The sequence below is a fragment of the Diabrotica virgifera genome, chromosome 8 (assembly GCF_917563875.1).
Source record: "Diabrotica virgifera virgifera chromosome 8, PGI_DIABVI_V3a".
Lineage (NCBI taxonomy): Eukaryota > Metazoa > Arthropoda > Insecta > Coleoptera > Chrysomelidae > Diabrotica > Diabrotica virgifera.
Window position 1 is genome coordinate 96,810,285 of NC_065450.1, and position 72,089 is coordinate 96,882,373.

General features: G+C 33.4%; 2 protein-coding genes across 2 annotated transcripts; both read right to left on the bottom strand.

Annotated features, from left to right (window-relative positions):
- Positions 1-2,069: 2,069 nt before the first annotated feature.
- On the bottom strand, positions 2,070-2,556 carry LOC126889432 (histone H3). Its single transcript, XM_050657737.1, has one exon. The coding sequence runs from the start codon at positions 2,517-2,519 to the stop codon at positions 2,109-2,111; it is 411 nt and encodes a 136-aa protein (XP_050513694.1). The 5' UTR covers positions 2,520-2,556; the 3' UTR covers positions 2,070-2,108.
- Positions 2,557-19,035: 16,479 nt separating this feature from the next.
- Positions 19,036-50,468, bottom strand: LOC126890774 (uncharacterized). The gene is made up of 3 exons (XM_050659962.1): positions 49,989-50,468; positions 27,882-28,090; positions 19,036-19,662 (listed from the first exon to the last, which is right to left on the bottom strand). Exons 1-3 carry the CDS (start codon positions 50,332-50,334, stop codon positions 19,054-19,056), a joined length of 1,164 nt encoding a protein of 387 aa, XP_050515919.1. The 5' UTR covers positions 50,335-50,468; the 3' UTR covers positions 19,036-19,053.
- Between the last annotated feature and the right edge of the window lie 21,621 nt (positions 50,469-72,089).

Genomic DNA, 72,089 nt, shown 5'->3' on the forward strand with positions numbered 1-72,089 from the left:
TAAATTTTGAGCCTCTAATTTTGTAATTGAACTTTCAATGATATCGAAATTCGATTTTATATACAACAATTGATTTTTAATAGACTTTTCTTTAAAAATATTTTGACAGTTATCAATAGCGGTACAAGTCGGATCAAAACTTGAAATAACGCTTTTGATGTCGTCGTAGTGTTCAGATAAAAATATAGCACTTTTAAGCCAAGTTCCCCATCTGGTTAATACTGGTTCTGGTGGTAAAGGAATATCGGGAAGCATCTCCCTATATACCTGTACACGTAGTGGTGCTTTCAGAAATACTTTTTTTACATTATTTATTAAGGTGTTTACATTGGGAAATTCAATTCTAACTTTCTCTGCAACTCTGTTTAGGCCGTGCGCCAAACATGTACAGTGAATTAAATTAGGGAAAAAGATTTTAAGATTGGATGCAGCTTTCATCATATATGAGGCGGCATCACTAAGCATTAATAATATTTTTTCAAATGGTACTTGATCAGGTAAAAAAAAATTTGTTAGGGATTCGTTAACAAATCTAGCTATTGTAGCATAGTTTGTTTTTTCCAAACATTTTACACTAATTAAGTATGAGTTTTTAAAATCGCCAGAGTCGTTAAGAACTCCAACAATTAGATTCGCAATTTGTCGACCCTTTGTATCCGTTGTTTCGTCGACGGAAATCCAAAGATATTCGGCTTTTAACTGATTTTTAATACTCGTCATCACATCTTTGTAACATGCACTGACATATTTTTTCCGAAGAGTTGAAGAACTTGGTATTTGAGCTGGTTTATCTTTAATCTTGCAATAAGTTTTTAAAAAGTTTTGACACGATTTATGTTCTAACTTGTGCAGAGGGATATTGCAGTTCAAAAAAAAATGGCATAAATCCTTTGCAAAGGTTTCTTGCCCAACTGACGTATTCTGAATCTGCAAACTGTTCTGTAGAATCTGCTGGCGAGGTTTATTATCATTTTTTGATAGCTTAGTTTGGTGAAGTGAAGTTTTTATGTGTTGAACTACTTGGAATTTCTTTTGACATGGAATCTGGAATATAATGATAATGATGTTTTAGATGTTTTCGTAAATAGATACCTACATTAAAATGATCAAACTTTTTAAACCTCCCCCAATTTTTTTTTATTTCTCAAAGTGAAATTGAAATCGTCAAACAATAAAGTACAGTCAGTGTACCGTAGTATACAGGGTGGGCCACTCTCAACACCTCGCTCTGTATAAGCCAAACCGTTGCGAACTTTAAAAAACAGTTTTTGAAGAAATGGGACGGTTTGTCATTTTAGAATAGACAGACACATAGATGTGCAAAGAAGTTTGATAAGTTTAAAAATCTATTGAAGTGGAGAACTTACCTTTTTATCACAAATGGTGCAAAACATACTTTCACTGTCGATAACTTTTAGATGATTGTTACTTCCAATCCAACTTCTGAGAAGACTTGATTTTTCCCTTGCTACTTTAGGCATTTTCACAATAATAATAAAATGATTTTTTTACACAGTATAGTCAATAACTTGCAATCACAAAAGTTGAATAATCGGCGATTGATTTAAGACTAACCATTCATAAAATAAAATAATCTATCCTACCCTTAAAATGCTTAAAATTTCGTTTTGGTTGGTTTTCCCAGAATAATTCATAGTTGGCCGACACCAGCAGAAAGTACAGGTAATATTTGTAATGTTATTCAAAATATAATCGGTATTTACTTAGGTAATTTGTAAATTCTGAGAAGTCTATAAATCTTAAATATCCGGATAATGATACCTGCAGCTATAAATAACGCCCATTATGTTTATGGGTACAACAACAAAGGAGCTTAACAGCAAAATATTTACTTTCACATTTTATTTTAATGGATGTTGATGTTACTAATATATACCTTATTTTTAAATGGGGTAGAGTAAATTCCCATCAAAATATGCATTTATATGCTCTTAAATCTCCAAATATGCAAGGCATATGCATTTATGAAAAACATGAGAAATATGCAGCATATATATGCATATGCATTTTGCATATAATCCAGTCTTTAATTATCACTTACACTTAAGGGAGGCATCGTCGATTCTGTTCGATGTTTTTTGTTTTGTTTATGCTCTTTCTCCTCTGATTCTTCTAGCCAGCTGAATGTCCTTAGGCATAATAGTCACTCTCTTAGCGTGAATAGCGCATAAATTGCTATCTTCGAATAAACCTACCAAATATGCTTCACTTGCTTCTTGTAAAGCCATCACTGCCGAACTCTGAAAACGTAAATCTGTTTTAAAATCTTGTGCGATTTCACGGACAAGACGTTGGAAAGGTAGTTTTCTGATAAGTAGCTCAGTACTTTTCTGGTAACGTCTAATTTCACGAAGGACTACGGTACCTGGCCTGTAACGATGAGGTTTTTTAACTCCTCCAGTTGCAGGTGCACTCTTACGAGCAGCTTTGGTTGCTAACTGTTTACGTGGTGCTTTACCACCAGTGGATTTTCGGGCTGTTTGCTTTGTACGTGCCATTATTTCCGTGTGCGTATACTAACTGTATAATATCGTATTATCGAAACTGTATTAACCGAAGTTATCAGTGTTCCACTGATTTTACTACTGCTAGAATTTCTCTTCTCGTGACGCAATAATTTCGTTCAGGTTTTGAAAACACTTTACTAAAATATCCAAGGACTCGTTCCTGTCCTCCTTGAATCTGAGATAGCACTCCTCCAATCCCTACATCATTACTTGCATCCGTATCTAAGATAAACTCTCCTTCTGGCAGTGAATACCCTAGTATTGGCACTGTGATTAAATGCCTCTTCAAAGTTTCAAATTTTTTGTACTCATAGAGCAAATTGAAGCCACGAGAACACACTGTCCGGTCAAAGTTCCTCTACTCAACTTGATAGCAGTTTCCTTTAAATTCATAACTCTTACCGGGACAACATCTCAAACTGTCACCAAAGCTTTTGCCGTTAGGAACTCGACATTGTCCACATCTTCGACCATCCTTAAACTTCCATCTCGGCAGTGTCCATCAAGCATGGTCATCAGAATTTTCTCACTATTATCGGGTACGGTTACATCGCACGTAGTCAGTAAGCGGATGACATCTTCTTTTTGAACTCCATTTTGAATATCCAATATTGCCCCCACTTTTCTTAGTACGTCAATCCCCAATATGAACTCATCGGAGATCTCGGCGATTAATACTTGGTGTTGTAATAACTGTGGTCTGGCCAATGGATACTGACATATTAGCCTCGCCATATGTATTAATTAGCTCACCAGTCACTGTTTTACTGTTGCAGGTGATAATTTAAGATGGCCTCGTACTACTTCTGGACGTAGATCTATTATTGATACGATCTTTGATGTATAGGTAAGTTGTGAATTCCACCGGAGGACGTAAAGTTGACAGTTACTATGGGGGCTCTAGTTCTCGAGGTCGGTAGTTGCTCCTTGGTGTCCAACCGCTCTAGTTTTCCGACTGCTGTACGATTTTTTTACAATTACGACGAATATGGCCTACATCGTATTCGTATTATATCGAGACTATTTTTTATCTTTAATAAAACATAACAATACAAATGTTATTTTAGATCAGGAGTAGAAGAAATCTATAGTGAAAGGGACAAATGTTTAGGTAGAGGGAATGGCAGATATGTGTGGTGATGTAACTCTGGCGCCTTCTGCGAAAAAGAGGCAAACTATTTCTAAGGAAAAAGAGATTATTGAATTGGGTCGGAAAATGAGGAGAATTATTCCGCAGTATATCTGGAAAATAATACCAAAGACACAATGCAATTGGTTGATGTTGATCATAGTTATGACGTTTTGAAGGTTTTCATACATATTTTTTGTCATGTTATGTTAAACAATATTTCATAATAACATTTGTTTGACATAACTATTTTTCTTTTATTTTACCAGAACATCAAGGTGAAGAGAGATGAAATCGTAGAAATATGTGGTGCTTGAAGGAGTGTCAGCGCACATACACCACGTTATTAAAACTGTCACTGTCTTCTTCTTCGCGCGACTAGGATTACTCCTGTTTGTCTGCCTCTTATTCCGTTTCAGTTGTTGTTGACTGTACATTGTCTTTCCACCTTTTCGGCGGCCTTCCAACGGGTCTTCTGCTGTACGGCTTGTTGTTTTTACAGATGTTCGCTAATCTATCTGGTTCCATTCGATTTACATGTTCGTTCCAGTTTTTCTTTCTTGTTTTTATCCACCTGTTAATATTTTGAATTTTGTAACGTTCTCGTATACTTCTGTTGCTTTGTCTGTCTCTTAATGATATGCCCGCTATTGATCTTAATACTTTCATTTCGATATTGTTGATTTTTTGTTTCGTCTTTCTTGTATCGGTCCTTGTCTCCGCTGCATATGTTAGGATAGGTCTTACTGTTGTCTTGTATACTTTTATTTTTCTTTCCGTGGTCAGATATTTGTTTCTCCATAATATGGTTTCTCGGAAGCAACCACTTACTCTTGCCGCTTTTGTTGCTTGTGTTGTGGTCTCTGTTCTTATATTCCTGTCACTAGTGATCTCTACTCCTAGGTAATTGAATTTCATTACTTGTTCTACAATTTTGCCGTCTATTTCTAACTTGCATCTACGCGGCTCTTTAGTTATCACTATACATTTAGTTTTTTCTACCGATATTCTCATATTAAATTTCTTTGCTGTGAGATTGAAAGTGTGGAGCTGCCTTTGTAGGTCATCCTCGTTATCAGCAATTAGTACTGCATCATCGGCATAGCATAGTATCGTAATTTTATGCGCTCCCATGTGGTATCCATGTCGTTTTCTGACTTCGTGAATTATTTGATTCATCATCATATTGAATAACAATGGGCTGAGCGAGTCTCCTTGGCGGATTCCTCCTTTTAGTTCTATGCGCTCTGTTTCTCCTGTTGACATTATAACTCTGGTCTTGTTGTTCTTGTTAATTTCCTTAATTAGCCTTATTATCTGGTGATCTATTTGTTCAGCTTGTAATAAATTTAAGATATCATTTCGCCTCACCCTGTCAAAAGCACTTTTTAAATCTACACAGCACATATATGCTGGTTTTCCATATTCAATAGACTTTTCTACTGTTTGCCTGATAATAAAAATTGCATCTATTGTGCTGCGGTTCTTCCGGAAGCCTTGCTGTTCATCTGCCATATTCGCTTTTTCCTCGATTTTATCTTTTATGACTACCGTCAACAATTTCAATGTGCTGTTCATCAGACTAATGCCTCTATAATTTTCAGGATTTTTCGAGTCTCCCTTTTTGAGTATCGGTAGCAGGAGACTTTCCTTCCATTCCGCTGGTACTACTCCGATATTTATTATATCGACAAATAATTTTAGGAGCCATTTGAGTAGTGTTCTTCCTCCATATTTTAGCAACTGTCACTGTGAAAAATATAAAAAGGAGGGATAAAAGAACAACGTTTGAAGCGCAGGCGTTATAACTTTGAGTTGTTTAGAAGTTTTGGAGAACCTGTTGTAAACCTGGAGAACGTTGTAAAATTCATTAAGTTAGCAAGCACGCATGGATAGGGCATGGAATCAGGCGAGAGGAAGATGCCATAGTCAGAAAAGTTTTTGGCCGAAGAGGGCAACAAGTAGCGTTACCGGGTGTCCCGATTTGCACGGGACGTCCCGATTTTCAGGGATCTGGGGACGTGTACCGATTTGTACCTGAACGGAACACTAAATGTCCCGATTTCCAACCACGAAAACCAATTTCAGGAGGACTTGGAGTGAATTTTATAACTGTTATAAAATCAAGGCACTCCTAAAAGCGGCAACATCGAATGAAAAATATAATTTTAATAAAAAATAAATAATTTACTTAATCCATTTTTTTGTACTTTCGTCTGATTATTATTATTATGTAGGATTAAATACAGATTATAGAAACACTTTGTAGTCCAGTAAATGAACGGGAAATACGGCGATACCGTGTAATTTTCAGGAAAAACTCCGAATTGCATGAAAATTTGGACGGTTTGTGCCGTTGGTTGCTTTTACTCGGGGGGTGACAGTCACCCCCAGTTTTGGGTGAAAAACCGCACGTTTAAAATAAGTCCGGAGATGGATAAATCGACTAATTCTAAGCAATTTTAGTTCTATAGAATTTTAACTTAGTTAATACTTTTCGAGTTATTTAAGAATGAAAATGTTTATTTTTCGACAAAAAATCACGTTTTCAGGTGATTTGCACAAATAACTCAAAAAGTAAGTATTTGATCGAAAAAAGTATTCTTAGCAAAAAGGTAGCATAATATAAAAAATGAAAAAAATTGTGAACTCGTAAAGTCTATAGACCCAGCAAAACCAAAGTTGTAGCTCATGAAAAATGCGTTCTTATTCGTCAAATTACAAATCAAATATTTCAACGTGAAATAACCAAGAAATGAAGCACGTTTCGGGAAAAACCAATTAAAACTTTTTTAATAAATCTTTATTTTTATGTCTTAAAAAAGTTTCTAGCATCAAAACTAAGCGAGTTATGCTCAAAATCAAGTTTACTCCTGTTTTGGTAAAAAAATCGTGAAAATCTCCCCCTACTTAGCACCCCAAATGAAATTGATCGTTACCGCTTTACAAACAATTTACTTTATTTATGTATTTTTTACATGATTGAAAGGGCCTGAACGAGTCACGAGTATATGCAAAATATGAACAGCCATATTTTAACCAATTTTTGTCTTACAGAAAAACAAAATAAATCCATCATATTTATTTTAAAAGCAAAACCTACCCACTTTTTTACTCCTTGAGATTTTTAATATCCCTAATACTTTTGTGACTGCATAAACTTCACTGATGATGCATAAGGATGCTGAAATAGCTATATGGAGATGGTGTTCCAACTCTGAATCAAATATAAACAAAACCTGCCTTGATCTTTTTTATCCTTTTTTTAACTTTTTAAGTTATTTTGATAAAAGGGCATTTTCCAATATTCTAGGTAATTTTTTTTACCATAAAACCAATTTTTTTTTCAAAACTAAGCACTCCCAACCGGTAAACCTTACAGATCGTATAAACAATACACATATAAAGTAAATGGTAAAGCGGTGACGATTAATTTTATTTACGGTGCTAAATAGGGGGAGATTTTCACGATTTTTTTTACCAAAAAAAGTGGCTAACTTTATTTTGAGCGTAACTCGCTTAGTTTTAATGCTAGAGACTTTTATATAAAACAAAATCAAAGATTTTTTTAAACACTTGAAAAATTTTTAATAGGTTTTGTTCGAAAATTGCTCAATTTTTTGGTTATTTCAAATTGAAAAATTCGATTTGGAATTGGACGAATAAGAACGTATTTTTGATGAGCTACAACTTTGCTTTTACTGGTTTTATAGACTTTCTGAATATACATTTTTTTTTGCTTTTTTAAAAGCTACATTTTTGCTAAAAATATTTTTTCGATAAAATTACTCGAAAAGTATTGACTTAGTCAGTTGATCCATTTTGGGACTTACTATAAACGCGCGCTTTTTTACCCCCGGGAAGGGGTAACTGTAAGTGTCACCCCCAAGAAAAAGCAACCAACGGTACAAGTTCAACTTTTAAGTAGACAGTAAGTAGAACCTAAAACCAGATTTTCATGCAATTCGGAGTTGCCTCTGAAAATTACACTCCAAAACGGTCATTTACTGGGGTTGTTTATTTGTCCCGATCTGCAACCCTAAATCCCGATTTGTTTTTGTTTATGTACCGATTAAACACAAATCGGACCTGGCAACACTAGCAACAAGCAAGAGGAAGACCGAGATTTAGGTACCAAAACAGCTTAGAGAACGATCTAAAATCTCTTGGAATTAGAGCATGGAGAAGAATTGCCAGAGATAGGGGCGAATGGAGGATTGTTCTGACGAAGCCCTTGGCTCATAAAGAGCTGTAACGCCACTGAGGATGAGGATGACGATGATCGATGATGAAAGATATAAAAAATGATCTTCAAGAAAATTTGCTTATGTTACTAACTTGGGTACCTATGTTTATTTATCTAAATTGTGTAATAAATATAAGTATATATACCTACTTTAAATTTTTCTTCTTCTTTTAGTGGGTATTCGTTTCGAATATTGGCGATCATTCTGGCTATAATTATTTTATTAACTAATGCTTTAAATAGATTTGTTGTTGTTGTGGAGAACCATTTACTCAGGTTCTTTAACCATGATATTCTTCTCCCAATTCCTCGCTTTCCGAATACTTTACCTTGAAGGATTAGCTTCAGTAATCTGTATTTAGTGCCGTTTCTCATTATGTGTCCGAGATATTCTAACTTTCTCCTTTTAATGGTATACATCCCCTTTCTTTCTTTCCACTTTTCGTAATACGGTCTCGTTGGTTATCTTGTCCGTCCATGATATCCTTAGGATTGGTCTGTATAGCCACATCTCGAAGGTTTCAAGTTTTTTCTCCATTGCTTCAGTGAGTATCCAGGATTCAACTCCGTAATACAATACTGAGAAGATGTAACATCGTAGGAGCCTTATTTTTATCTCCAGATTAAGGTTGTGGCTTGTAAAGAGTTTGGCCATGTTATTGAATGCACTCCTAGTAGACAAGGCGAAAACGGCGGGTTCTTTGGAGAAAATACTCCCATGAAATTTTTTTGCATAATCACATTCGTGAGACATTCCAGAATAAGATTCAAGAAATCGCCCACGCGAAAAGTGATCCAAATTTTTTTTAACAATTTTTTTTAATCAAATTGAAAAAAATCAATATTTTTGGACCGGATAAATTTTTTTTAGGGTTTTTGGAGTATTTAGGTCTCTTATAATTTTTCTCTAAAGTTGCCGATTTTCAAGGCTTAATAACTCGGTTAAAAGTTATTACTATGAATTTTGTCATTATTTGATTACTAAGTTGTTATTTTTAAGTAAAAATAAAGAGCGCCATGCACGTCTTAGGCGGCCGTCCATGATGAATGCGAAAGAGATGCCATTCAGGCAGTCCAATGGCGAATCTCACTCGCACTCACATTTACAGCCACGTCAATACGATCTTACCATTCATTATTAATAAATAAAAATAACAGCTTAGTAATAAATGAATGACACAAATTTCTTCAGGATCATAAAGGGGTGGCTTTAAATTTGATTTAGTCACTTTCTGACTTTCATAATAATAATCTTTAACCGAGTTATTAAGTCTTAAAAATGGCCATTTTCGTGTTTTTCAAATTTTAAATTGCTTATAACTTTAGAGAAAAAATAAAAGAGACCTTTTCTGTCCAGAATGCTCCAAGAAATCTAAAAAAAAATTGTCCGGCCGAAAATATTGATTTTTGCAATTTGATTAAAAAAATTGTTAAAAAAAATTGGACCACTTTTCGCGTGGGCGACTTTTTGCACCTTATTCTGGGGTGTCTCACGAATGTGATTATGCAAAAAAATCTCATGGGAATATTTCTTCCAACGAACCCACCGTGTTCGCCTTGTCTATAGCCTTCTCTATTCTACATTTTATTTCTTGTGAGTGATCCCATTGTTCGTTTACTATTGTTCCAAGATGGTTATACTGTTTTACTCGGTCCACTGGTGTATTATTGATAAGTAGTTGGGCGTCTCTAATTTTATTTTTGCTGATGATCATAAATTTAGTTTTTGATATATTTACTTGAAGTCCAAATCTTTCACTTACTTCTTTTACTTTGTTTATTAGTTGCTGTAAACTGTTCAAATTGCCTGCAAAAATAACGGTGTCGTCTGCATAGCGGATGTTTTTTAGGCGTTCTCCATTTAGAAATATTCCATGTTCGCAATTTTACAAGGCTTCACTAAATATTTCCTCTGAATATAGGTTAAATAATATAGGTGAAAGCATACAACCTTGTCTAACGCCTCGTAGAATCTGGACCGCTGATTGAATCTGTGGCTGATTGGTTCCAGTATAAATTTTGTATTATACGTCGATCTTTATCATACATTTGGACTTTTGTTAGAACATCCCTCATTTTTCGGTGTTGAACTGTATCAAATGTTCTGCATCTTTGAAATAAAACCTGTAGACTAAACAGTGCATCTCTTGTACCTTTCATGAATCCAAACTGTGTGTCTTTTATTCTCTCTTCGCATAGCTTGTATATTCTACGATGTATAATTTTAAGAAAAAGTTTTAATGTATGGCTCATTAGACTTATTAGCCTATATTCTCCGCACTTTTTTGCTCCCTGTTTCTTTGGTAAGGTAATAAATTCTGAAACTAGCCAATCTTTTGGGATATTGCCTGTGCCATAGATATTATTGAAGATTTTACATAGTATTCGTAAAGATTCAGCATCAATAAGTTTAAGAAATTCAGATTGTACTCCGTCTGGTCCTGGAGCTCTACCTTTAGTGATATGGTTGCTCTTATTTCTGCTCCATTTCAGTATAGGTGGTCCTGTTTCCGTAGGTATTGGGGACTGGTTCTCCCTCTCATCAAAAAATAAATTTCGTATGTAATTTTTCCAGGTATTAGTGATACTCTCTTTGTCCACAATTATCTCTCCATTGTCATTAACCAGTTTATTTATTCTTCTGTTTTTACATTTGCCTGTAATTTCTCTTACCTTTTTATGCACGTTGAAGTCGTCGTATTTACTTTGCAGAATTTCGATTTCTTGGCATTTTTTCTCCAGTTCTTTCTGTTTGGCTTCTCTGATCTTTCTTCCATTAGTTGCAGAATCTCTGTCGTCATCCATGTCTTATTCTTACCTTCTTCGTTCTTCATAAGTGTATTTAATGTCGTCTATCGTTTTATTAAGGTATTCTATCTTATCTTCTGTGCTTTCCGTTGTATTATCGATTTCTTTGAATTTTCCATTTAATGTTTTGCTGCCTATTTCTTTTACTTCGCTACATTTCAGTTTTCTCATGTCATATTTTTTTACAGTTTTTACGCGTATTTTCTTTAACTTGGTTCTATACACGCCCACTAAAGGATTGTGGTCAAATTGAATATCAGCGCCTGGGTAGGTTTTAGCACTGTTGAAACTATTTCGATCTTTTGTTAACAAGCATATACTCTATTTGATTTCTTTTAATAACGTCTTCTCCGTTGTCTCGAGGTGATTTCCACGTATACAGGCTTCTAGGTGGTAGTTTGTAAAATGTGTTCAGCACGATTAAGTCATGCTCAGCTGCAAAGATACTCATTGTTTCTCCGCGTTGATTTCTCTATCCTAATCCATGTGGACCACATGTTGCCCTTCTTTTCCGTTACCTATTTTAGCATTGAAATCTCCCATGACTATACGGAGTTCGTGTCTCGGTATATCTTTTATAAGGTTGCTTATTTGTTTGTAGAATTCTGATATTTCTTCATCACTGTGATCTGCTGTGGGTGCATAGACTTGTATGATGTTTGTATTCACCGGTGACGTATTTATTTGTAACGGGAGGATTCTATCGTTCACTGGTATGAAGTTGTTGACATGTTTGGCTATACTTTTATATGTGATCATTCCAACTTCATTTTCATATTTACCATTTTCTGATCCTGAATAGTATACTCTGTAGTCTTCTGTCACAATAACTTGAGTCAGGCCACCTCATTTCGCTTGTGCCCATTATTGCTATTTTCATGCGTTCCATTTCTTTGATTGCGCATTGGATTTTTCCTGATTGAGCATCGTACTAACGTTCCAAGTAGATATCCTCTTCAGACATTTCGTGTGGATTTTTTAGGACCAGCAAAAAAACAAGAAGAAAGTGTGTTGTTGCATACAAATGGTTTGGCTAGCATATATAAAATATTGAAATTAAAACCAAATTGTAGCCTTAGGCTTTCTTAACATTTTTTTATTAATTTGCTTATGTTGGATAATAAAAAAGTTAGGTACTTTAACAACTAGCCATGTTTTTCATCACTACAGAATGTTTCTAAATGAGTGCGACAAACTTTAAGGGGCAATTCTGCACGAAAAAGTAATGACCGTTTGCTTTATAAACATATGTCCGCAAATGCTTCGTTTCCGAGCTACGGGATGTTGAATTTTCTCAAAAACTGACGATTTATTTAATGCTCTAAAACCGGTAGAACTATGCAAATGAAATTTGGTAGTTATTGCGCATTTTTGGCATACAATTAAGAATTTTATATTCACCATTGTCGTGCATACGGTATATATCTAAAATGTTTATACCCGTATGCACGCCAATGGTTAATATGAAACTCTTAATTGTGTGTCAAAAAAGGCGTAATAACTTCCTCTTAAAACCTACCAAATTTCAATTGCATATCTCAACCTGTTTTAGAGCAATAAATAAATCGTCAGTTTGTAAGAAAAAATTCAACATCCCGTATCTCGGAAACGAAGGATTTGTGGAAACGTTTATAAAGCAAACGGTAATTATTTTTTCATGCAGAATTACCCCTTAAAGATTGTCACACTTATTTAGAAACACCCTGTATTGATGAAGAACATGGCTAGTAGTTATAGAATAGAATAGAAATATGCTTTATTGTCATGAAAAATTTAACAATTTTATAGACAAAGCTTACAAGAATCATAAATAAAAACAATAACAAATACAATTTACTAAAATTATACAAATCGTCAATATAAATAAAACATAATAAAGTCGAATAAACATCAGTAACAATCTATTGCAAAATTTAAAAAAAAATTGCAAATTGCGTAATCTACCTTAAGAAATTTAATAAGTAATTTAATAAGGTATGCTGCTGCATATGACACTCAAATATAGATTAAGATTCTACTTATACATAACAGTACTGTAATTTCTTAGTTATTGGTTAAGAAACTCTACTATTGAATAATATGGTCTTTCAGATAAATAGGCTTTAGTCATTTTACGGAACTTGGGGAAAGATGTTGCAGATTTAAGTTGTAGAGGGAGATGGTTGTATAGTTTTTTTGCAGGATATAATATAGATTTCTTTACTAACTCACTGGACGGGATCGGTAAATAGATGTCAAAAGTAGAATTTCTGGTGGAATAGTCATGTCTAGGTCTTTCTGGAAAAACATGTAGATGTTTACGAATTAAGCAAACAGTTTCTAAAATATATAAAGAAGGTAATGTTAGAATTCTGTGATCTTTGAAGTAGCTTCTGCAATGTGTTGTTCTTCTGAGGCCAAACAGATATCTGATTGCTCTTTTTTGCAATTTAAAAATAACATCGGATTGGGCAGCTGTACCAAAACCCCAAAAAGGCAGACCATATCGAAGATGGGACTCGAACAATGAAAAGTATGTTATTTTGGAGGAGGCTAAATCCATTTCCTTAGAGACAGATCTTATTGCAAAGCAAGCTGAGGATAGTTTCTTGCTTAACACATCGATATGAAGGGACCATTTAAGGTTGCTATCTAAAAAAATACCAAGAAACTTTACAGAATCAACGATACTGATCTGGCTGTTATGAAGAGGTAAGGGTTGAAGAGTTCCTTTATAGGGTAATGCTACTGTTTTATCTACGTTAAAAGAGAGTAAATTAGAATCTGACCAGGATTTTATTGTGAGTAGATCAGAAGTTATAGTAGCATGAAGAGTTGCGATATTTGAGTTGCTCCAAGTGATACTGGTATCGTCAGCAAAAAGAAAAACTTTTCCATCGATTTTTAAACTAGTGATGTCATTAATAAAGATAAGGAAAAGTAGAGGACCCAATACTGAACCTTGCGGTACCCCACATACAACATTTTTGAGACTAGAGTCTGTATCATTTGCTCTAACCAGTTGTTTCCTATTTTCCAAGTAAGATTGAAACCAGTTCAAAGAAATACCTCGAATTTCATAGAAATCTAGTTTTTTTATCAAAATTTCGTGATTTACACAATCAAAAGCTTTGGCATAATCACAAAAAACAGTGGCAGTGTGGAGATTATTGTTTAATGCTTGATAAACCTCATGTAGTACAGAAAACATGGCATCGGTGGTACATTTATTATTTAAAAATCCAAACTGATTTTGTGATAAAATCTTGTTATCAACGAGAAAGGACATAAGTCGGGCTTTTAGGAGTCTTTCAATAATTTTGGAGAGTACCGGTAGTAATGCAATAGGTCTATAATTGCAGGCAATAGATTTTTCACCACCCTTATGAAGAGGAATAATGATGGCCGTCTTTAGGCACTCTGGAAATTTACCTTTCTCAAAAGAATCATTTATTAGAGAGATGAGGACTCCCAACACATTGTCTGGGAGATTTGAGAAAATTTTTATGGATAGTCCATCGGTACTACAGGAAGATTTGCTTTTGATACTGTTGATTGTTTGGATCAGTTCAGATTTACCAACCGGTCTTATAAAGAATGAATTCGAAACCTTTCCTGAATTAGGGAGATAGGAAATGGGATCTTGTTGTGACACAATAGTTGATGTTATATTTTTACTCACATTAACAAAATATTCATTTAGATTTTCTGGGTCTGGAAGGGAAAATGTTTGAGCTGTGTGAGTTTTATTTCGAAGATCGTTTATTATGGACCAAGTTTCTTTTGCAACACTTTTGGAGCTTCTGAGACGATTTTGATAATACAATTTTTTAGCCGATTTTATGTTTTAAATAGATTGCCCTGTACTTGGTGATATATTCAGTAACAGAGACGTTGGTAGTAAATTTCTTGATATACAGTAGTGAACGCATGTTTTTGGCTGATATGCGGACACCTTCGGTAGTCCAGGGTTTGCGATGTTTTTGCTTAATTGTGATTAAAGGAAATGCTTTATTGAAGATACAGACCAGCTTATTCAAAAAATCACTGAAATTATAATCGACGTCCATGGAAGGAAAGTGCCACTCAGAGGTTAAGCATAAATTTTGGAATTTACGAAAGTTCCGACCGGAAAAAATCCTGCCTAAACGTCGAGTTTTCGAGGAGGACTTGCTAAAGATGTTAAACTTCGTATAAACCGCTTCATGATCAGATAGTCCCGCATTAACAGTTGTAGCGTAGACATCAAGGGGTGAGAAATCTGAGACAATATAATCAATTATGGTAGATGAAGTTTTTGTAATCCTTGTAGGAGAATCAATGTGCATTGATAGACCATATGATTCAAATATGTTGACCAGGGATATTTGTGTAGCACAAGCAGCAGCATAATTAATGTTGAAGTCCCCGCATAAAATTTTTCTGCTTTTATGGGGCAGGTCATCTAACAAATTAAGCAGGTTCTGAAAAAATAGTTCCACGGAAGAGTCAGGTGATCTATAAATGCAAATAATATAAAGATTAAGGTTCTTACTGTAAACTAAGGAAAACTCAAAGAATGCTTCACTTAATAGAAAGTCATATTTTGTTACCAGAGAAAAATCATTATTTGTAGAAAGAATTAGGGTGCCTCCATGAGCTGAACTTGGACGGTCATACCTAGCAATAGTGGAATATTTTTCTACAAAAAAAGGCTCGTTGACTTCAAGCCAGTGCTCAGTAACCGCAACTATCGTTGGAAACCCTAATTCCTCTAGAAACAGAAATAATTCATCAGTTTTATATCTTATAGAACGAATATTAATCAGAACCATGCTAAAGTTGTTATCACTAAAATAATTTGAGGATTCTAGTCCCTCAGAACACGTCGTGATGTTTAAAAATTTCGTCTTGGAGAGGCAGCGGAATAGTAGTTTCGGTGGCATTCCCTTGATTTTTGCAGGTGAATAATTCTTTCCGAAGTTAGAAAAGACCTAAAAGCAGCAAGGTCAGCGTCAACCTCATCTGCACCAATTCCATAAGCATCATTAAAATCTAGAAGAATTTTTCGTAGATCTTCACTCTTTGTAGGAAGTCCTTCGGAAGCCAGAAACAATTTAACACTTGTGTTGGTATTTGGTATACCCATCATAAAATACTGATGCAGGTTGGTCGTGTAAATAAGCAAGATGAAGTTTAATGGCCTTTAAGATATCCGGTTCCCTTAATCTGGCTAAAAGATATCGACTATTAGAGTTATTGGTTAATCTAACTCTTGGTGGGGTCAATGGATCGAAATTAGTCGATGGTTCTATAGTATCTTTCTTAATGAAATTAATATGGGTATGGAACGGATTCTTAGTTTTGCAAATTTCGATGGCCTGTTTGTCTGTTTGTGCTCTGAACTTCATCTTTGTTGTTGCATAAACTGCTATTTGAATTTTCCAGGCTAATAGGACTTCTGATATTCTTCGGATTCTTATGTGACTCAGATGAAAGCGTTGGTTCGGAATATGAAGATTCGATAGACCATTTAATGTTTACACCAGGTGGCCAAATGCCCTTATTAAATAATAGGTTAATAGATGTTCTAGATTTTATACCTATTTTGAATGAAGAACCAGTTGTTGTGTCGGCATCTTTAAGGAGGGCATAACATCTTATATATTCCTTGATACCTAGCTTCTCTTTAATATAGTGAACCACTTGTATAGGGGTGTATATTGGGCTCAAGTTACTAATAACTACAAAGTGACACTTATCTTCTGTAATTTTTGACTTTTGCTCTGCATTTGCTTCGAAATGTTGAGGCTCTTCAGTCTGGGTACTTGAGGTGGCATAACATGTATTTTTCTTCAATACCTCTTTTTTCGTTGGTATGGTAGATAGACTTTTGGTAAGATTGCTCATTTGATTCGATATTTCATTGATGTTTGAAGAGAGCCTATCTAATCCCAACTTAATATCAGTTGAATTTGATTCTTGGATTTGAACCTTAATAGTCTCATCTGAACCCCCGAAAAAAACTGACGATATATTAAAAATATCATGTTCCATCTGCCCAACAGATTTTAAAACCTTTTCAGGATTCAGCAGGTTATTTAGTTTATGGATCTCATCAATTTTTTTCGTAAGATAGTCCAGTTTGTCGTCATTTTTGGTCAACAAATCGTAAGTCTCAATGAAAACAGGCAAATTATCAGTAAGTTTCTTAGTAACTTGAGTTAAAGCTTCAAAGTTCTCTAGTGGTATTTGATTTTTTGATAAGTTGGTTATTTTTTCGTTTAAATATCTTAAGCTAGGCGAGTCACATACCGTACAAAAGAATCTTAGATGGGGAAATTTTTGTTCCAATAGGGCTTTAGTGGTGGACTTATTTAATTTTGTGCATCGCATACAGAAATTTCTGCGGCAATCTCCATCGCACCGCAATCGATTATATTTATCTGAATCCGCAAACTTTTCAAGGCAGTTGTCACAGTTGTAAAACATGGTTTCAAGGTTAGATATGCAATAAACTGGGTCGAATGAAAATAAACAAAAAAAATTGAACACTTACACTAGTTTCACAAGACTCCAAAACAAAACAATAACAAAACAAAACATTTAAACAATGAGCAGCTGGCCGATGCAAATCAAAACAAAACACAACCGACTGACTCCGCGGCCAAAGACTTTCTGAACGTTTCTGAATTAGTTAACGTACCTAATTTTTTTTATTATACAACATAAGCAAATGAACCAAAAAATAAAATGTCAAGAAAGCCTAAGACTACAATTGAGTTTTAATTTCAATATTTTATATATATGCTGGAATATTCCACAGGGGTTCCGAACTTTAAGGAAAAACACAGTATGATTGTTACATCCGGTATAAAATGGCATTTACCTGTCTAGCAACAATGTTACACCGATATTCTTAAATAATAAGGCTATAATATACTAAAAAAATCACTCAAATCGGACAATTGGTTTAGGAAATTCGAGACATCAAACATGTCCCATTTTTAAGGTGTTCCTTTAATTTTGCTGGTGTGTGTATTTGGGTATGAGATTAAATTCAAAGCTAAGTTGGAAAGCGCATATTAAGAAAAAAAAACGAAGAATTAGATATTAAGTTCAGAAAAATGTACTGGTTGATGGGAAAAAACCACTCTGTCTACTTATAACAAATTGTTATTGTATAAGCAAGTCCTTAAACCGATATGGACATATAGGATACAGCTATGGGGCTGTACAAAAGAAAGAAACATCCAAATTATACAACGAAATTATAATAAAGTGTTAAGGAACATCGTCAACGCTCCATGGTACTTCAGAAACTGTGATCTTCATCGAGACCTCCAGATGGATAAGGTTATCCAGACAATAAGTAAGTTTGCCGAAAGTCATGAACAAAGGCTTTCCAACCATGTGAATGTCGAGGCCATCAAACTCCTAGACAACGCCAACCAGATAAGAAGACTTAACAGAATGAAGCCGTTTGAGTTAGTGCTATGAGTTAAACAAGTGCGTGAAAGTGAAAAAATTGAGCCAAGTGCGGCTAAAGTGTACACATTAGCTAGTAGTACTATAATATATTAGAGCCTAAGGAATATTGCTGAATGTGACCTTAGATAAGTTTTTTTGTAATATTTTGTAGATATAACTAACTTGCTTATTGATCACAGTACTGGTTCTTGATCGGATAGCAAGATTCCTGTTAAAGTTTTTTTCTACGAGCGTGCAAAAATGTCTACTTTCGCGCACGCATTTTAGTTTAGAAAGTTTCACTTTTCCGCACGCGGAATACTTTTCGGCACGCGTGTTACTTTTCCGCACGCGGTTTTTACTTTTTCGCACCCGTGTTAATTTAGATATGTTAATATGGCCTTAAAGTAATTATAATACATGCAATAAACTAATATTTAGATATTATTTACTAATTGATTTCAAATATATCTTATTGTGTTCCTGTTTTAATGAAATTAACGCGACAATTCGATGAAATAAAATTATTTTGACATAATATTCGAAAGTCAAATCGGTAGACAATAACAGTCGTTTTGAATCATCGTCATGGAAACCAAGATCGTCGTCATGCTAACTAATTATATTGAAAGTTTGGTTTTGACAACCTTGTCAAAGAATTAATTTGTGTATGTATTTTCATATTAATTAAATTAATTGATTAAGATTTGGTAATTTTTTAAAGACACTTAAAAAAATATTGTTCCTAATTCTTGCAGAAAGTCTCTTTTCCGCACTCGACTGCTTGCCGAACTCCCGCTTCGCGTCGTTCGGCAAACTGCAGTCGCGTGCGGAAAAGAATGACTTTCTGCACTTGTTAGGAAAATAACTATGTATATTAAATAAAAAAAATAAAAAAAAAGTAAAAAATTTTATTATTTCTCTATATGTAGGTAGTTCTCAAGTGTTGGTGGTACTACACCAAAAAAATGAGAGGTTTGGCTGCCATACAAGCAAGTATGGCAATTACTTAATATAACACCAACTTTATACATATTTTCTAAATCTTGTAATAATAGTTTTTGGTTTATTTTAAAATCCAAGAATGCAAATTGAGCTATAACTTTTTGAAACCCCCAGTCTACAGCAGTTTTAACAAACTTCATTGAATTGTTAAATGCCTGTTCATGGGGTAGCAACTCTTCTTTATTAGGAAATGGAACTAATAGCAAATTATTTAGAGGATAAGTTTGGTCCCCATATAAAACATAATTTCTATTCTTTAAAGTTGTCACAGCTTCTAATTCATTATAAAGATTAGATTTCCTAAAAATTGCAGAATAATGTCTTCGACCTATATATGCTCCTTTTAGATTTATGATTATCCCATCGGGACACAAAACAGATTGATATTTTATGCAGTGCTGTTTGTTGTGCCCTGAATAGTAATCTTCTTGATTTTGTGATGGCTTACATATTCCCCTTGCTGTTCCGCCTATAAATCCCCAACAATTTTTAACAGCACCACCTCTTATACCTACAGCCTAAAACATAAACAAATAATTATAGTGTTTCCAACGTGAATTTGCCAACTGTCGGCTTTTTAGTCTCTTTGATGACAATGCCGACTATTGGCGTAGAAATGATGAAAAAATGTCAGTTTATCAAACGTACATTTCGAGAAAAATCATATTATTGTTAGGTTTTATTAATTTTTGATTTAAAGGACCCCGCAGAAACCTTATGGGAAATGGCTCTTTGTCAAATGCTCTGAAACTTTGGGTTCTGGTAGTCCTTGATGTCTAGAACAAAAGACTCAATGGGCGCGTAGCTCCAAATAATCATGGTTTTAAGATATAATCCTCTGAAGTTATAGGTACAGTGAGGGCGTTTGAGTTGGAATAAATTCATTTTCTCCAGAATGGGCGACGCTGGAGATAAATTACGGAGCAGGTCGATTTTTATTTTTAAATTATAATTTTTTCGCATATACAGGGTGTCTAGAAACTCTACCGACAAACGAAGACAGAAGATTCTTCAGATAATTGTAAGATAATTTAACCCAATTCACCTAGTCCGAAAATGCTTCCTAAGGGAGCTAGAGCTCTTTGAAGATGGCGTTATGTAACTAGTTTTTCTTAAATACCTCCAGAACGCTTCTATTTAGAAAAACGAAAATTGGTATGCATATTTACTTTCCAGAAATGATTCAATTCTATCCGTTATGAATTTCTAGTATCGGTCATAGGCGTCAGTTTTGGGTAGGGCAACGGTTATTTTATCGCATAACTTTTTTGTCTTTAACCTTTAAGCATTTTTGGCGCTTTTCTTGCTATGTTGCTTTGGTCTTTCCTTAAAGTGTGGCCGATCCATTTCCATTTTTTTTCCTTGACTGTAGTCGATAGACTGATACGTTAGTTTGCTTTGTCCTTTCCCATAGTTCTGTATTAGTTATTTTGTCTGGCCAGTATATTTTCAGGATTTTTCTTAGAGATTTGTTTACAAATGTTTGTAGTTTTTTAGTTGTATTTTCGTCCTGTTTCCATGTTTCTGCTCCATAGAGCAGTATACTTTTAATGCAACTGTTAGATTTTAATTTTTGTTGTTTCCGATATTTCGTTTGTTTGCCAAATTCTATTTAAAGCGTTGAATGCGTGTTGCGCCTTTGTTATTCTCGTCTGTATATCCTTTTTACACCCCCCGCTCCTTTCCGTAACAGATCCCAGAACTTGTCTACCTCTTCTACTTCTTTGCCGTTTATCATTATTTTATTATTTGGATGGTTATTATTTTTTAGAAGTTTAGTTTTTTTCTGTGTTTATTCGAAGTCCGATCGTGTCGGAGTACTGTGCCAATTTGTCAATTTTTGGTTGCATATGATTTCGGTGTTCAGTTATCAGGCAGATGTCATCTGCAAATTCGAGATCTTCTAACTGTTTGAAAAGGTTCCACCTGATGCCTGTTCGATCGTCGATTACTTTCCTCATTACCCAATCTATCATAATAAGAAATAGGGTAGGGGATAGTAAACAACCCTGTTTGACTCCACTTTCTATGGATATTTCTTCTGTTACTTCACCTGAATGTTCTAGTTTAGCTTTGTATCCTTCGTAGAAGAGTTTAATAAAGTTTACGATTTTTGTGGTATCCCATATAATCTAAGGATTTTCCACATCTGTGCCCCTATTTACACGGTCAAATGCCTTTTCGAAGTCGATAAAACTCACATCTATATCTTTATTCCATTCATTTGTTTGTTCCAAGATAATTCTAAGGGTGCAAATGTGATCAATAGTGGAATGGTTGGAACGGAAGCCTGCTTGGTTGTTTCTCAGTTTTTTATCTAGTTCCGGCTTCAATCTTTCCAAAATGATTTTGGTCAGCACTTTGGATGTGGCACTTAGTAGTGTTATTGCACGCCAATTGTTGCATTTGCTCAGGTCTCCTTTTTTGGGTATTTTTATAATCAATCCCTCTTTCCACTCCTTTGGCAATTCTTCGTCCATCCATATTTTATTCAAAAGTGTATGTAGCATCTCTACTGACTGCTCGGTGTCTGCTTTTATTATGTCAATGGGTATATTGTCGATTCCTGCGGCTTTGTCATTTTTTAGTAGTTTTAGGGTGTTTCCAAATTCTTCCATTGTAATTTCTCCAATATTCACTTCTAGCTCTGGTGATTCTACTTCATCTTCTATGATTTGAGTTATTTCATGCTTAGCATATATCTCTTCGAAGTATTCCTTCCATCTTTGTATTATTTCTTTCTCATTTTTTATTCTATTTCCTTGTTTATCCTTTGCTTCTCGTATATTTCGTTGTGCTTTTCCTGTTAAGTTTCGTATGATTGTATATTGTGTTCGTAAGTCGTTTTCTTTCGCTGCTTCTTCTGATATATTTAGCATCTCATTTATGTAGTTTCTTTTATCTTTTCTGGCTTGTTTTTTTACTTCTGCGTTTTTTGCCTTGTATTTCCTTTCAAGTGCCCTCTCTTCTTCCGATCCTTCCTTTTGTAGAATTTCTTCTTTGATTTTTTTTCTTTCTTCTATCAGTAGTAGAGTGTCTTTGGTAATCCATTTTTTATTTTATCTTCTTTTTAATCCGATTGTTTCTTTTGCTGTATTCATCATCACTTCTTTCAAATATTTCCATGTTTCTTCGACTGACTCTCCAGTTTGTTGTGATACTGTTCGGTTAATTGCCAGTTTCTCACTGAATTTATTTCTTATACATTCTTGTTTTAGGGCATCAACGTTGTACTTGTTCCTTCTGCTGATTTTTTGGTTTTTATCTCTGGCTAATTTAATTTTTAGTCTCGCTTTAATTAGCATGTGGTCTGATCCCACATCAGCACCTCTTAAGCTCCTGACATCTGGAAGATACATACGCGTACCAATTTTTGTTTTTCTAAACAGAAGAGTTCTGGAGGTATTTAAGAAAAACTCATTACAAGACGCCATCTTCAAAGAGCTCTAGCTCCCTTAGGAAGCATTTTCGGACTAAGTGAATTGGGTTAAATTGTCTTAAAATTATCTGAAGAATCTTCTGTCTTCGTTTGTCGGTAGAGTTTCTGGACACCCTGTATATCATACTAGCGACGTCATCCATCTGGGCGTCATGACGCAATCGATAATTTTTTTTAAATAAGAATAGAGGTCGTGAGATAGCTCATTTGAAAGGTTATTCAATTTTCTATTCACTAATATAAACATTAACATAATTGAATGAAGATATAATTAATGAATATTGAATGAATGAATGAATGACGATTGAATTAACATAATTATTTATACAGAGTGCCCAAAAAATATTTTTGAATTAAATCAATTGAGACAAAAAGAAGAATGTATATAATTTTATTTAATTCGAAATACATTTTACTGTTGTTCGAAAACAGCAAAAATGTTTATTTGATAAATAAAAATTGTTTTTCGCTTAAATTCAATATTAAAGCTGTCACTCACCTGCCTATTAGCAGTTTGAACATTTAATTTACCTAAGCGAAAAGCAATGTTTATTTTTCAAATTAACATTTTTTTCTGTTTTCTGACAGCAGTAAAATTTATTTCGAATTAAATAATTTATATAAATTCTTCTTTCTGTCTCAATTAATTTAATTCAAAAAATTTTTTGGGCACCCTGTAAAAATAATTATGTTAATGTTTATATTAGTGAATAGAGAATTGAATATTCTTTCAAATGAACTATCACACGACCCCTATTCTTATTTAAAAAAATCATCGATTGTGTCATCACGCCCAAACTATAACTTCAGAGGCTTATATCTTAAAACCATGATATTTGGAGCTACGCACCCACTGAGTCTTTTGTTCTACACATCAAGGACTACCAGAACCCAAAGTTTCAGAGCATTTGACAGAGAGCCATTTCCCATAAGGTTTCTGAGGGATCCTTTAAAAAGAAACACACACAGTTTCTGTATATCTGAATATTTTATATCAATTAAACAATTTTTTAAACAAATTCAAAAGATCACCTATTTGCTTTCAAAAGACACTTATAAGAATGGACCGGGATAGTGTGACGTCAAAATTTTTCCAAACACGTTGTGTCTAGGTATACGCTAACGTGTACGCAAATAAAAAAGCTAGGTAGAATTAAACGTCATAACAAATATTTTTCTATCAAACAAACACTAACATATCAAAATAGCGTGTATCAAAATATACAGTCACTGCCCACGCTAAATAGTCACTAGCTTGATGAAGTTTAACTTTTTTATTTGCGTACCTACATTTTAGCGTGTACCTAGACACAACGTGTTTGGAAAACTTTTTTTGACGTTTTGACGTCACGACTATCACGGTCCATTGATGGATTCGACTGTTACTTGATGGAAGTTCATTTTATCTAACAATAAAACACTGAAAACTTTTTTTTCGATACTTCCTCAAAATTTATTATAAAACTATGTGACTGCAGCTGTTTCGGCAGAGTATCTTTTTTCAAGTGATTTATTTTACTATGTGTTTGCATTTTAAAGTCTTTAACTGAAGGGGTTGAGGAGTGAGGAGCTGTTTGTCTCAAGTTGGTAATTCAGAATTATATCTGTATTTTTCAATTTATTAATTTCCTTAGATTGTAATAAAGATAGCTTAAGGTCTCTATTTTGAATGTGAAGAATTTGAAACTGTTCATTAAAGGAATGATTATGATCTATAAGATGAAGTGCATACGTAGAATCAGTTTTTCTATTGATGAAAGCCCTTTTGTGTTCTGCTATCCGTTTGTCAAAGGTTCTTCCAGTTTGATCGATGTAAGTTTTCAGACAGTCACCACAAGTCAGTTTGTAAACGCCACTCTGTAGTTGCTTTCTCTTTCGGCTCTTATTGTTCGTAATGTATTTGCTTAAGTTGTTGTTTGTTCTGAAAGCTGGTGTTATTCCTTTCTTTGTTATGTATCTGGCTAGTTTTGTTGCTATCTTGCCTGTGTTTATGTGGTAGAGCAGAAGGTGCTGGGTTCTTTCTGTCGTGGTGAATAGACTAATCTCAGGGCTTTCTTCTTATGGAGTTTTTGGTTTAAAATTTTGTTGTTTGTTCGTTGTAGCCATTATTTACTGCTATTTGCTTAATGATGTTCAGTTCTATCTAGAAGTTATTTTTTGACATGGGTATTTCTGACAGTCTATGTATCATGCTATGGTTGGCTTCTAATTTATGTTGTGTAAGATGGGATGATGAATTGTGTATAGTTGTGTCAGTATGGGTAGGTTTATGAAATACTGAGAACTCATGTTTGTTGTGCAGTCTGGTAATTGTTACATCTAGAAAGTTTATGGACTTATTATGTTCAGTGGCGTAGCTGAAGATTGGGGGGCCTCCCCGCGACTATTTTTGTGGGGCCCCTTATTATAAACATAACGACAGCTAACAGTATAATTACTCAAATATGGGTAAGTGACAATCTTTGGCCTTTCTTTAATAATAAGTCTTCATCAGTTAGTGTAACGAACCACATAACGGTATACTTTATTCCGCGCGGGCATAAAGAAATTATTGCAATAGGAAACAACAAAAATCAAACATTTCATTTAATCCAGTATTATTTTCTGCCATCCGTTGTTGAAATTTAGCGTAAGTATTCCTTGTCATACGTTTCTTTGTATTTTTTCGGTAACCGATTCTCAGTCGTATAATACCCCACTAGTGAAGGGAGACCGTAAACTCTGCCGTTTCAGATTGCAAAAGTTTTGATGTTAGATTAATAAAGTTAAGTATTTTAGATTTAACAGTAATGTTAACGACAAATTCAAAATTATTCATATGCTCTAATAATGCTTTAGCTTCTAATTTTTGATCGTGTTGTAGATAGCAATGAAATTTTCGTTAAGATTTCATTACTTATCGGAAAGCTCTACGCAAAGCCATAACAGCATCATGTCTGGATGACCACCGGGTTTCACAAAACCTTTTAAGTGTTTTCAAACACGATGAATCCAAAGTTGTGATAGTAGGTACATAGTATATACATCCCATCTTTTAATACTTGCACTAAAAAAACATAATCTGTTAATTATATCCTAAAAATCCAACTCATGTACACCAGCAACGGCATCATTCAACACTAGGTTCAGATTATGGGATGCACAATGAACATAGGAAGCTATTTTTTCAATGTGTTATGCGCCTTTGTACGCCTGGATATACACCATTCATAACGCTTGCCACACCATACCCCTTTCCTCTGCAGTTGTATGGAAAGATGCTTTGATCGTATAAATTTTAAAATTTCTGCTTTGGAAGGTAAATTATTTTCATCGCAAGTTATTTTTACATACCAGAAAATAAAACTAAGCTGATCGTGTTTTGAAAGATATTGAGTGGTATCAAGAATTGTTGAATAAAAACAACGTTTTTTTAATTAAATTAATCAATTTGTTTTCAGTTTCTTGAGCCAGCAAATTTATAACGTCGTTTTGTATTTGGGAGCTCAAGTAATTTGTTTTTAAGTTATTGTTTTTATCGATTAATTTAGTTAAAACACGATATATTTATGTAGTAAAAGAACCACCGACAAAAAATTACCTTTTTGGGACTCACTTTCATTTAAATTACCAACATGCCCAGGAAACGCTAAATTGCACCCGGAAAGAGTAAGAGTTACGTCAATTACCCGCTTCGTTACTTCCTTCCAAGTTTCCTATTTTGATGCTTATTACGAAAATATGTTTTGTTCCCGAATTTAAAGAAAGTAGAAGTATTCAGCTTGAAGGCTTTAAGGGGCCCCTCATAACGTCGGGGCCTTGCGGGCCCTGCGGGCATGTCAGCTACGCCACTGATTATGTTCTGTTTCTATTGTAAACTCAATATTACTAAGGCGTGAATAAATGTATGATAAAAATTGGTCAAGTTGCCTGTTAGTTGCTGTAAAGCTGGTTCATTTAAATATCTGATAGCAATGGGTAGAGGATTGCCCATAATAAGTCCTGCACTGTTGTTTGTGTATATTGGGGTATATTATGGGCAATCCTCTAAGCCCTAAGCCCATTGCTATCAGATATTTTTATAAACTAGCTTGAAATAACAATTTCAAAACATCCCGTATTCAAACAGTTCTTATATTGGTGGAGATACGTGGATGATATACTAGTATGCTTTAACAGGAACTAACAGGCAACTTGACCAATTTTTAACATACATTAATTCACTCCATAGTAATATTGAGTTTACAATAGAAACAGAACATAATAAGTCCATAAACTTTCTAGATGTAACAATTACCAGACTGCACAACAAACATGAGTTCTCCGTATTTCATAAACCTACCCATACTGACACAACTATACACAATTCATCATCCCATCCTACACAACATAAATTAGAAGCCAACCATAGCATGATACATAGACTGACATAAATTCCCATGCCAAAAAATAACTTCGAGATGGAGCTGAACATCATTAAGCACATAGCAGTAAACAATGGCTACAACGAACAAACGATTAACAAAATTTTAAACCAAAAACTCCATAAGAAAGCTATGAAATTAGTCTATCCACCACCATAGAAAAAATCCAGTACCTTCTGCTCTATCACATATACATAGGCAAGATATCAAAAAATAGCCTGATACATAAAAAAGAAAGGAATAACACCAGCTTTCAGAACTAACAACAACTTAAGCAATTAAGAACAATAAGAGCCGAAAGAGAAAGCAACTACAGAGTGGTTTTACAAACTGACTTGTGATGACTGTCCGAAAACTTACATTGGTCAAACTGGAAGAACCTTTGACAAACGGATAGCAGAACACAAAAGGGCTTACAACAATAGAAAAACAGATTCTACGTACTCACTTCACCTTCTAGATTCTAGATCATAATCATTCCTTTAATGAACAATTTCAAATTCTTCACATTCAAAATAAAATCCTTAAGCTATCTTTATTACAATCTAAGGAATTTAATAAGTTGAAAAATACAGATACAATTCTGAATGACCAATTTGATACAAACAGCTCACTACTCCTCAACCTCTTCAGTTAAAGACTTTAAAATGCAAACACATAGTAAAATAAATCACTTGGAAAAAGGCACTCTGCCGAAACAGCTGTAGTCACATAGTTTTATAATAAATTTTGTGGAAGTATCGAAAACAAAAGTTTTCAGTGTTTTATTGTTAGATAAAATGAATCCCAAATAAATTCCATTAAGTAACGGTCGAATCCATCAATTAAATAATTGAGAACTTCAGTCAATTGTTTTTTGCTATTTGCTTAGAATTTAAATGCTTAGTAAATTTACCTCGGCATATGTTTTCATTCTCTCTTCATTTAACCATGGAACATTTCTTAGATCTGTCAGAAGATGTACATGATTTTCAATAATAAATGTAATCATATAATTAATAATTTGAGACAATGACTGTGGAGAAAGATTGAACATTGGTTGAAGATCTTTAAGCCGACTAGGATGTGCAAGCCTTCTCAGTAAAATACATAGAGCCATAGTACCTAAAAAACAAATATAAGTACAGTGCATAGATTCTAAAGGTGCCAGTGGGGGATGATATCCATGAGCAGTATTATACTGCCCTGCTAAGTAAACACATCCTAACTAGCAATATTAGACTTTTGAGAAAAAGCCATATTTGTAGTTCATACTGATTGTTTAAACCCTAGGCTTAGCTTAAAAAACATTGTCCAGTGCGACGCTTAGCAACGAGAGTTGATTAAAAGTTGTAAGAAGTTACAGACGTATTTTTTATCGCTCTGCGAAAGTATTACTCCAATTATTCATTTTACAATCGAAAGTTAACAACAAAAAGTCTAATTATAAATCATAAACATTGGTCCTTCGAGCCGGATCAGTAGCAGCCGTATTGTGGAGGAGGAACGAGAAAATTAACAAAAAATCTCCAGTTTTGACAATAAATCAAAACGTCAAAAATATAGGCCTAATTCCGAATTTAAGCGAAAGTCAGTTTTATTAAATTGTTTGGCTAACTGGTAATACAACATTTAAACATTACTAAATTTAAGTCCCATAAAAGTTCGAAGTAAGAAATCCATTCATATTTTTCTAAAACCATTACCTTTTTGACATTTGTCATAATCATAAATCATAATGGCTCCATCCTTGCTGAAACTTAGAGGAACGATTAAACAAAAACAAACATTATATCAGCAGTTCGTTAATTCATTTTTTGAAGATATTAAATATGAAAATGCAGATTTTAACTATTCACAACTAGATAACGCCCAAATTATCGAATTTAAAGCCCGTTTCGAAAGAGCTTTTAAATGAATATGACAATATTAACTTGCAATTAGAATCAGAAAGCGAACATGATGAATTGTTAAAACATTATACTGAGCGAAAAGAATTTGAGGACATATACTATGCGGTATCTAGCAAATGCAAAGTATTTTTAAATTCATATGACAAACTTATTAATCATGACACTATTTTAAACTCTTCTCATAAATCGGCAAACCTATCGAAAGTAACGAGTATACAGGGTGTTCAAACCAATAGTCTAGGAAGGGAGCAATCAAGTTTATTACCAGCTTTTAGTGAATTCAAGTTATATCTTCAACAAAAGGCAGATTTTCTTGAAACGGTAGCATTAACCAGCGACACAAAGGGTGTCAAATCGAAAGTACCTGCTTCTTGTGCAGAATATCAAACCAACGTGTCTAATTCGTCTTCTTCTTCAAATGAGAACAAACTTTGTACCTTTTGCAACGAAAATACACATTTTATTCAAAATTGGTCACAATTTTTAAAACTTTCTGTCAATGACAGAATTGCAAAGGTCAAATCTCTTAAGCTTTGCATAAATTGCTTAAAAGGTAATCAATCATATTTACAAGTTTTGCTATGCAGACAAGTGCAAAACATGCAATTCAAAACACAAAACACAGCATAGTCTATTGAACTTCAACAATAAGTCTGATAGACAAACAACACCACAAGGTGAAAATTCTTCAAATAATTCAACAGCACATACTACAATCCATATACCAAATGATGAAAACACAATTTGTCAGTTTTCTAACGTATCTGAAGATAGTTATGTATTTCTGTCAACTGCTTTGGTTGAAATACGAGATAAAGCTGGGAAGCCACATTTACTCAGAGCGTTATTAGACTGTGCATCTCAATAAAACTTCATCACAGAAGAATGCTGCAAACTTTAGGTTTAGATGTACTACCAACAAACATTTCGGTTATAGGCATAAGTCAACAAACAACCAAACTTGGAAAAAGGTGCAATGCCAAAATAAAATCTGTACGTACAGACTTTCAAGTTGACTTATCATTTTTAATTATACCGACAATCAACGAATGTCTTTCAAGTCAGCCTATCAACGCTTCGAAACTTAATATTCCTAACCATCTTCAACTTGCAGATCCTACATTTCACAAAATGGAAAAAATCGATATTCTAGTAGGTGCTGGAATATTCTTTAATCTTCTTAGTGCTGGTCAAATTTGTTTAGGTCCTATAGGGTCTTTAGTCATGCAAAAAACAGTTCTGGGGTAGATAATTTCAGGCCCTATTCCAAGTACTTCATCTAACCAAATTCTATGCAAGTTTGTTTCCAATGAGGTTACAAATGATGATCTTCAGAGTCAGCTCAAAACTTTCTGGGAGATTGAAGAGCCTTCTTCTAAATCTAAAACTCTATCCGGAGATGATAAGGAATGTGAGGAAATATTTCAAATAACTACAAAACGAGATTCTGATGGCAGATTTATTGTCAATATACCTTTAAAGAACCCTGTATCTCTGTTAGGAGAATCTAAGGATGCAGCATTAAAACGTTTAAATGGTCTCGAAACTAGACTTCAAAAAAACACTAATCTTTCAAATCTTTATCGAACGTTTATGCAAGAACACATGTCTGTTGGTCACATGTCGCCAATATATAACAATCAAGAAATTAAGCAAATATCTTACTACATGCCTCATTATGGTATGATCAATAAGCAAAACCAAACTACCAAATTAAGAGTAGTATTTGATGCTTCGGCACCTACCAGTACAGGTGTATCATTCAATCAACTTCAATATGTTGGCCCAACCATTCAAAACGACCTTGTCGCAATTCTTCAAAAGCTTTGGGCAACGAAAGTAACATGGGATAAATCATTACCAATGGAGCTAGATTACAAGTGGCGAAATTTTCGTACACAACTGCAATATTTAAACCATATCAATGCTCCTAGATTTGTCACAATTTCTGATCCAGTTGATATACAACTTCATGGCTTTTCAGATGCTTCTATTGACGCTTATGGAACCTGCATTTATATTAGAAGTGTGGACTCTATAGGTCAAGTTAAAGTAAACTTACTTTTTGCAAAATCACGAGTCTCTCCTCTAAAATCTATAACAATTCCGAGGCTGGAATTATGCGGTGCACTCCTTTTTTCTCAATTAGTAGCAAAGGTACAATCTTCCCTTAACTTGCAATATTCCAAGATTTATCTATGGTCGGATTCTAGTATCTGTCTTGCTTGGATCAAAACTCAACCTAATCTACTCCAAACCTTTGTTTAAAATCGTGTGTCTCAGATACACGAAAGGGTACCGATAATCCTGCCGATTGTATTTCAAGGGGAATTAATCTAAAAGAATTTCCAGATCTTCAATCATGGTGGCATGGTCCTCGCTGGCTAAGTGAAGACGAAAGTATGTGGCCTGTCTCACCTATTATATTCAAAGGAGACCCTCCTGAAATGCGTAAACAAAGGATAAGTTATTTGACAAAACAAATCGTCGATCCTTTTCCTGTATCAAAATTCTCAAATTTTCAAAAACTGCAACGTACGACAGCTTGGTGTTTGAGGTTTAGTCATAACTGCAAGAGCTCTCAAGAAATTAGAATATTTTCACCTCTTAGTTCAATTGAACTTGAAAACGCTACGGTATGTTCGCTAAAATTAGCTCAACAAGAAACATTTGGTTTCTTACCATCTAAAACCTTACCTCAGAAATCAAAAATTCTATCATTATCTCCCTTTCTAGATGAAATGGGAATACTACGAGTTGGTGGACGCCTTCAAAATTCATTACTTAATTATCAGAAAAAACATCCTGCAATATTATCAAATAAACATCACTTAACCAAACTATTGTTTAAACATGAACATTTAAAATTGCTACATCCGGGTCCCCAACATTTACTCTATCATATAAGAGAGAAATTTTGGCCTCTTAGTAGCCGTAGTCTCGCAAAACAGACCGTGCACAATTGTGTTAGATGTTTTCGCGCTAAACCGTCAAACTCGCGCTACCAATAATGGGTAATCTTCCGAAATGTAGGTCCCGTCCTGCTCCTCCATTTCATACTACCGGTGTAGATTACGCAGGTCCTATTAAAATTAAAAACAGGCTCGGTAAGGGTGCAAAAATGGGTGCAAAAATCACTAAAGCTTATATATGCTTTTTCATATGCTTTACCACAAAATGTGTGCATATCGAAGCAGTTAATAATCTAACTACCGAAGCATTTATTGCGGATTTCCGACGATTTGTATCTAGGCGCGGAAAGCCGTTCGAAATGTATTCTGACAATGGTACCAATTTCGTAGGGGCCGTTTTAGAATTAAACGAATTATCTCAGTTTCTTAAGGCTGTTTTATCAGTTGAAGCACATTGCAATGTTAAGTGGGCGTATCACTTACTTTCGTAGACTGCTTACGTCAGACACACGTGACTCCCTACTTGAAATTGATTGGAAGTAGGGAGTGCGACCGACAATTCGATCTTTACTCAGTGGCGCCGGCGGACAAGTATTTTAATGACAACAAAATGCATTATTCTCCATTCAAATTAGTTTTGTCGGGAATACCTTGTTAGATTGATTTTATCGTGGATAATATTTTAAAAAGAATTATCACATTTTTGTCACATAGTTTGGCCTAGGTCAAACTAGTTTATCCTGATATAATAAAGATTCACACTTCAGGATAAACTAGTACGGCCTTCTTCTTCTTCTTGTAGTGCCCATCCGTTTCGGATGTTGGCGGCCATCATGGCAATCTCTACTTTTCACACTGCTGCTCTGAAAAGATTTGTAGTGGTTGTGTTGAACCACGTACGTAGATTTTTCAGCCAGGAAATCCTTCGCCTAGTACGGCCTAGCCTACACTAATTTAGCCGAGTCGAAAGTAATTTGACGAACATGTAAGGACTTTTACATGCGGGGAATTCCCAAATTACGTCCTTTATAATCCAAGGATGGTACTAAAAGTGAGAAATTTGACCTAGGCTGTCTGTCCGTCGGTCCGTCCCTCCGCGAATATAACTGCTCCGTCACTATACTAGGTAGAATGACAAATAAGGTGTCAAATGAAAGCTTATAATCCAAGGATGGTACCAAAGGTGAGAAATTTGAGCTAGGCTGTCTGTCCGTCGGTCCGTCCGACCGCGAAAATAACTGCTCCATCACTATACCAGGTAGAATAAAAAATGAGGTGTCAAATAAATGCTTTTAATCCGAAGATGTTATTAAAGGTGAGAAATCTTAGCGAGGCTGTCTGTCCGTCTTTCCGTCCGATCGCGAATGTAATTCTTCCGTCAATATACCAGATATAATGAGAAATGAGGTGTCAAATGAAAGCTTAGAATCCAAGGCTGGTACTAAAGGTGAGAAAGGACCCCGCAGAAACCTTATGGGAAATGGCTCTCTGTCAAATGCTCTGATACTTTGGATTCTGGTAGTCCTTGATATGTAGAACAAAAGACTTCATGGGCGCGTAGCTCCAAAAAATTATAGTTCTGAGATATAAGCCTCTGAAGTTATAGGTACAGTGAGGACGTTTGAGTTGAAATAAATTCATTTTCTCGAGAATGGGAGACTCTGGAGATAAATTACGAATCAGCTCGAAATTTATTTTTAAATAATACTTTTTTGGCGTATATATCATACCAGTGACGTCATCTATCTGGGCGTCATGACGCAATCGGTGATTTTTTAAAATAAGAATAGGGGTCGTGTGATAGCTCATTTAAAAGGTAATTAAATTCTCTATTCACTAATGTAAACATTAACATAATTATTTATACAGGGTGGCCAAAACTTTTTTTTAATTAAATTAATTGAGACAAAAAGAAAATGTATATAATTTATTTATTTCGAAATACATTTTACTGCTGTCAGAAAACAGAAAAAAATGTTAATTTGAAAAATAAACATTGCCTTTCGCTTAAATTAAATGTCCAAACTGCTAAGAGGTAGGTGGGTGGCAGCTTTAATATTGAATTTAAGCAAAAAACAATATTTATTTATCAAATAAACATTTTTTTCTGTTTTCTGACAGCAGTAAAATGTATTTCGAATTAAATAAATTATATACATTCTTCTTTTTGTCTCAATTAATTTAATTAAAAAAAAATTGGGCACCCTGTATAAATGATTATGTTGATGTTTATATTAGTGAATAGAGAATTAAATAGCCTTTCAAATGAACTATCACACGACCCCTATTCTTATTTAAAAATATCATCGATTGCGTCATCACGCCCAGGTGGATGACGTCACTAGTATGATATATATGCCAAAAATTATAATTTAAAAATAAAAATTGACCTGATTCGTAATTTATCTCCAGAGTCGCCCATTCTCGAGAAAATGAATTTATTCCAACTCAAACGTCCTCTCTATACCTATATCTTCAGAGGCTTATATCTTAGAACTATGATTTTTTGGAGCTACGCGTCCATGGAGTCTTTTGTTCTACACATCAAGAATTACCACAATCCTAAGTTTCAGAGCATTTGACAGAGAGCCATTTCCCATAAAGTTTCTGCGGGGTCCTTTGTTCTAGGACTTCCGGTTCTAGACGCTCACTTCAGGCCAAACTAGTTTGGGCTTTAGTAACATTCTTGGATTATAAGCTTTTATTTGACACCTCATTTTTCATTCTACCTGGTATAGTGACAGAGCAGTTATATTCGCGGTCGGACGGACCGACAGACAGACAGCATAGGTCAATTTTGTCACTTTTAGTACCATCCTTGGATTATAAGCTTTCATTAGACACCTCATTTGTCATTCTACCTGGTATAGTGACGGAGCAGTTATATTCGCGGTCGGACAGACCGACAGACAGACAGCCTACAGTCCATTCACTTTACAAATTCCCAACTGTAAACAAACGCACGTGGAAGCAAAACATATGTTTTTTTAAATATTTACTTTTGAAATTAATACCGTAAGAATTGCTTGAAATTTAATTGTAAACAAAATTTTGTTCTTTTTAAGGGGAAAGGCGCAAAATATCGGCTGTCAAAATTTTTGATGTGTTTTAAATTGTATTAATTTTTTTCGATTCCTGAGAAAACTAATAAGTATTTTTGAAAAATTTAAAGGCAGAATAAAATATTACCTTATTACCGAGGGTCAAGAGTCCCTTAGAATAAATAAAAAGTTTCTTTTTAGTGAAATATTTGCAATTAAAAATCACCCTAAATTTTCTCTTTTATTTTCACCCCTGTAACTTATTAAAATAAACATTATAGAAGTTTTCAGGGACTTTCGGCCCTCAATAATAATGTAATATTTCATTCTGCCTTTAAATTTTTCAAAAATATTTAGTAGTTTTCACAGGACTCGAAAAAAATGAATACATTTAAAACACATTGAACATTTTGACAGGCGAAATTTTGCGCCTATGTCCTTGAGAAAAATGTGGTAAAATAAAATATTTATTAACTGAGATATACATAACAATGTGGACATTTTCAATAAAGTAGCATCATATTATAAGGTTATGTTTTACCATCCACCCATTTCCGGGCTTATTTTGAAGGTGTATTTTTTTGCCAGGACCAAAGCACACATCGGTACAGTATTACTTTTATCTTTGACATATTAGCTATATGTATGTTAAATTTCATGTCACGACTATAAAACATAAAACTATAAAACACGACCAGTCGTAATTAATAACTCAACAATAACTACTGTAAAGTACCTAACATAATACAAAATAATATTATCTTAAAAACCAACACGCTAAAAAATACAATTTGAATTTGCAGATGCAGACTGACAAGTTAGGACCTGTAAAATGAGAAACCGCCTCATTTAGGGCGATAAATTATATTTAATAGCTTCTTGACGAATCAGTGGACGAATCGTTAACACGTGCGTTTGTTTATGTTGGGAATTTGCTATGTGAATGTGGTGTAGGTCAAATTCCTAACTTTTAGTACCATCCTTGGATTATAAGCTTTCATTTAACACCTTGCTGAAAAATCTACGTACGTGGTTCAACACAACCACTAAAAGTCTTTTCAGAGCAGCAGTGAGAAAAGTAGAGATTGCCATGATGATCGCCAATATCCGAAACGGATAGGCACTAGAAGAAGAATAAGAAGAAGGCCGTACTAGTTTATCCTGAAGTGTGAATCTTAATTATATCAGGATAAACTAGTTTGGCCTAGGCTAAACTAGTTTGGCCTGAAGTGTGTTTATTTATATCAGGATAAACTAGTTTAGCCTACGCGTGATATGATAAACTAGTTTGACCTAGGTCATACTAGTTTATCCTAGGCGGTTAGGACAAAGTAGTTTGGCCTAGGCCAAACTAGTTTGTCCCGAAATCGGGTTTGGCCGGTAACATATACATTATTTTAATATATTTATAGGTTGCAGTTACATAAAAAAAGTATCCAATTGATGAATAAAACACAAATCGTGGATAGTAGTATAATTTTCTGTCTTATTTTAAAACACCCTGGGACTCATTTCTTATCTTGTCAACTTATATCCCTAAACTAATGTAATACTTAAAAATACGCGTAAACTAAAGAACTTGTAACTTATACCGCTAAACTAATAATATATTATGTACTTAAAATACCCGTAAACTAAATAAGTTTAATGTTTTCAAAATAACTAAGAATACTGTAAACTGTAAACACTAAGCAAGTTGATGAAGAAAATACAAGAATGAATAACTGGAAATGGATTCTAATAATTCAAGCGAACTGACCGACTGACCGTACGTTCATGAGATTTGTCGTCACGAAGGCGATAACGATGAAACTAAGCGCCAATGCTGCGTAACTCGTTTCATTATTAGATTTCAATATTTTTAGCAAATTTTCTTCAAAGTTGGAACACGCTTTTCTCGATTATTACTGGACACAGAAAGGTGAAAAAAAATCAACGATTACAGAAAAAAAAACTCTTTCAAGACAAATGAAACAATGTTACAGGAAACAATTTGCAATAAAGGTGTTAATTGGAAATTCATTCCAGCTTATAGTCCGCATATGGGTGGTTATTGGGAAGCTGGGATAAAATTTGCACAATTTCATTTCAAACGAATTGCTGCTGATGTTAATTTAACGTTTGAGGAGTTCTCGACAGTTTTAGCGGAGATTGAGTGCATTCTGAATTCCAGACCAATCTCCCTAATGTCAAATGATCCTAATGATCTAACTGCTCTCACCCCTTCTCATTTTCTCATCGGACGATCTCTTACATCATTGCCAGACCCAGATGTAACAAATTTACAAGTTAACCGATTATCCCGCTTTCAATTGGTACAACAAATACAACAACATTTTTGGAAGCGCTGGTCAAGAGAATATCTCTCAGAAATCCAGCAAAGAGGGAAATGGAAAACTTCTAAGTCCAAACTTAACATCGATTCCTTAGTTCTTATTCGACATGACAATGCCTTACCTTTGAATTGGTTACTTGGACGAGTTCAAAAATTATTTCCAGGACCTGATGGTGTTCCTAGAGTGGATGAAGTAAAAACTGTAGGTGGTGTAACTCGTCGTGCTATTACGAGACTTTGCAGATTACCCATAGAAGATGAGGTGCTTACAGAGATTACAAGTTTACAAGTTTACAAGAGTGAAAGTGATCTTGTACAGTCGGAAAAATGAAAGAATACCCATGAACGAACATATAAAACACGCTGTATTTTCCTGTCACCGTGTCACAAAGAAAATTGTCCAGTGCAAGTACATGTAACAATAATTATTACATGTACTTGCGCTTGCCAATTTTTTGTGTGGCACGGTGACAGGGAAATACAGCGTGTTTTATATGTTCGTTCATGGGTATTCTTTCATTTTTCCTACTGTATCTATGTTGAAAATGACAGTTAATTTAATATTTACTTTCCTCCTTTTTCAGCAATTGAACTTTGATTTATGTATTTGTGTTAATATTATTTGTAACCATTTTTATCGATATACCTATGTTTAAAGATTTATTATAATCTTTCAAGGCTGGCGGTATGTTTAAACCCTAGCTTAGCTTAAAAAACATTGTCCAGTGCGACGCTTAGCAAGGAGAGTTGATTAAAAGTTGTAAGAAGATACAGACGTATTTTTTATTGCTCTGCGAAAGTATTACTCCAATTATTCATTTTACAATCGAAAGTTAACAACAAAAAGTCTAATTATAAATCATAAACACTGATTAATTTTTTTTTCACTTAACGGCAATCGCTAAAACAACCCCAAGTTTGACATTTGATAGATAGAACTTTTTAACTAAGTATTAAGTACTCATGTATAATTTATCTAGAACTATTAATTTTTCAGATAGGACTTTTTTAGTTTAAAGATGAATGACAATTAAAATTTTACGGTTCTGCTAATAGTATGCGGTCTACCACGGAGGTGCAATCTAAGATCTACCTGAAAGATGTGCACAAAATAATGAAATACAAGAAAACTATTGCGAAGAAAAATATTTATTCACAAGAAGGTACATAACACCTAAACATTAAGGAGCAAAATAAATGTAAAATTAAATGAAAGTAAATCTACCAGGCCATTTTATTTGAAAAGAGGGGTTGATATTTGCACATACCCTGGGAAAAGATTATGGTCTTATTTGCATAATAGTCATCATCATCATGGCATCTACACTCCTAGCGGAGTGACTGCCACCCGCTTTGGGTCTACCGATTCATTTGTCGTGGTGAATCAATCCGCATTAACATTTTGGTTTTACAATTGGTTGTGTGACTTGGCATCTTCTACAATTTTTCTCCATTTGTTCCTGGTTTTGCTTATGGTTACCCATTCTCTGACTCCCATCTTCTAAAGGTCCTTGACTATCTGGTTCTCCCATCTAGTTTTGGGTCTTCCTCGTTCTCCCATCTCCCATCTAGTTTTGGGTCTTCCTCGTGGTCTGCCTGATACAGGTCTCTATTTGGCAATTTTCTTGATAACGGCTTCTGGATTCCTCCTTTCTATATGTCCCATCCATCTGAGTTTCTGTGCCTTGATAAATCCGACGATGTCTTCTCCTTTCAGAAGTTCTCCTACTTCGTGGTTCATGAGTTTTCTAAATTCATTATTACCTAAGTTTAGTGGTCCTGCTATCCTCCGAATTATTTTCCTTTCTAGGATCCTCAATCTTTCTTCCTCTTTCTGTGTCAGACACATTACTTTAAAACTTGAGACTGTCATTTTCAGATTTGGCGTAGATCTACGCTTCTGCTATGTCTTGGTCTCGAATGTTGTTTTTGAGTGGAATGTGTCTAAGGATATTCAACCTCTCATCCTTACCGATGAGCCCAGAGGGGTTGAAGAGGGCGAAACACATTTCTAAGAACTAGTGTTTGGATTTTTAATTCTATTCAAAAAAATTTCCCAACCCAAAATGGTGGATGTGTGAATTATTCGTAAGAGGATTTCTCCACACTCTATTTCATTTGATATATATATATATATATATATATATATATATATATATATATATATATATAAATATTTATTAGTACTTAGCAATAGACATTTCGCCTACAAAGGTGCCTTTCATTATTGTGTGCAAACCCTTCTGAGAAAAGATTATGGTGATTAGCCCACATGTATACAGTACCCACAAAAACAATCTTTGTCATATCAATTTACTATTTTAATTAGGAATAAGCCACAAAATTAGCTTATTTCCAACTAAAATAGCAAATTGATATGTTAATTATTATTACCTATTAAGTATTAATTTCACTTTTGACTTTTGTAGACGTCAAATACAGTCATCTAAAAAACAACTCCTGAAAATTACTATTTAAATAGTGAAATAATATATTTTGGGCCTGTAAAACTCGATCTATTACATCCTTATTAGTTTTTTACTGCCAGTGACCAAGAAAAACCTAGAAGTTAATTGTATTTGAATCGATTTGACCCCATTTGGGGTTTCCGTTTGGAGACGTCAATTGGAAGCGACAAAGTGTTCAATTATTAAAAACTTTAAAATTTAATATGGACTATGCAGGGAGACCTCCAGATAAACCTCCAGATATTAACAGGATGGATCAAGATGATAATATAGAGAAAAGTGACATCAATATAAATAACACATGGGACGGTAAATCAAAAAATAAAGGAGAAACTGTAAGTAATAAATCTGATTATTTCATTCATAGGAGATTCTGACCAATAGAAAGCTACAGAAATCTGAATTGAATCGATAATTTTTGATAATCTCCCGTCGTTAAGTATATTACGTCAGATGCCCTTCGTTGCTACGAAAAAATACATTCAGTGACATTAATGACAATTAATGTTTTAAAAATTATAAAAGTGATGACTTTCAATCGTCAAATATTTATAAAAACTGTGTGTTTAATGGTACTTATATAAATAAATTACAATAAAATTTTGGTTTTGAACAGTTTTATTCATGAAATAATCGCAACAAATTGCACTCGACCTCTAAAATTAATATAGAATTTTTGTTCTCGTGACACTTTGACATAATTTCACTCGCCTTCGGCTCGTGAAATTAAAACTGTCAAAGTGTCACTCGGGAAAAATTCAATAGTTTCAGAGCTCTTGTGCAATTACTACTGATAATTCTACAGACAATATAAGAGAACATTTCCTATATCAGAGCAGTGACGTAGGACCTTTTCATGTATATATAGAAAATAATACTCCGAACTTTAAAGGTCAGCTTAATGCTATCAAAATTGGCGACATTATACTCTCTAATTTTTCGAATTTGGATAGCAAAAATATTAGTATTGATTCAATAGGCAAGAATAGAATTAGAATTAAATTTAAAGATTATCAATCAGCCAATTTTTTAATCAATCAAAAAGCTTGCTCATTGTTTACAAACAACAATTTAGATGTTTACGTTCCGAAGTTTATACTCCATAGACAGGGTATAATTAGGGACATAGATATAGAATTTTCAGAAGAATATATCAAAAATAAAATTAAACAATATGATATGCACTGTAAGTTCGAAGTAGTTTCGGTTAGAAGAATAAATAGAAAGGTAGAGAAACATATCGAAGATAAAACAATAATAGACAAAGTTCCAACAAAATCATGTATTGTTAATTTTAAAGCACAAACTCTTCCTAAATATATCACAATTAATAAAGTGATTAAAGACGTCGAACCCTATGTTCAAAAAGTTCTATTATGTTTCTCTTGCCTTCGTTTTGGACACCTTGGATTTAATTGTAAAGCACGTCCCAGGTGCAACAAATGTCATGATTTCTATAATACAAAAGATTGTACAGTAAATGAATATACTCCAACTTGTTTCTGCTGTCAAGGTAATCATTTGACTACACACCTAAATTCATGTCCTGAATTTTCTAGACAGAAACAAATTAAGAATACGATGTCATCATTAAATCTAAATTTCTTTGATGCATGTAAACAAATTCCGAAAGTTTCATATGCCAATATTGCTGCCAGAAATAGTAGTTCTTCCTTGCCAACCAATTCTAATCAGAATGAGCAATCTTATCAAGTAATTCCAAATCAATCAGCTTCATCCGCAAAGAAATTCTCCTCACAAGTGTTCTTCAGCAGTAATAACCCAGAAAAAATAAATTTTAAGCGACACCGTCCAAGTTCTCCCAATCCTTTGGAATTAGCTAGAAAAGAAATACTTTCTCAAGAAAATATTCCTAGACAAAAAGGTGGTATTTATAATACGTCTAAATATACAGAGCATACAAATACAGCAAACTTGCAAACACAAGGAGTACCATCACAATTAAATAATGTACTTTTAGAATTGGTTCTTAATATAATTAGTTCATTAAAACTCACTGAAAATTTAGACAAATCAAAAACAGAGAACATACAACAAATTAATAAATGCTTAAGTACGGCAGCGATCTCACAGACTTACTATTTCAAACATCATGTCAGACACAACTAACCCTATAAACTTTTTACAATGGAACTGTCGCTCATCAGTTTCTAATAAACCAAATTTAGAAGCCTTACTTATTCAAAAAAATGTATATGTGGCCATGTTATCAGAAACATGGTTTAAACCAGAAAAATTTTATAACTTCTCAGGATATAATAATTGTTTTAGATCTGATCGCCCTGATGGGTACGGAGGCACAGCAATTTTAATTAAAAATAAAATAATTACAGAAGAGATAAATTTATTGGATAATTATAATTTTACTTATAATTGCATAGCTGTTAAACTCTCGTGTATCAAGAAACCTATACATATAATATCCGTATATAAAGAACCAGGTATTAGAGTAACGGTTGAAGAATGGGTCAATTTTTTTCAACACATTCCTTCTCAATTCATCATTGGTGGAGACTTCAACGCTCACAACATGGCATGGGGTTGCGAAAATAATGATACTCACAATAAAGTTTTTTTAGAGGCGATAGAACAATGTAATCTATTATACTTAAATGATGGTTCTCCAACTCTTGCACTAACTTACAGCCCATCAGCAATCGATATAACAATATGTACCCAGGACATTGTATCTAAATTAACTTGGTCTGTTATTCAAGATCCACATGGTTCTGATCATCTACCCTTGATCATCGCCTTGGAAAACTCGGAACAAGCAATACAACCTGGTGACAATACACACAAAAGATGGAATTTACATAAAGCAGATTGGAATTTGTATTCATCAAACTTTTATTCGGGAAAACAACCACAAACTTATGAAGAATTAGTTACCGAAATAAACCGATGCGCAACCATTTCAATTCCAAAATCATACAACAATAACAAATATCCTACAAACAAGCTACCAAAACCATGGTGGGATAATAACTGTGAATCAGCTGCAAATGACCGCAAAACAGCATATAGACGTTATAAAACAAATCCCAATCTTCACAATCTAATTGAATACAAAAAATTAGATGCCTTAGCAAAGAAAACTTTTAAAATTAGAAAAAAAACAAACTTGGATAAATTACTGCGAAAGCTTAAACTCCAACACTCCAATCAGCGACGTCTGGAAAAAAGTAAATCGCTACAAAAACCGAAAGCAGTCCAATCAACTTCCGATAAACACCGAAGCTGCATGGATAGAAGAGTTCCATTTCAAGATTTCACCTCCTTGGGTTCCAAGTAAAATAAATGAAGCTACAGTTACCGTACCCAGAGAAAACTTTAATCTAGAGAAACCATTTGAATTATGGGAAATAAATCATGGACTCAAGCAAAATAATAGTTCATCTCCAGGGATGGACTGTATATCATATTCTATGCTATATTTTCTACCTACAGAATACAAACTATTATTACTACAAATTTTTAACACTATATGGCAAAACAAAAAATTAATTCCCAAAGCATGGAAGGACTATATTGTATTGCCTATAAAAAAACCAGGAAAGCCAGATAACAAAGTTAAATCTTACAGACCTATATCTTTAAGTTCCTGTATACTAAAAACTCTAGAGAGATTAATCAAAAATCGGCTTGAATACTGGCTTGAGTCCGAACATATCCTTCCCAAATCTCAGTACGGCTTTCGAAAATCCAGGTCTACACAAGATGCTCTCACTTCCCTAGTCTCTTCTTTACAGGTCAATTTTACAAATCAGGCGTCGACAGCTGCAGCATTTATAGATGTAACTTCAGCGTTTGATAACATCAATTTAGACGTTCTTTATAAAAAATTAGTAGATCTTGGAATGCCAGTTAAAATTTCAAATTTCATTGTATCCTTGTACAAGAATAGATGCACTTACTTAAAAATAAACGAGAAACTTTTACCACCAAGGTTAACGAGTATAGGTATACCACAGGGTAGTATTTTAAGTCCACTTCTCTTTTCATTGTACAATATAGATTTAGAACACATAGTACCGCCACACTCTAATATTTTACAATTTGCAGATGATGTTGTGTTGTACACCTCCCATTCTTCTCTAGACATTTGTAGACGTCAACTTGAATTTACATAAGATTGTGTAAAAAATGATTACCATTCTATAGGTTTATCCATATCAACGACAAAGACTGAAATTTAATTTTTCTCCAAAAAACGCCAAATTCCTCAAGGCACCTTCAAATTAGGTATAATAGAATTTCCGATAAAAAATTGTGTTAAATATCTTGGGACGTATTTGGATCGTAAATTGTTATGGAAGGATCAAATTCATTATATTATAAAGAAATCAGAAAATTCTATGAATATCCTTAGAGCTTTTTGTAGAACCGGTTGGGGAGCTGACCCGAATATTGCATTGCTATTCTATCGCTCAATGATTCGACAAATTTTCGACTATGGTTGTCATTTATATGGGTCTGCGTCAACAGGATATCTTAATAAAGTTGAAATCCAAAGGAATAAATGTTTGAGACTCTGTCTCGGTTACTTAAAATCTACTCCTATTACTATTATTGAGATTGAAGCTAAGGAACCACCACTTACTCTACGTAGACAGTTTTGTACAGATAAGTTTGTAGCTAGAGCTATCTCAAAAAACGTCAGCTACTTAAGGACTATTCGTAACTTAAATATATTAGATTTAAGCCACAAATATTGGTGCACTAAAAAAACCCCCATATACGTTGAAAGCTATAGGAAATTGACAATGTATAAACACCAAATGTACAAAAATAAAATACCTCCAATTTACACTAAACCACTGGCGAAGCGTCCATGTAACCATTGTTACCATTGGTAACAGTTAAAATTTGCAAATAAATATTTTATGACTACTATGAAATAATTCCATTTATATTTTTTAAAAATAGAAATATTTTTGTTAATAGTATTTACCTAATTCAGTAAAATAGCCAACTAGAAGCACGAAAATATCAGCGAGTTTATGTAAAATCGGTTGCACGTTATTATAATACGCCCTTACCACAGTATATAGAGGTTCCCTCTTTATACTGTGCCCTTACCGTGCGCCGCGCCGTTATTTACCACTTCTGTGAGTGGCAACGATGGTAGGATCTTTGTATCAGTCAGGACTGAATCGTCTCTGAAAATTTTGCGGGCACGATGGCTCTTAAGCCGCTGTGGATTAGTATTCGTGTTACCAATAGGTCTGGATCCCGCGTATGAAAAAAAAGTTGATTAATAGCAAGCTGAAAATTTGTTAATAGCTTAAGGGTGTCTAGTCGAATAAACTTTGATATGTGTGAACACTGGAACAGGGGTAGTTTTAATTGTGGAACAGGTTAAAAATTTGGAACGGTCACAGCACGAAAACGGCACATTTATTTTGTCCGACAGAACAGACTTAAACTCTTCGAACAGAGATTAAACTCTCATGCAAAAATCAGACTGCTATTTATCACCAAATGGGCGTTTTAATGAGTGGAACATGTAGAATATGTCAAATGACAGGAATTATGACAGGTAATAAATAGCAGTCTGATTTTTTCATGAGAGTTTAATCTCTGTTCGGAGAGTTTAAGTCTGTTCTGTCGGACAAAATAAATGTGCCGTTTTCGTGCTGTGACCGTTCCAAATTTTTAACCTGTTCCACAATTAAAACTACCCCCGTTTCAGTGTTCCCATATATCAAAGTTTATTCGACTAGACACCCTTAAGCTATTAACAAATTTTCAGCTTGCTATTAATCAACTTTTTTTTCATACGCGGGATCCAGACCTACAAATTTTAATTTGGTGACACGGCTAGGTAAGGGCCGGTAGGTACTTTATGTCCCGGTTAGCTAATCGGGACAGAAAATACCGACATACCAATAAATTTTAGAAATTGCCAACCACTAATTCCCAATGAGAGATGGTTTAAACAAGAATCAAATAGGCTATTTATTTATTTATTTATACGGGCAAGCCCAATTCGGTAATACATTAATAAGATATTGATAATTAGAGTGTTGAATATATAAGAATAAAATGAGAGAGTACAAAACATTTACAAAGACATGACAAAGTAAAATAATTACAAAACATTAATTACTAACAAATAACAAGGATATGACATTGCTCAATATTTAATTTGGTTAAATGGTTCTTAAAAACATCAACAGAGTTACCAAAAAGTAAAAGGTCACCTAGGGAGTTAGCAAGTCTTAGTGTTCTAGGAACAAAAGTAAAATATGAGTAATTATATCTATGAAAAGAAATATGAAAGGTTTGAATTTGTCTTGTTGATCGTGGTGGAACAAACAACAATATTTTAGCAAGGAGTTCAGGGCAGTAATATATGCCATTGATAATATTAAACAATACTGTAAGATCTTTACGCTTCCTACGGACATCCAGAGAAGAGATATTAAAAAATCGTTCCATATCTGTATAATTATAATTGATGTGTTTTTTGAACCCAATATATCTAAGAAAATTATGTTGAACACTATCAAGTTTGTTCTTGAGGTGTAAATAATGTGGGGACCAAACTGGAGAACAGTAGTCAAGGTGCGTCCTGACTAAAGAACAATAGAGCATTTTAATAGCGAACACGTTCGTGAAATCACGAGTTGTCCTTTTAACAAAGCCAAGCATTTTCATGGATCTTTGAGTAATATTGTTGATGTGATGGTTAAAGCTCAGAGAGGAATCAAGAACAACACCTAAATCTTTAATTGAGTCTACCGTATCCAATTGATCATTTATGGTATAATTAAATACTGATAAATGATGATTCCGACAAAACCGGATATTGTGACACTTGTTGACATTCAAATCCATCCCATTATCAAGACACCAGTTGGCTAAATTATCTAAATCTGATTGCAATGATATTGCATCATCTTGATTATTAATGATTTGATAACATTTAAGATCATCAGCGAATAAGAGAGCAGACGTGTTAGAGAAGCAGGTGACGATGTCGTTAATATACAGGGTAAACAAAAGTGGACCCAAATGAGAGCCCTGAGGTACACCAGAGGTTACTAGAAAAGTGTTGGAGTAATGATGATTAACCCTAACCTGCTGTGTTCTATTTGTTAGGTAACTGCCCAACCACTTCAACACAGAACCTTCTATGCCATATAATTTGAGCTTATGTAACAAAAGATCATGGTTCACCCTATCAAAAGCCTTGGAGAAGTCAGTATACACTGAATCAATCTGCAACCCCCTCTCCAAAGCTTCAGACAAGGTATCAACATAAAGCAACAAACTAAGTTCTGCTGATTTACCACAAGACAATCCGAACTGTTGAGAATTTAGTATCCAAGAGCAGTCATAATTAAGGTAATCAGTAACAATACTCTCAAATACCTTGGGAATTGTGCCGAGAATAGAAATAGGACGATAATTCGTTATGTCAGCTTTATTACCTGCTTTGTAAATTGGAGTGACATAGGATAGTTTCCAAAAGTCAGGAAATTCCCCCAACTGAAGGGATTTATTAAAAATATGATAAAGCGGCTGAGAGAGGATAAAAGAGAATCGTTTAAGAAAAATGGGAGAAATACCATCTGGCCCAGGTCCCTTATTGACATTAAGAGTTGAAAGTTTTTCGTATATTTTTGAAATTGGTATAATATAGGAAGATACACAGACCTTAGACTGTATTAAATTGTCATTATGCTTAAGAGTTTTATTACTAAAAACTGAAGAGAAATGGCTAGCAAATAAATTTGAAATATCGTTGCCATTAGAGGCTAGTGTATTGTTGAGTGACATTGAGACAGGCATACTATTATTTTCTTTCTTACTTTTTACAAATTTCCAAAAATTTTTTGGATTAGCTTGGATCGAAATCTCAGTTGAATGTATATAATTAGCATAACAATTTTTTGATAAAATTTTGCACTGAGCTCTAAGTTGACTAAAACCTGCATAATTCTCAGGAGACCTGTTACTCTTGTAAATTAAATGGGCAGTCTTTTTGTCACGTATTAATTGTGTAAGTTCACTAGAATACCAACCAGGAAATTTCTTTGTACAAACTTTTTTCAATGGAACATACATATTAAGCACACAGTAAAGAATATCATAGAAAGTACCTATCATCTCGGAAAGTTCTTTATCACTTATAAGACTGTCCCAATCAATTGCTTCTAAGTATTGATAAATGCAAGGAAGATTAGCTTTATGAAAATCATAGTAGTATTCACCATCGCCTGCAGTAGTGTTTTGATCAAAGTGTAGCTGTAAGATAGTTTCAAGTGGAGGATGATATAAGTCTGCAGGAATCAATATATCAACTGCCGAGGTTATCACAAGCTCTTCTGATGAGAGAACAAGATCTAGAATAGCGCCTCTAGAATTGACAATGTTATTTGATTGGAATAGATTATGAAGAGCACACATATTTGAGATAACACCAATCGCCCCTGTTTCTGCAAACGATGTATTAGGTTTAGCAGTTGCCGATGAGCAAAAGTCTTCAAGTTCCCAATCAGCTGATGGCAGGTTGTAGTCACCAAAGAGGTATAATTTAGAATTTGAATATTGTTCACCTATACTAATAAGCTGATCGAAGTGCACTTGGTACTTGTTAGGTGTAGACTTTGGTGGAATATACAATGCTCCCAAGATAAACTTACCACACAAGTGAACAAAAAGTTGCTCAATGGAGGGATCTGACGGAATAATTTTTACGGAAAATTTCTTCTTAGTGGCTATTAAAACTCCTCCTCCTCTTACAAATTTGCTAGATTCAGGTGTACGATCTTGTCTGAAAATGTTGTAATTTGTCAATCCAAGTTCAGCATCATTGAAATCGGAAAGCATCAATTGAAATCATATTTATAAAAACAATAAACAGAATGAGGTCAAATCACGCACTAATTCCAGCATACAAACACAGCATAGGTATCAATGATAACCCATATTGCGCCTGTGGTGGAATGGGAGATCTACAGCACCTCATATTGGAGTGTGGACAGTACAGACAAAATATTAAAGGAATGTATGAAAAGTTAATTGATCTAAATGGTCCTTTACCTGTCAATTTAAACGAATTTTTTTTTCAAAAAATAAGCAGAAAAATTTTCCAAATTTTAAATAGGCTTAGATAATAAAATTAAAAATTGTAAAAATATCACACAAAATTGAAAAATGTACCTATCCATTAATATATTATAACACCCTGTAAATTTAGATAATAAGTAGGCTTAGATATTAACTTAAAATTGTTATTGTAATACCATACAAAAAAAAACAAATAGTCTGGCTAATTGGCTATGTCAAAGCCATTAATAAAAAAAAAAGTATTAATTTGTAAAATTAAAATAATTCTTTGGGATATCTATCTATGCGATTTATGCGTCATTTTATTCACTTTGTAAAGATTTTTTTGTCGGCATTCTAATAAAATACAGCTTGATAAACCTCATCCCTCGCATCCCTCGGTACACCGCAAGCTATAGTAGAAATGTGACGGTGAACAGCATACTATGGTAGCATCAGTTTTCTCATTAGACAAGTTTATTAAAAAAGAGATAAAACTGTGACGTATTTTATATTTCAATAAATCAACAAAAATTATCACATCCAATTATTTTTCAAATATCTGAGTTTTATAATTTCCCACTATTTTTTATAGTCATATTATATTTCATATAAGCCCTAGGTCAAGATTAATTTCACCCATTGAATGATTTCAACATAACTTACTTAGCCAAAAAGTCCTGTCTTCACAATTTCTTGATGCAGGTAGGGGAAGACCGTTCAAGTATTACGTAACGCATGTGGGGGATTCTTTCAATAGTTAAACGCCGATTAGAGTGCATTATATAGGGGGGAGGGGGTCAAAAATCGCGTTACGTAATACTTGAACGCTCCCTAGGATGCTTTAACTAAGTAATAATTAGCTTATAGGACGTTTATTCTAAGCACAACTGCTGTTAGTTGTAGAAAGGACAAACAAATTTATGCTTTTGTATGATTGAGGTGGCAGAAAAGACTTTCTGACTCAGCCATAAGATGATAAATGTCTAATAGTAGTGGAATATAACCTTATCAAGAAAAAACGAAAATTGTAGATCTGATATTTTTACTAAGCAGGGCAGTATAGTCGGTGTATGAGAGAGAAAGTATTCCATATAATGAAATAAATTTTATATTATTTGTTATTTCATTATTTCCAATACTTTCTGTGTCATGCATGACTATAATACTGGGCATAGATGCTATCCCCCATCGGCACCTTTAGAATTTGTGCACTCTAGGTAGGTAGATAATTCAAAAACTAATTACATATTAAAGAAATAAATGCACTTACCAGTAACAGTGTTTCTGTTATCGGTGTGAATAATATCTGGTATGCGTAAAGCATTTACCAATACCGGAATATCTTGCTTACTAAATCTGAAATTAGTTTTTACATCTGCTTCTGACATACCTTCTAAATAAAATTCTTGATTTTGAGCTTGTAATATAAGTTCATCTTCATCTTCACCTTCATCTTCATCTTCATCTTCATCTTCATCTTCATCTTCATCTTCATCTTCATCTTCATCTTCATCTTCATCTCCCAGAATGTGATACAATATGACAAACTCGATGTCTTCATCGCTAGCACCGGCCAAAATGAGAGCTTCTAAGTCTTGCTCCATTTTAAATTGCATACAAATTGGAAAACCAACTAATCTTAATCGAACCGTAAAAATAAAAATGAAAAATACCGCAACCCTTCAGCAATATTTTTATTTATAAAACGTGAAACGTCTTAGAAATGTCAAGTCAACTCTGTCAAAATAGCGCGGTGTAAACATGTGAATGTGAATTAGTCCATATAGTGAGACAGCTCCCGTCTGAAAAAAGTTTGTGATTCGGTTTCTTTGCGGATTCCTATTCAAAACATTTTTGGGCAGAAATTGTTTAAACAATTTTTTAAACAAATACAAAAGATGACCTATTGTTGCTCCGAAACTTATATTTTTAGGTTTTTTGGGTCATTCTAAACAAGAAAAGTAAGTTAGTCTTATCTTTTCATTTTTCTCAAAAGTTGATAGTTTTCGAGTTATTGGCGATTTAATATGTGAAAAATGCAAAAATAGGTAGGTACGCATTTTCGAGGCTTAAAAACTCATATTTAAATTAGTATTTTTGAGGTTGCAAAGTGCTTAAAATGAAATTTAGACATTCCTTTTCAAGATTCTGAAGAGAGATCGGGTCTATATTCAATTTATACCATTGTTTTTTAATTGTTAATTATACATATCCATACGATTTTTTTGCCGGTGCGGCGCGCTCTTTTTCAACAATCTCCTATTTTCCCCCGAAAAATAAATTTTTAGATTATTTAGGTAATTCCAAATAAGAAAGGTCTGTTGCCATTTTTTCCAGAAGTTAATAGTTTTCGAGCTATATGTGATTTAAAATTTGAAAAATACGAAAATACGCATTTTAAGTTACCCATAGTAAAAGAGGAAGTCGATAGAAAGAAAATACCAGGATTCTTAATATTATTTATAATTTAAAATGTACACATTAAGGTCAGAATTTGGTATTAGTTTTGAGAGCAAACTAAAGTAAGACCTAATATTTTTTTCCTGGTTTCCCCTCGTGATTTACTATGGAATCTCTAGCGCGAGAATTTTACTGCCAGCATTGCATGTGGTTGTCTATTTAAAGACAGATCACATGTTATGATTTTTTTGTGACGGATATTCTTGAGTTGGGGTTGATTTCATGTAATAGAATGAACTATCTTTCAGTAAAGTCGTTCCAGGAACGCAACTCATAAATATTGGCAATATCATTTTAAAGTCTTCTACTTTAAAATGTATAATATATGTCTGAATTGCCGATATAAATGAGTCAGATTAAATAAATTATTAGAAGAATTTTTTTACTAAGCAACAACATTTTTGTTTAATTCATCAATATGTTTTGTATTTTGACAACGACACCCGATTTGGGCGTCCAAACGTTAATAAAATCATTTTTTTAGTAAAATTGTGGCTTATTTCCCATCAAAACTAGTTAACGTATTTTCGAGGCTTGAAAACTCAGACATAATTTATTATAGTAGGGGAGGAAAGTATGCTAAATGTGCAGTCACTCGAGCGTTATGGGGACCTATTGGGTTGTGAAGAATAGGTCCTAAAACCAAAAAAAGTTAAGTAAAGTTTACCATTTTCGTGGAGACTTTCCATTTTTTAGTTTAATTTTCCATTTCCAACAATCGTTTTTTGCGATTATAGCGCCACCTATCCATAATTCGAAAAAATGTCTCAAATAAAAATTACCTATTTTTACGTAAGGAATCCAAATCTGCAATAAAAAAATGGGAGCTCCTATTTAAGATTTCAAAGTAACACCCCACCCACCTCCGTGGGGGTCGTGTTTGGTGCCTTTCGATAGATTTTTTAAAAATATTGAATAAGTGTATTTTTCAGTTTTTCGATCTGATGGTCATTTCGCGAAATATCGCGGGGTTCGTATTTAAAATTTTAAATATACCTCCCACCCCTCTCCGTGGGGGCCGGGTTTGGTATCATTCGATACATTTTTGAAAATATTGGGCACGCATTTTTTAGTTTTTCGATCAGTAATTTATTTCGCGAAATATTCGCTTTTTTCTTGTGAAATTTTGTGACTCACCCATTTCCTCACGCCCCGCTCAAATCGTCAGGTTTTGGAAATATACACTGTGTTGCATGTACTTAACTTACCTTATCTTAATCTGACGATTTCGAGTTATTCTAAGGATAGATTTTTTTTCGGCCCGCCTTAACAAACTCCCCTGTATTAAGAGCCAATATATGGTAGAGGTGCGAAAAAGCGCAAGAGTTTAACATAGATATGTACCATATTTTTGTCGATTTTAAAGCGGCATATGACAGTGTCTTAAGACCAAGTCTTTACAATGCTATGAATGAGTTGGGAATTCCAAAAAAACTCATATCTATGATAAGAGTGACAATGGCGAAGATGCTATCAGCAGTAAAAATTCAAAACTACTCGTCAACCCCATTCGAAATGAAATACATAAGGGGTTAAGGCAGGGAGATGCGCTGGCGTGTCAGCTTTTTAATGTAGCCTTAGAAAAAGTTGTACGAGACGCTAATTTAGATAGCAGAGGAACAATATTTAATAGATCAGTCCAAATTCTTGCATATGCAGATGACGTGGACATTATAACAAGAACCAGGGCGAGAACTGCGAAAAATCCTAACCGATCTAGTAGCAGCAGCAGAACTAATGGGGTTACATATAAATCAAAATAAAACAAAATTCATGGCGACCAACATAAACACAAGAGCTGGAAATGTTGATGCAGATCTAATCATCAATGACCAAAACTTCGAAGCGGTCAAAGAGTTCATATATCTAGGGACATCGGTTAACCCCAATAATGACACATCTGAGGAAATAAAAAGGCGAATAATAATTGCAAACAGGTGTTATCATGGTATATCAAAGTACTTATCTAACAAACGCCTGCCGCAAAAAACTCGTATAAGGCTGTATAGAACATTGATAGTCCCCGTTCTCACATATGGTTCAGAGGCATGGACGCTAACTAAAACAGATGAATCCGCTCTATCAATTTTTGAAAGAAAGGTATTACGCAAGATATTCGGAGCGGTTTGTGAGAACGGAATATGGAGGCGTAGATATAACTTTGAACTGCAGAATATCTACAAGCAAACGTTTGGTGGAAAAGATATTATCACTATAATTAAGCGAAATCGCCTGCAGTGGGCAGGACATGTAGCCCGAGCCCCTGAATCTAACATGATAAAAAGGATTCTAACAGCTCAACCCGTGGGAATGAGAAGACGGGGTAGACCAAAGTTGAGATGGATGGACGGGGTAACACAAGATGCCGAGAAGATCGGAGTCGGCAACTGGAAAGTGCAGGCAAGGGACAGAACAGAATGGCGTAGAACGCTTGAGAAGGTCGAGGCTCTCTAAGGGCTGTAGCACCATGATGATGATGATATGGTAGAGGTATATCTACAGGGTACAAGGTTTGTTCCATGTGATAATCTGACGCGCTCGAGTAACTACAAAAATCCCCGCTTGGGCACCCCATCATTATTTTTGAGGCTGTCCAGTGCCTAAATTAAAGTACAAACATTATGTTTAAAGATTTCGTAGAGTAATCGGGGCTTATTTCAATTTAGAACATTGATTTTTAATTGTTCATTATACGCGTTCACCCGAATTTAAAGCCGCATAATTAAGACAACAGTATAAATTGAAACAAGACCCTATTACTCTACAAAATCCTAAAACTAAATATTTAAACTTCAATTTAGGCACTTAGAAACCACAAAAATTATAATTTAGATATCTCACCTCCGCTCAAAGATTGTCGTAAGTCAAAAAGCAAAGTTTCTAGAAAACGACTTTTAAAGTTTGTCTTACAACATTTTCCGGTTTAATTAAAAAAATATTAAAATTAGAATATGTAATAACTATTTTAGTCAGTTACAATAGTTTTTTAAGCTCTATAAAATGGCCTAGGTATTAAGTATAATAAAAATGTTTTTAAAAACATGATTTTTTTTTAATTGTGACACTATACAGATAAAATAACAAAAAAATTACGAAATATTATTTATCAAAAGTGACACTTGTAGTACAGAATATAATAGGTATCATATTATTATTATCAGGTTCACACACACTTATACTTTTAATTGATGTAACTTTAAATACATGTAACAACATTAAACACAAAATACTGTAAAAAGAAAGATAAATAAGTGATAAATGTGTCGCTTTTCTTAAGCACATACGCATATTGTTTTGAATAAAGTAATCACATATACTTTCTTAACTCGACAAACGACGCTTTATACACATCTTAGATGGACAAATGCTTTGCACAAGTCGATATGTGACACTGTTAGTGTTTGGTGCGTCGTTGATTTTGGATAATCGTATAAAGACACTAGTGTCATCTAATTATAAATACTTGACCCATAGACGTGACACTTTGTGAGACAGGAGTTTATAGTTTTATTAAACTGTTGGTGCCATAAAACCGATTTTAAAATTTTTGAGTTATAACACTCTTTGAGCGGAGGTGCGATATGAGTTTTCAAGCCTCAAAATGCGTATTTTCTGATTTTTCAAATTTTAAATCGGTTATATCTCACAAACTAGGTATTAACTTGTTGATAAAAATGAGAAGAGATTTTTTGAAGTTATACTGCTTTAGGCGCGATTGAGGGTGAAATTTTATTAATCAGCGCGCATGCGCACAGACAGTATGGAGTTCGTTACTAAATGTTTTAATTTAGGTATGTATCAGTCCAGAAAAGGTGTACCAAGCCTCCTGGCCAGTCTTGGTTCTCAAGACTGTCGGGAAGCAAGCAGTTTTTCTCTGTTTTGTGCAGGTTAAGGTTCAACCATGTTTTAACTCCCCAGTACAAATATAAAATAAAACTGAGTGATTCTCCTAATTGTTCATGTGGAGAAGAAGGTACAGCGGAGCACATGATCCTAGGCTGTTCTAGAATAATAAACGAGGTTAAATTATTAAATGAAGAAATGGCCAAAATACCCAAAATCACCAGACCATATAACCTAACTCAAGTATTAAGAGCAGAAGATTACAATGTTTATCAAATTTTGTACAAACATATTTTATGTATTAGATTAAGTTTATAACCTATGTTTTTTTTTCCTTTCGTGTTAAGCCCTATGCCTATCCGAGGTACACCTGTCTCGTCTAAATGCTCTGATCGACCCCTGAGCGTCAAATTGTGTCCTAGTCTAATATCCCAAATTAAATTGAAAAAAAAGACAATGAAAAATAAAAAATAAAAAAAAATATCTAAAAAAAATGATAAAAAAAATCACAATGAACAGAAATAATTCCAAATAAAAACAAAAATCGTTGAAAATTACATACAGGTATATAAAATAGTTCTTTGTAAAATTGGAGCAGGATTGTGATTGGATACATACCTGAACAAATCAGTAGAAAGCAGGAAGCACTCCTTTAGAGCTTCCGCATAGATAATACAAATAATCCCAAAAAGGTAAGATGTCGAATGGACATTTACTCCGAAGCCAATAATGCTCAAACACACACACACACACACACACACACACACACGCACAAGGTGTGGAAAGGATATATTAGTGTTTTTAAACATATTTTTCTATAAACGTGTTAAAAATGCTACTTTAAAGCACCAGTGCTTTAAAAATTTTAAGGCACTGCAGTTAAAAGTGAATTGTCAAATTGTGAAACGTCAAAATATTTATATTTCATTTATTAACATTAATATTAATAATACAACTTGCGCAATTTGAAAAAGGTGGTTTAAAAGGTTTTTTTAAATTTAATTTAAACTATATTATTGCATTTTTAACACGTTCGTAGAAAAAAACTATTAAAATTTGTTAAAATATACAAAACTAAAAGTAGATGTTATTCTATAGTTGTTATGATTTACGTATTGACAGTATAGGCAGTTCTGATGTAATGTCAAGAAAAATATAAAAATGGAATGTCAGTCAAGTTCAAGTAAAAGTTTTTGTAGGTATTGTCCTGTAATTGAGAATGAATAAATTATAATTGTTGATATATAAGACGTTTGTAGAAAAATATTGTATGATATAGGTGTTAAAAAGTACATTTTTAAGGCACTCATGTTAATTTCAGAATGAGCGAAGCGAATCTTTCAAATATGTGCCTTAAAATTGTGCTTTTTAACATTTATATCATAAATAACTATTATTATAATTTTTGTGTATTTGGACTTGTCTACCTCGGGAATAAGATAATAAGTAATATTTAAAGTATTTTATAATTCATTCCTATGTTTGTCACTATGTCTGAGAAATCTTGTAGCCCGTATAAACAAAAGGGTATAGCTCAGTGGTAGAGTGTTGGGCTGGAGATCAAGAGGTCCACGGTTCAAATCCTGGTGTTTTCTAATCTTTTTTTAATTTTTGGTATTATTTTAATAAAAATTTTTGGTAAGTAGTAAGTAAAAATTAATTTATTCTCTAAATAAAATACAAATAAACTGTCAGAAAGTATATTTATTTCATTGAAATCATATTTAGAAGTATAACTTCTTACGTGCGTACAAAGTACACACACATTCTATTTTTATGTTTAAAATGACCCAAGAATTACAAAAAACTGTTTTCCGGAATAAGAAAGGTAACAGTGGCGGCTCGTGACCTCACTATGCGGGTAGGCTACACATATACTTCGGGTAGGCGACAAAAAATATCCTACAATTTGTAATACATTTTGAGCCGTCTTGCAATACTAAATGTAATCTATGAGCGCAACAATGTGTAAAAATTGCTCTTGGAGCATCTACTTTAATTTTTGATTGTAATCCGTTTAAAGAGCCAGCCATTACACTTGCACCATCGTAAAATTGAGCAATTAATTTATTTTTGTAATCATATGGCTCAAGCACGTTTGAAATTAAACTATATAGAGCGTCTGCAGATCTGTTCTCGCTAACATCAAAGAACCCTAAAAATCTTTCTTTTACCTGACCAACTTTGTTAACAAAACGGATTGTTAAAGTACACTGTGATTTTTCGGTTATGTCAGTAGTATCGTCCGCTAGTATAGAAAAAAATTTACTTTCATTAATTTCTGTTGAAATTTCATTTTTTACATAATCGGCAAGGCAATCTATTAAATCATTTTGTATGGTTTTTGACAAACCCGTGAACACCCCTTCTATTTTTTAACATGATCCTGGATTTCCTGATCGCGTTTAACTACTAAATTAATAATTTCTTTAAAATTAACCATGTTTGAAGAATTATGGCTCTCATCACGACCGCGAAATGCAAGTTCTTGTTTTACTAACCGAATTGTAACATCAATTTCTTCAACTTCTTCAATCTTTTTCAACTTCTTCGTTATATATCTTATTAGATAGAGAAATTTGTCCAGCTAAAGCACTGTCAATAGTTTGTTTATTTTTTTCTAACAGTTTTAAACCTAAGCAATTGTTTAAATGTTCTTTCGAAGATCCATGTTTTTTACACTAGCTGATAAATTTTTCAAATTTGAATATCCCTGACTCACCCAAACATTTTGCTTCAAATTTGAGAGCAACAGACAAGGCCAACAGAAAAGTGAATTTTTAAAATAACTTCCGCTTAGCCATTTATGATTTTCATACCATATTGTTTTAAACGATCTCGAAAATGGTCGATTGTCTTTTGTCTTATCTGTGGATAAAATTGTTAAATTTGGTAAAGGCCGGCCCATTGAAATAATTTCTGATCTTTCTTGATTTTGGCGCCTTGAAAAAGGCGTCTCGATCAAACTGCATATTACATCGTTTAAAATATTCATATTCGATGACCAAAGTTTTTCCACCAATAAAACTAATACACCTACGTTTCAACAACGTCAAATATTACTTATTTTATTTATGTATCAAATAATAATTTACTCTTCGAATAAATTGATAAGTTAACAATTAACCTCGCTTTAAATTTTTAATTATTTTTAACTTTAAATTATCCAAATTGTATTGAAACACAATAAAAATATAATGGACGACTGACAAATAATTATTCACAGATTTATTTGTCGTTAGTGAATTATTACTAAATTAATATAAAATTAAAATGCCCTTCAATAGACCGATCTCAAATTTACCTGTTTATTATTCAGTTTTCATAAACAAATTTAAATTGTCCTACCTAGTTTTATTCAATACTTAACCTACTAATAACAGCCAAAATCAAAAAACAATTATTTAAAACAGTTTCACAAGACACAAGAGAAGCAACTGATAAAATTTTGTAGGTCCGGCTATAAGACTCTGTGCCTATCCGCCCGTTCAAAATCGCTGCAGCAGACCTGCAGTAGGCCTTTAGTTCGTGTAAACAGAGAGAGATCGCACGTCAATTCGGTGTTGGCGTCGTTCTATTTCAGGCTACGTTTGCAAGTGCCTGACCAAGGAAGAATATAGAATCTTATACAGTACTGCTGATACTACAAGGAGCGTACAATAATTATAACTACGGAGAAAATGTTTTGGATATTTTTAAAAATAATTTGGATAATTTTTGCTATTTTATTGTAGGTATTGTGTCAAAATTTATAAATTACAATTTTGAAATAAGTAATTTATATCAATAATTTATATTATTGTACTACATTTGAAGAGGGTAGGCGGCGCCTACCTTGCCTACCCCGACGGGCCGCCCCTGAAAGGTAATATTATTTTGAATTTGTTTAAAAAAATGTTCAAACAATTTCTGCCCAAAAAATTTGCCCGGCACTATGCTGATATGTTTACAGGAGACATTTTGAGCAGGAATCCGCAAAGAAACCGAATCAGAAACATTATTCATATGGGAGCTACCTCTACCTATCAACCTGTAGTACTTCACATTAACTTAAATTTTGTATATTATTATTAGCTGTGTTTTTTTTAATAATGTATTTATTTATTAAATTAATTTTTGCCAATTTGCCCATTAAATACCCCATTCAAATAGCGTGACAAAGAAACTCCATATTATAGTGGGACGGACGCACCTAAAAAACAATTATTTATATTGAAATAAGCCCCGATTACTCATCAGTAGAGCCCGGGAACTATGTAGAATGCATATTAAGTGCATATTTGCATATTTTGGATACATTGTATAAATGCATATGTATTTATTAAAAGTGCATATTTTCAGATATATCGCAATATAAACAAACATCTGAAGACACAAATATTGCAATTCGTAAAGTTGGTATTAGCATAATATGACAATGAGCCCTAGTGGACAGTAATGCGATAAGCCGATTGCCGACAGCATTAAATAAAATCATAAATCAATATTGTTTTTCCCAAAAGCATAATAAATTTTACCAGAATTTGTATTAGCAAAACACAAATTGCAATCGTCGTTCTGCCCTGTCCATATTTAGTTCAGTCAAGTTTTGTTTAAGTGTTTATCAAAAGTGATAATACCAAAACAAAGTGCAACAAAATCAATTCTTCTGAAAAAGCGGATTATTAGTAAAACAGAGTTCAAAATCATTTAGGTATACCTAAGTCTTTACCACCAGAACCTGTGCCTGTGATAACTAGATGGGGAATAGGTCTATGCTCGGGGCTTCGAAGTAGATATCTCAGGTGCTATAAAAAATGGTTGGATGTTTTAAAAAACTGTTATTAAAAAGTAATTTGGCACATATTAAAACCAATTTTGTAAATATTTCTAAATCAATTACTAAATTAGAAAAGCAAAACATTTCATTAGATCAAGGAATTGAAATTATCATTTCATTAAAACATGAAAAAATTAAACACCTTCGGGAAACCACCAAAGTGTATCAAAAGTTTTGCACGGTGTTAAAGAAAAATGAGTGATATAATAAAATAATTCAAATAAATAATATTATTAAGATGAGGAATTGTGAAGATAATTTAATTTTACAGGTATTATACAATATTTTATGTGTGCTGCTTTAAGTTCATTTGAAGTAGAAATAATTTTTTCTGCGTATAAACAATTATTATCGAATAGACGGCACAGTTTTTCGCTAGAAAATTTATAAAAAATTAATTTATTAATATATATAGTTTCAACTGTAAAAATAAAGAATGATGATGATGATGATGATGATGAATATAAAGAATAAATAATATAATGATGTAGGTAACAGCAATTTCAATAAATATTTTTTGTGATTTTAGCATAAAATAAACGAAATACCTTCAATACAATGATTACTGCGTTTTTATTTAAGTATATGCATTAAAAATGCGTAGAAGCATATTTTAGTGCATATTTTAACTGTTTTTTTCTGTATATTTGCTTGCATATTTTAGGGTTTTTTATTGCCTATTTCTCGAGCTCTACTCATCAAAATCTTAAAATTGAATGTGTAAATTTCAATTTAGGCACTTATTGGTAACCTCAAAAGTAATAATTTACATAGGTATGAGTTTTCAAGCCTCGAAAATGCGTATTTTCGCATTTTCAGATTTTAATCGCGTACCTCTAACGGCTCTAACTCCAAAATTATTAACTTCTGAGAAAAATGACAAGAGAACTTTTATATTTAGGATTACCCAATTAATCCAAAAAAATCGGAAGAACACGCATAATTAATAATAAAAAAAATAATGCTGTAAATTGAGGGTAGGCCAGATCTCTCTTCAGAATCTTGAAAATGAATGTCTAAATTTTTAATTTGAGCATTTGGCAACCTCAAAAATACTGACTTAAATATGAGTTTTTAAGCCTTGAAAATGCTTATTTTCGAATTTTTTAGATTTTAAATCGTCCATAACTCGAACCCTACCATTTTTTGAGAAAAATGATAGGATACCTTTCTTATTTAGAATGCCCCACAAAAAATAAAAAAATATTTTCAGGAGAAATAAAGGTGAACTTTTGTATTTGTTTAAAAAAATAGTTTAAACAATTTCTGCCCAAAAATTTTGCCCGGCACCCTTCAGATTTGTTTAAAGGAAACATTAAATGGACAAAAATTTTTTTGATAGGAATCCGCAAAGAAATCGAATCAGAAATTTTTTCAAACGGGAGCGGTCTTACTGCATAGACTAAATAGCCCAAACTCAATGTACAAGGTAGGTGGTATTAAATTTGCAATAATATCTCTCTTTATAGCTGTTTATAATTCATTATATACAGCAGTAATATTAACTCATTTTCTAAAATATTTCTTAAAATTAAAACATTCTATAAATAATTTATTCTACTTAATTATGTACTACATACAATAATTTCAAAATAAAGTCGTGGTGTAAATCAAATTGCCTACCTCCAGAACCATACGTAATCCGGATTGCCTAACATTAGGGAATCTTTCATACTTTTATTCAGTAAACACTGAATAAAATCTGACATAACTGAGCATAGACGCGAACAAAACATTCTAGGAATCTCAGCTGTCATTGTTGGAATAATACAGACTGAAAGTTTACCGATAAACTATAAATTTTGTTATAATAAATATGTCAGTGGTTATTATGAATACGGTGTAGTTTTGTAGTGTATTAGTGTATTTAATATTGTGAACTTAAGCTTTTAACAAAAATGGGGGACTTAAATATTGATATTTCCAAATTGCCCGAGGATGTGAGGGAAAAACTGGCTGAACTGGACTTAGAACTGTCAGAAGGTAGGACTATTAAACAAGAAAACCAGATGAAATCAATATTTATTTATGGAATTAATAAACAAACAACAGTAATTCAAAATTTCTAAACTTTTCTGTTACACCTGTGATCATTCACTGCAGGAAGTATGCAAGGTGGTGCACTTTACACTTCCTACCAAAGATTTTTGTTTTTCTTTTATAACTAATTTGTTTATCTTTAATTCAACTTTTCTTAAATATATATTTGCTCAAAAAATAAGATATTCTTTCAGTTTTCCATGTAATAGATTAACGTTTTTTTATAAATCTTTGTTTAAATAATTAATTAATAGAGGTTATGGTCATGAGTAATTTACAAGAGACAGTTTATTGTACTCAATTAAATCATCAATTAAACATTACTTTTATTTAAGTAACTGGTATAAAATAATAGCTGTACAAAGATACTCTTTTATTGAAAAGATACATGTACATACTTATACCTATGTATTAAGCAACCACAAAAGAGGTACCTATGTTTTTATATTTTATGACTCATTCTACAGTCATTTAACACAGCAGAAGTGGTTTGAACAGGTAAAAGTAAAGTTTATTAATTTAGTTCATTCCTGTGGTGCAAGGAACCAGTCTTACTGATATAAAATTAATTTATTCAACAAAATGAGGTTTCATATCTTATTTTTTAATTTTTCCATAGTTTTCTTTAGATATTTTAGACATACCCTGTGTTTATTTTGTTTTTATATCCACACCAAAAACAATTGCTTGAAATTTAATTTCAAGGTTTTCACTGCCTGATTTTACACTTACCACCAAAGAAACCTAAATGTCATCAAGAAACTATAAACCATTCTAGTAGTAAAACATTTGCATATTATTAACAAAAATTATTGTTAAGCATTGAAGCTTCAGTACTTAGTATTTATAAACTAAGAAACAGTAATAAGAAATCACATAAATTTCACAAAACTCTTGTAGTTAACAACTAGAGTTGTGGTACCTATTTCAGAATTGAAACTTGATACAATAAATCTTAGATGAAAAATATAAAAATTAGGTACTTACTTAAATTCTTGTTTTTTTTCTAATACGGAATACCTATCTATAGAGGGAATAAGCAAATTCAGCAAAAACAAGACCAGATACAAAAAGTCATGAACAACTGTTATGATATAAGCAGATTAATCTACGTAGTCAGTCAAAAATATTTCTGTAGATATATAATTGGGTGATCAGCACCTCAACATTGAACATTGTCCTGAAATATATAAACATAAGCCTATGCTTCATTGTTTTGGCATCAATTGGTGCCACAGCGAATATATTCATTCTTTATTTTATCTTTTTTGATCACTCCTCTCATCCATCCAGTTCTACACATCCTAGCTGGTCTTATGGCAGTTTTATATAATTTTCCTTTCAGTTTTGTTGGATCCTTTTTGTCACACAATATCCCACTTGCCTTCTTCCATTTCATCCAACCTGCCTTAACTCGACTGCATGCATCTCTATGAATGAAGGAACTGAAGAAACTGAAATAAGTTCCAGAATAGAAAGTGCCGCTTGGATGTACCACGCAATCAAAAGTACGTTTCTGTCAAAACAAAGAAGTATCCCAAAAAGCCAAAGTGTCCATATACAAGACGGTGTTTGTGCCGATTTTAACTTTTGGTAGTGAAAGTTCGACGCTTACTGATAAGTTAAAATCGAAAATACAGAGCATAGAAATGAAATTTCTTAGAAGAATAATGGGTATAACCAGGTTAGACAGGATTAGAAATGAGGCAGTCAGAGAACATCTTAAGGTCCAACCAATTATTAAAAAAATTGAAGAGGCCCAATTGAGATGGTATGGACACATGGTTAGAATGAACCAAGAAAGACCAGTTAAAAAAGTATGGGAAGCCAGAAGACAAACCAAGAGACCAAGGGGCAAGCCAATGAAGACATGGGATGATAATGTAACCTCAATCCTAGAAACACGAGGAATCAGCAAAGAACAAGCAAGAAACCAAGCAAAGAATAAGAAGCAATGGAGAAAAATTGTGCATGCAACTAACTAAAGACATTACACCCGACACCTTAGGGTAAATGGGTTTAGGATTATATATATATATATATATATATATATATATATATATATATATATATATATATATATATATATATATATATATATAACAAGGAGAGGTTAGCGCGAGTTAATAAATATCGGCATGGCTCGCAATAAGTATGAAAAACAAAATATGCACAAGATGGAATGCAACCATAGACACGTGTTTCTGACTTATTAGTCGTCATCAGTATGATATAGCTAAACAGGAGCAATGCAACCAATTTGTGGCTATAATGTTAGAAGACCCTCAGGATTCGAGAGCAACAACTAACAAATCCACGGAGGAAGCTACAGCTACCTGAGCGAGGGAATGCCAAACGTTTAGAACGTTTTAAACAATCAAACAAGGAGAGGTTAGCGCGAGTTAATAAATATCGGCATGGCTCGCAATAAGTATGAAAAACAAAATATGCACAAGATGGAATGCAACCATAGACACGTGTTTCTGACTTATTAGTCGTCATCAGTATGATATAGCTAAACAGGAGCAATGCAACCAATTTGTGGCTATAATGTTAGAAGACCCTCAGGATTCGAGAGCAACAACTAACAAATCCACGGAGGAAGCTACAGCTACCTGAGCGAGGGAATGCCAAACGTTTAGAACGTTTTGCCTTTGTTTGATTGTTTAAAACGTTCTAAACGTTTGGCATTCCCTCGCTCAGGTAGCTGTAGCTTCCTCCGTGGATTTGTTAGTTGTTGCTCTCGAATCCTGAGGGTCTTCTAACATTATAGCCACAAATTGGTTGCATTGCTCCTGTTTAGCTATATCATACTGATGACGACTAATAAGTCAGAAACACGTGTCTATGGTTGCATTCCATCTTGTGCATATTTTGTTTTTCATACTTATTGCGAGCCATGCCGATATTTATTAACTCGCGCTAACCTCTCCTTGTTTGATTGTTTAAAACGTTCTAAACGTTTGGCATTCCCTCGCTCAGGTAGCTGTAGCTTCCTCCGTGGATTTGTTAGTTGTTGCTCTCGAATCCTGAGGGTCTTCTAACATTATAGCCACAAATTGGTTGCATTGCTCCTGTTTAGCTATATCATACTGATGACGACTAATAAGTCAGAAACACGTGTCTATGGTTGCATTCCATCTTGTGCATATTTTGTTTTTCATACTTATTGCGAGCCATGCCGATATTTATTAACTCGCGCTAACCTCTCCTTGTTTGATTGTTTAAAACGTTCTAAACGTTTGGCATTCCCTCGCTCAGGTAGCTGTAGCTTCCTCCGTGGATTTGTTAGTTGTTGCTCTCGAATCCTGAGGGTCTTCTAACATTATAGCCACAAATTGGTTGCATTGCTCCTGTTTAGCTATATCATACTGATGACGACTAATAAGTCAGAAACACGTGTCTATGGTTGCATTCCATCTTGTGCATATTTTGTTTATATATATATATATATATATTTTATCTTTTTTGATCACTCCTCTCATCCATCCAGTTCTACACATCATAGCTGGTCTTATGGCAGTTTTATATAATTTTCCTTTCAGTTTTGTTGGATTCTTTTTGTCACACAATACCCCACTTGCCTTCTTCCATTTCATCCAACCTGCCTTAACTCGACTGCATGCATCTCTATGTATTTCCCCATTAGTCTGTAATACTGACCCTATGTAGGTACTTAAAATTATTACTTCTTACAATTGTTTCACAATCCTTATTTGCAGTTGTTACTCAGTTTTTATATGAATATTCTCCTAAGTTAGGAGAGAGATAAATTTCATGTAAAAGTGGATGATCATGGATTGCATCACAGCTTAGTGCTTAGCCCATACTTATTATCTCTTCTATTTTTTTGTTTTTGTTCTGTCTCTTACAGTATTTCCTATTAACACTTCATCATCAGCATTCATTAAACATCATGGAATCTCACCTTGTATTTTCCTGGTTATCTGATTCGACTAATAGAAGAGATAATAAGTATGGGCTAAGCACTAAGCTGTGATGCAATCCATGATCATCCACTTTTACATGAAATTTATCTCTCTCCTAACTTAGGACCTAAAATTAGTATTTATTCCCTTTTACATATCTCTCACAATCCTAACATACTTAACAGGAACGTCTTTCGTACTATGGCCTCTTGCAAGGAACTCTGTTATGTGCTTTCTCAAGATCCATGAGAAACATATGAGCGTTTGTTTCTTTATATCTATAATGGTTCATCAGTTGCCTTATAATGAAAATAATATCTGTGGTTGACCTTACTTACTTAATCAGTAGACCCGATACCTTTCGGTGTTGGGCCATTCATTCAATCTTAATAAGGTGTCAGGAGTTGCGTCTAGCTCTTAATAAACTTTCTCTATTCTTTCCTATTGGTTGCCATTTGCTTCTTGCCAGGTTTTCCCCTTACTTTGTAGTATCTGGGAGATGTCACTATTCCATTCTTTAATGGGTCATCCTCTTCTGTTCTTCTCTATTTGTTTTGCTATTTTCACTTGTCTGTTATTGTCCATCCGAGTTAGATGTCTGAACCATGCCAATTTTGTCTCTTTAATTGTGTTGAGTATTGGTTTGATCTTGAGTCTTTTTCCTATTTCCTTATTTCGTATTCTATCTGTTCTTCTTACTCCGATCGTTCTTCTAAGGTATCTCATCTCTGCTGCCTGAATTCTGCTGTGATGTCTTTTGTTTAAAATCCAGTTTTCTGGTTGGTATGTCACCACAGGTCTATATATATTGTTTTGTATATTGTCATCTTGGTCTTTGTTGATATTTCTTTATTATTAAGGAATCCTCAATTTAGTACTTGGAATAGTTTTCCTGTGTTTCCTTCTGTTGTTAAGATCATCCTTGATGCCTCCTTTGTTGTTGATTACTGTTCCCAAGTATTTGTATGAATTTGTCTCTTTTATTTTTTTGTTGATCTACCATTACTTCTATTTGATCTTCCGTACCTTGTTTCCTTGTTATTTTCAATATCTGAGCCTTCTCTTTGTTTACGTTTAAGTTGTATTTGCTTGCTTCTATGTTCCATTTCTCTAAGCTATATTTCAGTTTTTCTGCTGTTTCTGCTGCCGGTATAAAAATATATATAAAACCTACTTGGCATAAATCCAAATTGATTTTCAGATATTTGAGATTCTTCACATATCCCCTATCAATTGATTTCTCTAATGTTTTCATTGTGTGACTCTTATTATTGCCCTGCATTGTGCACTTTGTACATTGTTGTACAACTTTTTTGTAACCTGGTACTAATATACATACCTACTGCCGTAATTCCATCCCACCTCTGTAATAAGGAACTTGCATAAAATTTTAAATTCGAAAAAAATGTTATAGTTTACAACAGAACATAGGTAATTTAAAACATGTATCAAAGATAAAAAAGTTTTGTTTGTCTTTCGTTTGGCCCCTAAAGACGATTCAAAATTCAAATTATACCAGCCAGCCCAAAACGCATCCTGACATCATCGTATTATATGTTTACTTTCGTCACCAACAAAGTAAACAAAATTCTAGCATTAGTTTCAAATGGTTTGAAACCATCAGCGAATAGTGGACCAGCGCGAGTAGAGGGGATAGCAATGGTGACTGTATTATGTTCTCTCACTGACCAACTGTTTGCTGACGGTTTCTGACTAGTTTGACTGTTTGCTAGAACAAACCTTATATAAACGTCAGTAGAAAATACAGTTATGTGATGTTACAAGTGTTTTTGATCGTTTGAACTATTCATAGAAAATTTGTACTTTTACAAAATGGTTTTATTTTCCATAGGAAACCTTCTTTCCTTTCCTTCAATAACTATATCAAACTCCAATCTCAACAAACTGGTATATATTATTACAATGACATACGATAAATGTCATTAGAATATAAATATTTTTCCTTTATTCCGCGAAGACGAGCTGGCCAAATGCCCAAGTAGGTGGAGACCAATAAACTAAAGAAGAAGAAGAAGAAGAATATACCTAAATATAACCATAAACGGAACCATATAGTTAAACTATGTGACGTTATTAAAATAAATAAATAAATTTTGGAAATCTTATTTTTATACAAAACTGAACATTATTATGTACCTAATAAAAAAAATGTGCAAGTTCCCTATTATATTAAACAAACATGTCATTTAACTTGTACCTGGCTGCCCTAAAAGCTATCCACCATTCTTCATGTGCTTGTTCAACTTTCTCAATTTTTATTTTGGGGACCAATGCTGATACTTTCTTCTTTGGTTAAACTGGCTTTCTGTAAAATTCATTTACTTAATAAATTGTTAACATCCATATCACAAGAGAGTGAGAATAAATCGTCAATAATGTGACCATTTTTCGAAAACTCGTTTCCAATCGGCAATAGACACGAGAGCCTGGAGGGCTCAAGTGACTATTACCGACAGGCTCTCGTGTCTATTGCCGATTGGAAACGAGTTTAAGAAAGAAAATTGGAGCCTTATTTTCTTATTTATTCTTACTATCGTGTCATATTTTGCAGATTATTTTTTAATACTTAAACTTAAGTATATATAAAATTCAAGTCTTTGTTTAAAAACATTCATGCCCGATTTCACCAACGATACCTAAATATTTAAGAATTACCTAAGTGGGTTTAGGTACTTCCTAACTCTAAAACGGATTTCACCATACGATAAGAATTGCCTAAACCATTACCTTACATTAGGATACGGATTTCGATCTCCCTAAACTTTAGGTATTACTTATCGTTGACAGTCAGGTTATATTTTTACAATTTTGATTAATGTACTTGTGACGTTTGTCAATAATTTGCTTCTTACCTTAATTTTTCTGTTAGTCTGTAATATAGGTATAGTCCTGTCGCCAGGGGGGGGTACAACGGCCTCCTTTATTCAGATGGACTTACCCAAGTTTTTTTCATGTATTTTGACCCGTAGAATACGAATTTTTTGGGTAACAGTTGATCCGGATGTCGATAAGATTGTTATTGACCAAGAACTTGAGGAATTACATAACCGCGATCTCTCGCAAAACAAAACATTTTTTGGATCATTCTAAGCAAAACATGTTTCTACAATTTTTTTCGTAGGATGGCTAGTTTTCGAGATAACCGCGATTGAACTTTCAAAAAATCGAAAAATTGCAATTTTTGAACCCGAATAACTTTTGATTAAAAAATAAAATATCCAGTCTGCTTACCGCATTTGAAAGTTTAAGTCAAATTATACCGGTTTTAATTATTTGCATTGCTAAAAATTTATTTTTTTATTGTTTAACAAAGCTATAAACACATAGTGTTTCCCGTGCCTTTACATGCGTTTTAACGCATGCTACGTAGAAATAGCCTCGATTGCACTAGTACCTATTCTACCTACACCTTCGATTTTAAATGAGAAATCATAGAAAACATCACTCACGCACTAGGTGTTTGTAGCTTTGTTTAACAATAACACAATAAATTTTTAGGAATGCAAATAATCAAAACCAATATAATTTGACTTGAACTTTTAAAGGCGCTAAGCAGAATTGCTATTTTATTTTTTATTCAAAAGTTATTCGGGATTAAAAATTGCAGTTTTTCGATTTTTTGAAAGTTCAACCGCGTTTATCTCGAAAACTGAGCATCCTACGGGAAAACTTGTTAGAACATTTTTTACTTAGAATGACCCAAAAAATACAAAAAAAAAAAAATGTTTTGTTTTCCGAGAAGTCTCTGTTATCTAATTCCTCAAGTTCTTGGTCAATAACAATCTTATCGACATCCGGATCAACTGTTACCCAAAAAATTCGTATTCTACGGGTCAAAATACATGAAAAAAACTTGGGTAAGTCCATCTGAATAAAGGAGGCCGTTGTACCCCCCCTGGCGACAGGACTAGTAGATTAGTTGTAATTTTGTATTTTCTTTTATATTAATATAATATGTGTTGGAAAATATAGAAAATCCTTTGGAGTTTTTTACAGGTCTGTAGACAAAATTATGTAGTCTACCTACTACCTAACAAACTAGTGTTGTATTTCAAAAACCCATTGATGATATAACTAAAAGTGTGTCATTAAAAAAATTAATAATTAAAAGCAATTTTCAACATATTATTTATTTTAAAATTATTTCACTAATGAAAATTCAACTAACTTCAATTTTTCGTCATATGTAAAATTTACAACTCTTTTCTTTTCCTCCATTTCACTGTACATATACAAATAACATACAAGACTATATTATTTATTATATAGGATGTCAATTTAAAAAGTTGCCACCCTTATAATTTGGTCCCTATAGAAAATCTAAAAATATACAAAAACGCGTCAAATTTATTTATGAGGAGGACATTTTATAGACCAGTTTTCAACTAAATTACACTAACCCTCTAGCGGGAGCGGACACAACCCCCAAAATCTTTAATGGAAAGGGGGGTGAGTGATACCTCATTTTAAAGGTCGTTCGATTACCTTTTCAAAAAAACATACATTATATTTCTTTTCAGTAATTTTAATTTTTTTTTATAATTAATTTTAATAATAATTAAATATCGAGTTCAGAACTCCAAAATTTTTTTTTGGAGTATTGAACTCCAAATTGAATTTTTTTTGGGGTGTTAAAGTATTTAGAGTATTTTTTTGAAGCATTTTAGGAAAAATCAAGTAAAACCGTAAAGATATTAAGTATAGAGTTCAGAACTCCAAAATTTTTTAGAGTATGTATTGAGTCCAAGATTTTTCCAAAAGTACTGAAAAGAAATATAAGGTATGTGGTATTTTTAAAAACGTAATTTAATGACCTTCAAAATGAGGTATCACTCAATCCCCCTTTCCATTAAAGATTTTGGGGGTTGTGTCCGCCCCCGCTATAGGGTTGATGTAATTTAGTTGAAAACTGGTCTACAAAATGTCCCCCTCACAAAGAAATTTGACGTGTTTTTGCATATTTTTAGATTTTCTATAGGGACCAAATTATAGGGGGTGGCAACTTTTTAAATTGACACACTGTATACAAACTTAATGCACAAATAACTAACTACTAAATAAAATAACTATAACAGTACAAAACTGAATAAAACCAAATTGGCAAACAAACAATAATGACAAATAATCGAAAAAGTAAGGCAATGCCATCTTATTCTTCTTTTTATTTATCAAAAATAGTTCAAACGTACACTAGGTAATACCTAGGAAAGCATTTCCTAGATAAGCAGTTCTTTTAGTTGTGAAATGCGATTGTTCCTAAGTATTGACTTAAGAAGTTCCTATCGATAAGAATTACTTAACAAGGCAACTGTTTAGGTATCGGTGGTGAAATCGGGCATCAGTGACATTGATCCCAATTCATGTGAGACACATTTTTCAACTTGTCACAGTTTATAGCAAATATTTGGATAAAGATATTAATAAAATATTAATTAAAATTATTTATAAATACAGTTTTATTCATGAAATAATATTACCGAAGTAAACTCAAGCGCTTAAAATTGCCGATTTTTGTTCTCCTCGTGACAATTTGACATTAGATGCAGAACTAAAGTTTATTATGGATATTTTCTTAAATGTGACAGTTGTCAAAACTAGGAAACTGATTACATTTAAACAGAAACAATCTACTTAAAATTATTCCCACTGTAATAATGAACAGTAGATTATTCCCGCTGTAATAATAATCTGATTGGACAGAATTAAACATGCGATGAACAATCTTACTACACAATTGGAAGTTAAAATCATTAAAAAATAATCAAAGTAATTTTCCATCATTTTTTGACATCCTTTTCATGAACTATACCTGGTTTTTTAAATAGGAGGAGTAATTCAAATTTATCATGCCGTAATGTTTGTAATTGGTCCAACCACAGGCAAGTTTACTCCACTAAATGATAAAATTTTGACACTATTGATATTCATGAAATTTTGACACTAATGGCATTTGAAATTCATAGGTTAATTAAGTTATATCAGCGATTTTTTGTGTTTTCTGCCATATTCCTTTAATTTTCAGATTTTTAGTCTTCATTTACTTATATCAAAACAGTTATTTTTAGAACTCTTTAGTGGCATATTAGTATAATAAGGATTACCGTTGAGGACCGACATGACATGATCAACCAAAAAAGAAGGTGAACCTGGTTATTTTTCTAGTGACAATATTGGGTGTGAATCCGTCATTTAAGTTTATTTCTCTTGTTTAAAAAATGAATCATAGTAGTTTTCTCCTTTATTTTTTCTATTCCCTGTT

Coding starts and splice junctions, on each gene's coding strand:
- LOC126889432 (XM_050657737.1), bottom strand. CDS start 2,519: ATGGCACGTACAAAGCAAACAGCCCGAAAATCCACTGGTGGTAAAGCA.
- LOC126890774 (XM_050659962.1), bottom strand. CDS start 50,334: ATGCAATTTAAAATGGAGCAAGACTTAGAAGCTCTCATTTTGGCCGGT. Junction 28,091..49,988: donor TAACAGAAACACTGTTACTG/GTAAGTGCATTT, acceptor TTTGTTTTTTAG/GTACTATGGCTCTATGTATT. Junction 19,663..27,881: donor GAATGAAAACATATGCCGAG/GTAAATTTACTA, acceptor TTTATGTTTTAG/GCTGTAGGTATAAGAGGTGG.